Source organism: Chionomys nivalis, chromosome 10, assembly GCF_950005125.1.
Source record: "Chionomys nivalis chromosome 10, mChiNiv1.1, whole genome shotgun sequence".
NCBI classification, from domain to species: domain Eukaryota; kingdom Metazoa; phylum Chordata; class Mammalia; order Rodentia; family Cricetidae; genus Chionomys; species Chionomys nivalis.
The window spans coordinates 61538516-61610604 of record NC_080095.1 but is presented as its reverse complement, the minus strand read 5'-3'; the positions used below and the strand labels follow the sequence as shown (position 1 = coordinate 61610604).

Sequence of the window (72089 nt, the reverse complement as noted above, 5' to 3'; positions counted from 1 at the left end):
GGCCACGCCTTATTCCCAGTTTCCTGACTTTCTGCTCTGATGTCAGTTGACGCCGCACCTTTCCCCACGCTCTACACTATTGGAAATAGCTTGTCTGCCCCACCCACCTTGGTTGATGTGCTCCATTGGAGCTGGGTCGAAGCAGCTGTTTTTGGCTTCTCTGGACCAGGTCATTCTTTTCATGTTCTTTTCTGTATCTTTTCAGTTCTGTGAATTTCTGAGACTCTCCCTTTATTTGCTCTTCAAGGTTAAGTTTACCTTTCTTCTGACTCTCCTTCTTTAGCTCATACAGAGACAGTCTTTAGTTTGCTTGGTTCCTGGAAGTCAGCACAGAGATTTACAAAAGAAATACAGAAAAAAGGAAGTGGCTAGAGTGTTTTCCTCAGTTATTTTTAGAGACTCCAGGGGAGGAGTTTATAAAAAAAAATCTAATCAGTTTATAAAAAAAAATCTAATCAGTTAGAATTCACCCTTAAGGACACTGTCTTAGTTAGGGCTACAATTGGTGTGATGAAACACCGTGACCAAGAGCAACTGGGGAGGAAAGCGTTTATTTTATTCATACATAACAGCTCATCATCAAAAGCAGTTGAGGGCAGGAATCAGGAGGCAGGAGCTGACGCAGAGGCCATGGGGGTTGCTTTCCTGACTTACTCCTCATGGCTTGCTCAGCCTGTTTTCTTATAGAACCAAGAATCACCAGCCCGGGAATGGAACCACCTACAAATGGGCTGGGCCCTCCCTCTCAATCACTAATTAAGAAAATGTCCTACAGCTAGATATTATGGAGGCATTTTCTCAATTTTGGTTCCCTCATTTCAGATGACTTTAGCCTGTGTCTAGTTGACATAAGACTAGCCAACACAGACACTAAGACACTACAAATGTGATGCACATTTATTTATTTATTTATTTTACACAGTTACAATGGCGATCTCCTCAACATCCTTGTTTCTATGTCTCTAAAGGTTCAATAGAACCACAGTGACTCAACAGAACCTGGAAGGACCAACACAATTCTCTATCCAAGGAAGACAGTTCATCAGGCTCCAATTTCTTCAAAACAGCCTCCAAGTTGACAAGGTCTATGGCATAAAGGATACAATATCCAAAGTAGTTCCAAGGCACTGAAAAGAACACAGAAGAACTCTGAAAGATGAGGCCTGTCACCAAATAGCAGTCATTAAAATAGTTCAAGTGCTACTCCAACTGTAAATATCCCCAGAGGGATGAAGGTATTCTAAAGAGACACAGTTCCCCACTTAAGCAATCAGACTATGGAAACCATGGACCTCAAGAGATTGCAATTCTTTTGGAATCTCATTTTGGGAGAAGAGAAAGCCTAAAGCTTAGGCCAGCCCAAGAGGGGGGGAACGTCCCCCTAAAAGAGACTTGCAACTTATTAGAATATCATACAGAAGAGACAATGATGGGTCAGTGTTGCTATGAACACACCTTGACTAGGATGCTTAGATAGCCATAACTCTAGCCTACTATTTGAAATTAAACTTCCTGTTAGGACAGTATCTGAACGTGTTGCTAGGAATTGGGCTTCCTTTTTGTGAGTTCTTCTTGTTAATAGGGGAGTTTGAAAATAGACTCAGGGAGAAACTCAAGGACCCTTTTGATGGAATTTGAGGCAGGAAGGTGATGATAGTTGTCTATATAAGACTTCCTGGAGGAATAGGGCTCTTCTGAGAGAACGCCAAGAGTATAAGGCAGATCTTCTTAGGACTTGGCTTTGCATACAGAGAAGGAATAGAAAAGGAGAAATTTTGACTAGAACTTGAGAAATGTATACAAGCTTGACAAGGGGATACATCAAGAAAAGGGAAAATAACATGAGGTATTATAATCCTTGGGACAAATTTGAATGTCACGTGTCTACCCAGGACCAGAGATAGCACTTAGATTTTATTCTTTTGTTAAAATAATTAATTACATTTCTTTGGTGTATTGAAACTTGTCTGTTGAAAAATTTAGTATTGCAATAGACTGTGATGACTCTTTTGTGCATTTAATTATAAACTTGCTGCCTGTGGGCATCAAATCCCCTAGAACTTGAGTTAAAGAGGTCTGTGAGCCATCACATGGGGCTGGGAACTGAACTCAGATTCTCCGCAAGAGCAGCAAGTACTCCCAAACCCCGAGTCATCCCTCTAGTTCCCACTTTGTGTGTGTGTGCATGGATGTTTTACCTGGATGAATGTATGTGTCCTACATGAGTGCCTGGTGCCCATGGAGTATTCGATGGACCTGGAGTTACAGAAGGTTGTGGATAGACATGTGGGTGCTAGAAATGAACCAGGATCCCCTTAACTTCTGAGCTATCTCTCCAGCCTCCTCCCCTCCTCCCCTCACTTTTTCTAGACAAAGTCTTATTATGAAGTCATGACTGGCTTGGAACTCTCTATGTATACTAGGCAGGCCTTGAGTTGAAAAAGAGTACCTGCCTCTGTCTCCCAAGTATTGGGAATAAAGGCATACCCCAGTTAACCAATTCTGTAAGCACTGATTTTGTCAAATTATATCAAGTTTATCACTTATCATCTGATATTGCTATAGGAAAAAAAATCCCTCAGTACTTTTAACCATTTGATCCTTGGAAAACTTTAAAATATACTCGTTAAAAATTAGATACCATCTTGAATTTTCAAGAATTCAAACTGTGAGTAATGAATGTCCCAAAGCACATTTACTATTTGCTTTTTCTTTTCTAGCTACCCATCAACTATACCATCACCAGTTCAGAATAAACAGATGCTGAGGAAATTGGCCGTTCAGATTCTTGGCTCTTAAAATGTATAATAGATAAACATGGATGGTTAGGTTTTTTAAAAATAATAGTTTGTTATGGGAACAATACAAGGCAGTTTACATCGGTGAAAAGCTCTGTGCTTCACATATTGTACAGAAATTGACCAAGTTAAGGGAGTGTGAGGTTCATACACGCAGAGAAACCAGCAAGTGCTGCTTCTGCTCAGCGCCGCTTTTCTCAGCAGCTGGGTGTGGTTGAAGGCGAGGCAATAACAGTGACTGCACTCGGGGCTGGCCTGAGCGATGGACACAGTAGGACACAGCATGGCCCTGCGTTTACCTCAGTGCATATGGAGAAATGCAAGGTGTCCCTAGGACAGCATCCTGGATGAGAATGAGGACAACTCCTGGAGACTGTGGACTGTGGAGAAATAACAGGAAATTTCCTCCCATCCACACAGCTGTACCTAACTTTGCTCTTTTAAAGAAACGACTGACTCAAATGATGGAATGTGTTTGCATTGCATTGGACTTCGTTAGTTTCATAAGATCCCTTAGCCACAGACTCCTGAAACCAAGGGGACCTGCTGAAAATGGTGGGTGTTGGGACCACTTTCCCTTTCTCTACAAAACAAAACAAAAACCCAAAGGGGGGTAAAAAGAGCAAAGAAAAAAGAAATGCAGCTTTGGGGCTGGAGAGATGGCTCAGAGGATCAGAACACTGGCTGCTCTTCCAGAGGTTCTGAGTTCAGTTCCCAGCAACCACATGGTGGCTCACAACCATCTGTAATTTGATCTGATGCCCTCTTTTGGCCTGCAGGCAGAACACTATATTCATAGTAATTAAATAAATCTTAAAATGAAAAAGAGGTTTCAATACATATGTGATATAACGCTCACCTCTTAGTGTCTTTCAGATTTAAAAGGGAGCCATAGGAAAAAAAAATATTCCATCTGGATAATATTGCTATTTGAAACCCTGGTATATATTTGTTTGCCTTGCCGAAATAAACATTTTGTCATTGTGTTTATGAGGTACAGTGGACCATCTACTTATAGTAACACTGTTCCATATTTTGAAAAATATACATTATTTTATTACATTTTTTTAAATAAAAGAAAAATCCAACATCCTAAAAAAACCAAAAAATTTACTGGTAATACAGATTCCTATGAAGTTTGCTGATCTACCATAAGAAATTAAAGAAACCGTTAAATATTTAGGAGCATTCAACATCAAAAGTTTTAAATCGGACTGTACTTGGCAGCCCCTGAAAATGCTACAAACTCCTTTTGAAAGAAGTATTTTCTCTATAAAGAACCTCATCAGCTACACCAAAATCTGTATGCTGAAGCTAATGTTGAACTGCACTCGAATTTCACATTTTTAGCAAAATAATTGTCTAAGCACGTACACCCCACACATTTTAGGACAGCATTTATTGTTCCTCCTCCTCCTCCTCTTCCTCATCTTCTGGTTCATGCTTCTTTAGCCTGTTGGCCTGCCAGGACCCTTCTTTTCTGCTTCACCTTTGCCCTCGGCAGGGTATGCAGCAACATCTTTCCCAATTTTCCTTTAGTTTAGCTGCTTTCTGCTCATACAGTTGTTTGTCTTTGGCAGACTGTTCAGACAGCTCACCCTATTGTTTGTGCAGTATCTCCAATATTCAGGCCTGGGTATTCACTTTGGATCTTGGTCAGCAATATTCAGAGCAAACAGGAAGAAGGAAGACAGTGGTCTTTCTGGAGCATTAGGATCTTTTTTCCTTCTTATGACCGTTGGGAGGAACACAGTTCTTTATCTCCCTGTCATAACGAGCTTTGTCGCTTTTGGCTAAATCTTCAAACTTCGACTTTTTTTTTTTTTTTTCAGACATGGTCTTCCATCTCTTGGAGATTTCTTTCAGAACTCGGCAAAGTTGGCTGAGGAGCCAGGGTGCTTCTTCTGTGTTCCCTCCAGCAGGTCTGCAGGAAGAAGGCAGATGAGGACATCGTGCATGATGATGGTATTGAATCTACTTGCTGGTGCGAGCTCTTCCCTCACAGCCCAACAGAAATACTTCCTTAATCAGAAAAAAAAAAAAAAAAAAAGCCGGGCGGTGGCCACGCCTTTAATCCCAGCACTCGGGAGGCAGAGGCAGGCGGATCTCTGTGAGTTCGAGGCCAGCCTGGTCTACAAGAGCTAGTACCAGGACAGGAACCAAAAACTACGGAGAAACCCTGTCTCGAAAAAAAAAAAAAAAAAAAAAAAAGAAATACTTCCTTTCCCAAGCTTCGGAGAGAACTAGTTTATTGCTAATGCCCTGTTCCATTTTTTTATAAGAGACTTACTTAAAAAAATTTTTGTTAGAGTGCTGGAACCCTATTATCCTACTGAGTCAAGGATTCTGCATCTTATGTCAACAGTAGAAGTAATGATTCATCTATGCAATGATGCTGGTTGTTGCTGGCTCTTTCATATATGTGTATTACATAAGCCCTTAGAAAAGCTCAAGAAAACACTTCACAGAGACAGTGCCCTCTAAAATAGAACTGTTAATTATGTTAAACGTCTTCAAGTATTATGTTTGTGTTTTCCTAATTATATTAAGACTGTCTTCTTCAGCAAAGCAATTAGATCGGCTCTAACTCTGGGCACCTCACGTGGTGCCTCCTGATAATTGAAAGATATTGAATGCTGGTAAGTCTGTAAACAAATACTTAACTTTTGAAATAAGTTTACTCTATTGGTTGTGCTTTTGTAATGCTATGTAACTATTGTCTGTTAACACTCCACAATGCATTTGCTCTTGAAAGTTGTGTTTTTGCAAAGCCTTATGACAAACTGTTGTCTGTTAATGTTCTGCAGAGATAAAGCTCCTGATGAAGGAAACTGGATGATATTTTTGAGAGAGTGGGATGTCTCATACGAGGGAAACAGAATGCAGCACATGTATAATGTCTGACCTGAGAACCACTCCTTCTACACCTCTTATTGCTTGAATTGGCCATAAAGGGTTCACTGGCACTAACTCCTTGGCTTCTGTTATGCACTCCCTCAACTCAAATCAGACAAACCAGTACATATTTTATTCCAATGACATTGGGACATGTATTAGTTAGGGCTCTCCAAAGGAGCACATCTTACAGAATGAATCTATATATATATATATATATATAGAGAGAGAGGGGGTTTATTAGCGTGGCTTACAGGTTGTGGCTCAGCTAGCCAAGGATGGTGGTCTACCAACGAAAGGTCTAAGAATCCAGTAGTTGTTCAGTCCACGAGGTTGGATGTCTCAGCTGGTTTTCAGTAAACCCCAGAGACCTGAAGAAAGAGGCTCTTATATCAGTGAAGGAATGAACTTGCTAGCAAGAGCAAGGACAACGAGCAGGCAAAGAGCAGTGTTTCCTTTTCCATGTCTTTTATGCAGGCTGTCAGCAGAAGGTGTGGCCCAGATTGAAGATCTTCCCACCTCAAAAGATCTGGATTAAAGGTGTGTCTTCCCATTTCAAATGATTTAATTAAGAAAAATCCCTCACAGATGTACCCAGCTCCTTGGGTTTTTGTTAATTCCAGATGTAGTCAAGTTAACAACTAAGAGTAGGACAGTACCGAAGAAATCATCGGATGGTTAGTCAGTGATGTTTTCAGAGAATATGTTCCGAGACAAGTGGGAGAAGTCATTAGAACTGAAATCAAGTCATGCTGGTCATGGAAGTGCTTGCCTGTAACCCTAGCAATTGGGTACCAAAAGCAGAGAATCTTCAGTTTTTGGTCACCCTAACCATCATGACAAGACTTTATCTCTAACCAACAAGATGGAATTGCTTGTGCTAGCCATTCAAAAAATAGCAAAAGGTCAAGAGGTTGTAGAGAAATAGATGGTGCTCATGCATGGCTACCTGCCATTAATTGAATGCATTCAAACTTCGGTCCTATTGCATTATTTATGAACCTTGTTTCAGACATAGACATATTCTACCTCAAGACTGCTGCACTGAGAGAGAAAGTAGGGGAATGTAACTAGCCTGGTGGAGATGAAGACATTCTTTAAAAATTGCTTTTTGAGAGTTTCATACATATATACAATGTGTTTTGAATATACCTATCTCCATTCCCTTCCCCCCAACTCCTCTTCGCCACCACACCACCATGTCTTCCTTCCAACTTCATGTAGTTTTTAAAACCCACTGAGCCTGATTATTGCTGCCAGTAAACTCATGGGTGTAAGAGCATCAATTTGAACATAGGCAACCCACCAGGGCTACATGGGATGAAGATATTCAAAAGAGGCACTGCGTTGTACTTTGGTTGTAAGACTGTTGACACTATGGACCCCAGGAAACTGGAGGTATACTGCAAACCTCATGCTATGAGAAGGGAAAGGTTAAAGTGTGGGCTAGCCAGTGGGAAACCTCTCTCTGAAAGAGATTTGCAGCTGTAGACCACCTTACTGAAGAGTCAGCAGTGGGCTAGTGGTGAGTAGAACCATACCTAGGATTGCTTGACTGTTCATAACTCTGGCCATCTACTTAAACATCAGCTTGGCTTTAGGACCCTGAAGATGGACGTTGGGTGAGAGCTGTCACTTATCTTCGTCCCTCTTCTCAGCATGGACATATTGAACACATCTCCTTTTTCTGCTTTAAACTGTTAAATTGACTTTTTAAATTGGCTTGTCGAGGATATGTGGCCTGGATTTTTGGGGTACAGTTTGTGACCCTAAGTCCAGTAATATCTGGTCAAGGGTGTTCCTAACCCAAAAGGAAAGGGAAACCTGAGGTGTGCTGATTGGTCAGAAACTTAACAAACATCAGCTTTCTTGAGAGTCCAGATGAAATCTAACTTTTCATTTCTCTGCTTTACCAAATATAGATTAGGAAATAACTAAAGCCAGCTCAAATGAGGAGATAAGAAAAGCCCCTGGAATAAAGTGACCTCAGCCATTGTTTGGGATGATTCAGTTTATCCTCATCCTCTAGCCAACTTACTGGAGGTGTCTGATGCTCAAAATTGTTGGAGTCAGAGCCTGTCCTGATAGCCTGACAGGTGAGGTGGTGAGGGTCAGTCACTCATTTGTCCTCAGTAAGCCAACTAAAGAGACACATGGTAGGGAAAATCAGAGAAAAGAGAGTTAGAACCATCCTATATGGTCACATATCAGAGAAACAAATAAGAGGTCATGATACCCCACATTCCATCGAATCCATTTGGGTCCTGACATAAAATTTAGGGTTAGGTAGTGGACAATGGTATGCATCACTATGCAGACCTGGTTCAGGTGTAGTTTGTCCATCACTGTCTTGGTTCTAGGTTGTCAACTGTGTAAAATCTCCTGGGAGACAAATTCTTCCTCTAACTGCCACTGGGCTTCAGCCTTTTCCTCCTTCTAACATGAGATTCCTAAGAAAATTTCAATTTTTTGAGGGCTATGATTTCAATAGTCTGATAGTCAAAGGGAGGGCCACAAAGGCCTCTATAAAATATGTTCACTCCCTACAAACCAGTTGAAGAATCACTTTCTAAATATACTGTCATGAATGTGACCTCAGCCATTGTTTGGGATGATTCAGTTTATCCTCATCCTCTAGCCAATCAAATCAAACAGTATTATTTAGATCCTTCGTCATTGTCACCAACTTCTAACATACTAGCTGAGCAACGAGTGTTGTCAAGCTTTTTTTTTTAACATCTTTGTTAAGGTACATTTTCCTTCTGATGCACATTTATAATTTATCTCACTTGCCATTCATTATAGCTAATTTATTTCCCAATTAAAAGCTTTAAATAATTGTGTCATACTTCATTACAAACTGAAGTATACATTATAATAAGTAGCTATGAATCATTTTATACAATTGATAATGAATAGGCTTTCAAGATCATAACAAATCTTTTTTGAGGGGAATCTGGAAACGAAAACTTTAGGAAGTAGAACAGGAATCTCAAAGACAAGCCTCACCAACAGGTTACAAGAGGTGGAAGAGAGACTGTCAAGCATGGAAGACACAATAGAAGAAATGGACACCCCAGTTAAAATAAGAGATTAAATCTAAAAAAGTTCCTTGCACAAAACATCCAGAAAATCTGGGACACCATGAAAATATCAAATCTTAGAAGAATAGGAATAGAGGGAGGAGAAGAAACCCAGGTCAAAGCACAGAAATTATTTTCAAGAAATTCATAGAAAATTCTTTAACCTGAAGGAGGAGAGTCCTATCAAGGTACAAGAAGCATGCAGAATACCAAATAGGAACAGAAAAGATATATCTCAAAATAATAAAAGCAGGTTTCAGTAAGTACATAGCCAACATCAACTTAAAGGGAGAGAAACGCAAAGCAATTTCACTAAAATAAGGATCAAGACAAGGTTGTTCATCCTCTCCATATCTATTCAATATAGCATTTGAAGTTTTAACTAGAGCAATGAGACAACAGAAGGAAAGCAAAGGGATATGAATTGGAAAGGAAGAAGTCAAAGTATCTTTATGCCCACATGGAGCTTTCATATCTGCATTCCAGCATCTATGGTACATGAAGGTACTTTGCATGCTGTCGAAACAGAAATGTAAACACCAGTTATCTCATCAGTCCTTTGACTCACAATGGTGTACTGTTTGCCAGATATGCTAGGGCAATGGTGGCACAAAGCTTTTGGGAGTAGTCAGCTAATATATGATTTGATTTAAGGTCCATGGAACTTATACCTGACACTGCTTGGGTGATAGAGAACCTGAGACCAGATAGCACAAGGACCTAGGGAAAAACCAAATACTACTGTTCTGAAAAATAACAACAGCATAGCAATATAATGACTCCTAATGACATTCTGCTATATTTGTAGATCATTGCTTTGCTCAGCCATCATCAGAGATGCTTCCTCCTGTAGCATATGGGAACAATACAGAGATCCACAGATGGAGACTATGCAGAAAGTGTTTAAAGACCTCAGAACATAAAGCACTTAAAGACCTTAGAACACTCATCCCTAAATGGGATGCCTCCATCAATACCTTCCCCTCAGGGCTCAGGGAATCCCATGGAAAAGGAGGTTGAAAGAGTGTAAGAGCCAGAGGGAAACAAGACCCTCTAAATCAACATGGTCAAAGCTAATATAACTTCACAGAGACTGAGGCAGCATTCACAGGCTTGTACAGGTCTGCATCAGGTCCTTACATATATATTATGGTTTCTAGTTTAGTGTTTATATAGGATTCCTGAGTATGTGAACAAGTGGGCCTCTGATTCTTGTGCCTTCCCTTGGACTCTTTTCCTTCTGTTTGATTTGTCCAGTTTTGATGCGTTAGTTTTGGGTTATGCCATTCTCTTCTCTTCTCTTCTCTTCTCTTCTCTTCTCTTCTCTTCTCTTCTCTTCTCTTCTCTTCTCTTTTTTTATTATCCCTGTTGGTTTTCTTTTTTTTTTTTTTTTTTGGTTTTTTCGAGACAGGGTTTCTCTGTGGTTTTGGAGCCTGTCCTGGAACTAACTCTGTAGACCAGGCTGGTCTCGAACTCCCAGAGATCCGCCTGCCTCTGCCTCCCGAGTGCTGGGATTAAAGGCGTGCGCCACCATCGCCCGGCTCCCTGTTGGTTTTCTGAGATACAGAAATGGAGTGGATCTGGATTGGAAGGGAGGAGAGGAGGGACTGGGAAGAGTAGAAGGAGGAGAAATCTTAATTAGGATATAGTGTATGAGAAATACATTTATTTTCAATGAGAGAAAAAAGAACATATGAGATATTTTACTCTATATGTCCTCTTCTCAGATAGATTTTAGACAAATGAACATGATTTGAGAAGGGTTACTGTAAATTGTAAACTTTTCAATTGTTTACATATTCAACATCAATGATATTCAATATTAATGATCATCAAATTTTTATCAAGCAGTTATTTCCAACATACACCATTTTTGTATATTGAAGAAATGATCTTAAAACACTAGGTAGCAAAATTTTCTTGTTTTTTTTTTTTTTTTTGCAAAGACTCTTCCATTGACTACATTTTAATTATGTATGTCTGATTCCTTCTTGCTGGTTTTTGATATTTTGATTCAGTTCCATAGGGTTTTCCATGCTGGTCTTGAATCTATAGAAATCCTTCTGCATCAGCCTCCTGAGTGGTAGGGTTACAGCTATGAGCCTCCCACCCCCACTTAGCTCTATGCCATCCAATACCTTCCCCTCCTTTTTGACTCCAAGTCAGGGACTCAGTCTATTATCCTGGCTTGTCTAGAATTCATCATGCAGCCCAGGCTGGGCTTGAACTTGTGGCAACCCCCTGTCTCTGCCGCCAAGTGCTGGCAATATAGTGTGTGCTACCACATCCAAGCCCTTCTCTCGAAGAAGACCTGATCCTTGGGCTTCTCTGTGTTTGTGTTTGCATATCACAATTTCAGCAAAAATCTTTTAAAGTTAGTTTTATAAGATTCTCCCACCCTTAATCTCTGATCTTTCTCTTTCTTTGGTCAAATTCCCTATTTGTCACTCTTCCCCAGGGGACATTTTCCTAGCTTTATCTGCTTTCTGCAGGAATCCTGTCAAGTTGCTTTTACAAGGATTATCCCTCTCCATGCTTTCTCTCAGCAATTTTTTATCTACAGACCCCCAAGTCCCGCATGATATATATTTGGAATTGAGCTCATGTCTATATTAAAATCTCATTTTTCCTATTGCAGTTTCTCTTTTTATCACCTAAATACTGCCTGACTCTTAAAAAAATCTATAAAAATGTATACTTTAAGCATTGTGATGTCGTTGCTTTGAAGATCTGAACCTGAAGAAACAGCAACTCAGTGTAATGTAAGACATTTGGAGCTCATATAAATTTATTTTCGTTATGTAGAGAATCTATTCCTTGGATCGCATCCCAAAGGTTATTAGTGGAAAGCCTTATGATAAAGCCTTTGCTTTAGCTACCAACTCCCCTACCCTGGGTCTACCTGGAGCCTTGTTCCAACCACTGTAACTTCTCATCTGGATCACTGTGAAGCTTGTCAGTGAATATTCACCCAGTTTCCTCCCATGCCCGCCACCCGCTCTCAGCAGTGCAGCCCAAGGAAGATTTTAAGACACAATTATATATTCTCATCTCTTACTTAAAACAGTGGCCCCTTTCTCATTCAGAGTAAAACACAGAACTCTGGGAAAGCTTTGTGATATCTATCTGTTCTGTTTCTGAGTTACCTGATGGATGCCAAGGTCCTCTTTCTTCAAATGCTTACCACACTGGCTGTCTCTTTCCTCCCAGGTCCTCTACTCTTGCCTTTTCTAGGTGAAATGCTTTTGTTCCAGACAAACCCAGGACTGCTCAGGACTCAGCTGTTTTTTTCACAGAAAGTTCCTTCCTGACCATGCTATACCAAAGAGCAATCATTACCTGATCAGGGATTCCTCGAGTCCAACTGAGAGTCTTGGTGTGAGCAAATGCTTATCAGGTGCCTGAATCTTTTCCAGGCCTATCTGTAGACATTTTTGTAAAAATCCAGTTTTGTCAAAACTTTCTTAGTGGGTTTAGCAAGAACATCTTCCCCTCTGTTTACCACGGTTCAACCCCAATGTCTGATCAACTTATTGCGAGTCTTAAAAGGTCCCACTCGCATCCACCCCACTGTACCCTCTCCAACTTTTATTGCTAAGGGGATAGTAGTGCCATCAACTGAAGGAAACTTGGGAAAAGAGAAGGCTTGACTGTTGCAAATAATAAATTAGAATTTTAATTTGTTAAGTTAAATGTGCTAAGTCAGAAGTTGGAGATATCCAGGAAGGGTTGAATCTTGGTGTGGTACTTAGTAGGGATGTCAGAGCAATGAATGTGTGTGTGAGATTCATTAGTGTGTGTTGGGGAAAGTAGTTGAAGCCAGAGACATGGAGGAAACCAGGAGGAGTGAATAGGGGAAAAGGAGAATTATCCGTGAAGATAATCTGAACCAAGCAGAAACCAGCAATGCACATCTAGAAAGGTGTGGTTTTTTTCATTATTCCTCCAATAATAGCACAAATTCTTGTGTGATATAAATAAAAGCAAAAACAAACAAATAGAAAAAAAACCCAACTAATAATGTAGGAGGAAATCCAGGAGAGACTTGTTAGAAAGTTAAGAGGACAGCAGTTGAAGAATTAGGGGTGTTCAGATGACACATAAAATAGAAATAAATTGTATGGTTTATTGATTGACACACCATAGTTACCAGAACAGCTTTTGTTTGGCTGAATCCTTGCATAGCTTGGGTCATAGAATCCTCCCTAAGGCCAACAATGGAATCAATGGGATGGAGAAATAACAGACTCTAAAGAAACAACAGACCTAGGTAACATTGGTCCGTAGGTCCAATGGGATTGGTGGCCTGAGTGTGCTGATGGAGAAGCCGCAGCACCCTGGAAGCACAGTGTGTTTATTATATAGAGCTGAACATGGAGGTGGGTTACTGCATACATCTGAACACGAGTTGGGGTTTATGGTGTAGAGCTGAATAGGAGACAGGCTTAGCTAATCTCCTTAGGAGCATTCTCTGTATGGGCTTGGTCTTCAGGCTGTAAACATCCAGGAAGAAAAAGCTACAGTGGACATTTTCTGCACACACTGTCAATATCCCCACATGGACCAGAGGAAGACTTGCCATTCCTCTGAGCCTCATTTAGGCTTTGCCAATTTCATGGGCCTGAGGCTTTGGGTCTTTGATATGACTGTGCCCATGTCAAACAGTACACATTCACTTAGGACTTCACTTATTATCAGAATAATATGGTAAACTTGATAAGAGTTTATGAAAACTTGATAGGTGCCAGTGTGTCTCCCTGCCTAGGAGCATTCCTCAAACACAAGCAATGTGTTTGGTTGTAAGAAGATGAAATATATGCTAGTAGTGTGCTTGTTCCTCTGTCTTAATATTCACCTCTGATGGTTGGTAACTCCTGTGGTCTCTGTGTCAGTCCTTCCTCTTGAGGATAGAGGGACCTGTGTATAATGTGGGCAGTATTCTAATGCCTAGGTCACTGATCAGTTGACTCTTAGTTAATAAAAGATAGATCCTCTCAGATGTTTGTCTTTCACAGGCAAGCAAGCCCTTCAAAAGAGGGAGCGATTAGACTTTTCTCAAAAAATTTACTAGCCTTCAAGAATTAGGCTGCTGTGTCTTCAGAGAAGAGGGTCACATGGCAAGGATGCAGGGTGACTTCTGGAGAAGAGAGCAACTGGGAACTGACAGTGATCAGGTGATAGCTTCAGCCATACAATGGCAAGGAAGTTCTACCAGTCCTGAGAGATGACTGGGAGAGAGTCCCATCTCAGATGAGATGGCAGCTCTGGCTGGCAGTTTAAATTCAGCGCAATGAGACACAGAGAGGATCCGCAGAGGTCCAGATAAAACATTGTTGTAGCAATTGAAAACCAATCGCACTTTTTCTTCCCAACTAGAAAAATGGTAATTTATTTACTTGCCTCTAATTCATATATCCGTTCTTATATCACTCAGACATTATATTAGTTTTAGCTCTTCAAATGCCTAATTTCTTTCTTTTTAAAAAAAATTTATTGATTTTTATTGAGCTCTACATTTTTCTCTGCTCTCCTCCTTGCCTCTCTCCTCCCCTCCCCTTCAACCCTCTCCCAAGGTCCCCATGCTCCCAATTTACTCAGGAGATCTTGTCTTTTTCTACTTCCCATGTAGATTAGATCTTTTTAAGTCTCTTTTAGGATCTCTGTGATTGCGATTTGTAGGGTATTTTTTTTTTGCTTTATGTTTAAAAACCACATATAAGTGAGTACATGTGATAATTGTGTTTCTGGATCTGGGTTACCTCACTCAAAATGATGTTTTCTACCTCTATCCATTTGCATGCAAATTTCAAGATGTCATTATTTTTTTCTGCTGTGTAGTACTCCATTGTGTAAATGTACCACATTTTCCTTATCCATTCTTCAGTCAAGGGGCATTTAGGTTATTTCCAGGTTCTGAATATGACAAACAATGCTGCTGTGAACATAGTTGAGCAAATGTCCTTGTGGCAAATGGCTGATTTCTTTGCTTAATCTTCCATACTCTCATTTACTGTTCCTTTGAATGCAAGTCAGTATCCCCACCGTTCCTGTTAGTGAGAAATCAGGACATTGGCAACTCGACTCCGCTTTGCTGTCAGGTGCCATGTTTGCTGCTGTGAGAGTGTTTGCAGAGAAACCAAGCTGCAGCCCGACATGGGCATGAAATACCTCAGTGAGGAAACTGCATGGTGGATGTGCAGCACTCCTGCTCAGAGTGCATCTTCACCAGGAAAACGTCCTTAGGTGACGACCCTTGAACTAGAGCACATGCATTTGCTACGTGACAACACTTAGCTGGCTTTCCCAGGAAAGGCCAAAGGAAATCATGTGTAGCAACTCTGTTGAGGTGATTAAGAGATAGGATTGCTTTAGGAGATGGCAGGAGACTCAATAAAGCTTAGTTTAATTGGGAAGGCACAGAGCTTCATATTTATCCAACTGGGACTCCCGATGTCACTGGGTTTCCTGATCCTGTGCTTGTGGGTTTTGCTTCTCACTAGAAGAATTCGTTCCATACATTATGGAGATTGTAACATACATCGTATGATTTTCAACATTTCTTAGTATGTTGGGCTGGGATGTATTCATTTATTTGTTTTTAAGTTAGCACACAAAGTAACAGATTTCTTGGTGGATTTTAAAATTTAATTGAATTTAATTTTATGTGGATAAGTGTTTTGCTTGCATGTATGGATGTGCACCGTATGCAATGCCTGGTGCCCAAGGAGGCCAGAAGAGGGAATTAGATATCCCTGGGCCTGGAGTTATGGAGGGCTTGAGCCACTATTTGAGTGCTAGGACCCAAGCTCTGGTCCTCAGCAAGAGCAAGTCTTCCTACCTGATGAACCATTCTCTAGTTCCTCATTATGGCATTTCATACACACTTGGTTTTTTATGCCCCCCCCCACCCCGCTCATCCTTCTGCCCACTTCTTGCTGGTCCTCTTCCCCACCATGTTTAATCTGTCTTCTCTTTTTCTGCCATGTGTGTTACAAGACATGTTCCTCCCACTGCCCCTCTGTGTTCCATGACATCCTCCCCGCACCACATTTGAAGCTAGTCTCCTAGTTCCTGCTTATGTGAGAAAGCATGCAGCATTTGTCTCTCTCTGTCTGCCTTATTCTGATGAATGTAAGGATTTTCAGTTCTAGGCATTTCTCTGAAAATGTTTCACTTTTCTTTTGGGGAAGCTGAGTTTTACAGAAATCTTTGAATGTATAATGTCCCACAACACCACCTTCTGTGGATGCCAGGGTCCTGCCATTACAAATAATTTTTTGGTGATCAAAATTGTGTTTTGGGTTCGGTTTTTGGTTTAAAAGTTGAAAAATCACTACTAGCATTTTCAGTGTTACAAATGCAGCACGGTTTTAAAATTTCCCATAAAAGGAAGTAACGCTAGGTGATTCATATGAGAGAGATTTCCAAGGGAGTTGTGAGAACTGATGGGGCGTTTGTGGAGCTGATCTCAGAAACACGGCACCATCGTCAGAGCGCAGGAGAGTTAAGCTCTGGGGCAGGTAGACAAAGACACTGGTCTCTTAGAGAGACAGTATATGAATTTCTATAATTTCCATAGAAGGCTTGTGCAGCATACCTGGGTTACAACTCCGCAAAGGAGCAGGGGAGCTGTTAGGAAGGATGCCAGGCACGGAAATAAAGTGCTGAGGAGTACATGCTGTCTAAAACAAGGAGAGTCTCTGCCCTTTATGGCTCAGGAAAGGTTTGCCTAAAAAGAGACTTGGAAGTGTATGATCTCTGAGAGCTCAGATACCACGCCTCTGCAATTCCCCTTTCCATTTTCCAAGGCCCCTGTCAAGCAAAGAGAACAGGCCAAGTCTGGATGTACAGATAGGGTTATTCATCAGAACAGAGTGGAGACCGAACAAGCTCGCATCATCTGTAAGGGACCCTGCCTCCTGCATATTTGCTAAGTCAGCTGTTCTTTGGAATGCTGCTGGCACAAGGGAAAAGTGAGTAGCAAGCTGATGACATCACTGTGTGTAATTTATAAGGAATAGGAATAGCTCAGCAACACGGAACTCCACTGGGTCTGGGCTGCTAATGAAGCACTTGACAACTCGGCGGCAACCTGGTACCTCCACCTGTATTAGCTGCGTGCGTTCTTGATACAATGGAAATAAATTATACAACACAAGTCTGTCACTCGAAATAGAGAACTTCTCCAACTGTACCTCTATTACCTCCTTTTGTACCGTAAAAGGAAATCTAAGACAATCATTTGGGTCCTTAAGTGCACGTTCATTCTTCTGGTCCACTGTGGCTCTGTAAGAACCTTCTGCTTTTGAATAAAGTTCCCTGCTAGCTCGTGAGCTGTGTGAGTGCACTTATCCCAGTTCCTTAAATAAGCGGCTGAAATCCTGAAAAGACCCACTCCAGTCCCTGACCACTGGTAACAGCCGCACGTATGACCAATTTACAAGGCCCCCTTTCTGCAGAAAGCGCCGTGGAGAGTGATGTGCCACTTGTCCAGTTGGCCTGCGCCAGACCAGGTGAAGTACATTGCCTCTGGAGCCTCCCTGTTAGTAAGTCTGTCTCCCCCACTAGTGCTTCTGTTTGCTAAGTTCCCAGAAGTGCTGCGCTTCCCACATAACCTCCTCACGTCTTCCTTTTCTCAGGAGTCCACCCCATTGCCCTGGTGTTTCTGGGCTGTGGTCTCTACCAGGGGAGACCAAACAGTCATCAAGTACTGAAGGGAAGGCTAAGCCTCCAAACGCCACTATTAGCTACTCCTGATCAGAAAGGCACCTGGGAGGGTTACCTGGCTATTTAGGCCTTTCTCTTCTTCAATGGTAATATTCCAAAAGTGGCCAACGGAGATGGGAAAAGATTTCAAAGTGCTTCTGCTTGCTTATGAAGTGTTTTTCCATTTTGCTTGGCGAATTTAAGATTGTGCCTAAAATATTATTTATTTTATGTGCCTACATAGTAAAACTTCCCCATCCCTGAGTACATAATATTGGAATTGGCCTCTCTCTTTTTTTATTGTTTATTTATTTATTTATTAAAGATTTCTGCCTTATCCCCGCCACCACCTCCCATTTCCCTCCCCCTCCCCCATCAAGTCCCCCTCCTTCATCATCCCTAAGAGTAATCTGGGTTCCCTGCCCTGTGGGAAGTCCAAGGACCACCCACCTCCATCCAGGTCTAGTAAGGTGAGCATCCAAACTGCCTAGGCTCCCACAAAGCCAGTACAAGCAGTAGGATAAAAAACCCATTGCCATTTTTTTTTAAATTAAAAATGAACTTCCCTTTCCTTTTTCCAAACCCTCCTGTATATCCCTCATTGGTCTCTTTCAAACTCATGGCCTCTCTTTTTATTAATTGTTATTGTAAACATATATGAATATACATATATATTCCTAAATATAATATTAACTAGTACATACATTTTCAGGGCTAAATAACTGGTATTGGATAACTAATTCGTGTGCTTTTCCCTAGGGAAGATTATTTCTCCCAATCCCAGCATTCTCCAGTTGTCTTTCTGTATGTTTGAAGCCGTGTGGGTGTTTCCCTGCCCACTTTGACAAACCCATTCGTGTCATCCTTGTTAGCTGAACTTAAGACATGCCCAGCAAGAGAGAAACCATGCCTGGTATTGGAAATGGAGCTCACGACTCAGTGCTAGCAAATTCTTGGGAATTTGAGGAGCATCTCTAGCTACTACTTTACTGAGCCAGTATAATCCCTAAGGACAATCTAAACACTTGTCCTTATACCCACAGATAAATGCAGCCCTCACCCCTCATCGAGGAAACTTCTCTTTGCAACAGATGGAGACCATTACAAAAAATCACAAATAATCAAAGCGAAGAGTTGTGGAGCTCAGTCCCAGTGAATACAACTACACAACACTCCTACACCCAAGGCTCTACGAACACTGTAGAAGAGGGAATCGCCTCTGCTTTATTTACCACTGTCCTGTGACCAGAAGCCAGCCAGGCAGAGGGCACACCGTCTTCATTATCTGTAATCATGGTGCTCCTTCCAACTGTCTTAGGGTTACAGGAAGAACTAGTTAAATTTTGAAATCCCGTTCTTCAACTTATAAAATATACAAGAAACTACCTGCTAGTCCCAAAAACTTGTTTTTTGATTGGGCCTTCACTGGGACAGCTGAAACCAGGGGTTAGTAATTGCCTGGGTACTTCAGTAGGAAATCTTTCACGCATTTTATGAGCCAGTTTTCTTGGCTGTAATTTGGTTAGCTCTGTTTGCTTTTCTTATAACTTGGGGCTTTGGAATGAGGTTCTTTAGCAGAGACACCAAGGTTAGAGAAACCTTCTGAATGTGAACTTGGAAAGTGGCTATGTAGTAAGCCTGAGAACTTGGTACTAGAGGATGATTTGATTATCACCTTAAAAAATTATGCCATAAACCACATATTGAGGAAACAACATGCATGTCTTAGTTGGGGTTTCTATTGCTGTGAAGAGACACCATGACCATTGCAAACTCTTTATAAAGGAAAATATTTAATTGGGCTGGTTTACAATTCAGAAGTGTAGTCCATTATCATTGGTGGGAAGCATGGCAGCATGCAGGCAGCCATGGTGTTGGAAAAAAAGAACAAAAGGAACCGTGAGCTCAACATATCTGGCTCTATTTTTGACTTTTCTTTAAAATTTAGCTTACTTCAAAATGTTTTATGAGTCAACTAAGACATTTCCCTCAGAAAGTGTTTTACAATTTTGGGCACTGCAGCTTTAAGTCACTCACATTCAGGCTAAATCAAATTTGCTGAGCAAGATAACGTAGTTATTTGTGCACAAAACAGTAACAGAAAGAATGAATGGCTTGTAACAGCTGCTGCGAGTACAAATGTCGAAGTTTTCAGTGAGCCAATGACTTTAAAAGGTCATAGGAACGTACGTTCCACCTTCTAAACTGGGAATAAAGTAGGACATGTGGTCTGCTTCCCACAGTGAAGGAACTTGCTTCCCGCTTTTCTACGTCAAAGAATGGCTTTCCCATCTGCCACTGTTTATGCCATCCCTTCAGACGCAAGTCTTTCCTTCTCCTTATGTGTTTATTAATCTTCAAGAGGTGCCATTATGAAGGCTCTAGGGTGGATCTGTTTCCTTGTATTTGGCTAATAGTGTTAGAGATGATTGGCTTGGAAGAGCCTTCAATATCAAAAACAAATTTGAAAAAAAGAATTACATGAACTGTGAGCTCATGATTAGGATGCTGGTCAACATGACCGAGTAAGCACTTTATACTATATTCTTTTTCTGATTGTTAATTAGGTCAGAACTTTGCTGTTTTCTTCAAAATCTCTATCTGCAACTTATACTGTGCAGTTGATTTCTCATGAAAGAAGAATGCTGTAGTCTCCTACTGTGTTTGTAGATTGTTCTTAGCTTATCTTATACATTTAAGTATTTGAAGACTGTCATGAATTTTGAGATGTAATCTGACTATATGATGATAGTTTTGACGTGTTCTTGGATTCGATTTACCAGTATTTTATTCAGTATTTTTGCATTGTTCACGAGTAAGATTGGTCTGTAGTTATTTTTCTTAGTAATGTCTTTTTGTGGTTTGGGTATCAGGGTAATTGTAGCCTCACAAAAAGAGATTGGCAATGTTCCTTCTGTTTCTATTGTATGGAATAATTTGAGAAGTATTGGTTTTAGTTCTTCTTTGAAAAGCTTATAGAATTCTGAGCTGAAACCATCTGGTCCTGGGCTTTTTTTGGTTGGGAGACTTTTGATGACTGTTTCTATTTCTTTAGCAGTTATAGGTCTGTTTTGTTTTCTTATCTGGTCTTAATTTAATTTTGGTAAGTGATAGTTATCCAGAAATTTGTCCATTTTCTTTAAGTTTTCCAATTTTGTGGAATACAGGTTTTCGAAATATGACCTGATAATTCTCTGTATTTCCTCCATGTCTGTTGTTATATCCCCCTTTTCATTTCTGATTTTATTAATTTGGATATTCTCTCTCTGTCTTTTGGTTAGTTTGGATAAAGGTTTTTCTATTTTGTTGATTTTTCCAAAGAACCAACTCTTTGTCTCATTGATTCTTTGTATTATTATTTTTTTTGTTTCTATTTTGTTGATTTCAGCTCTCAATTTGATTATTTCCTGCCATCTACTTCTCTTGGGTAACTTTGCTTCTTTATGTTCTAGAGTTTTCAAATGTTCTGTTAATTCACTAGTGTAGGATTTTTTGTTTCTTTTTGTAAGCATTTAGTGCTATGAACTTTCCTCTTAACACTGCCTTCATTGTGTCCTGTAAATTTGGGTATGTTGTGTGGTCATTTTCATTGAATTTTAAGAAGTCTTTAATTTCTCCCTTTATTTCTTCCTTGACCCATTGATGATTCAGGTGAGTATTGTTTAATTTCCATGTGTTTGTGGGCTTTCTGGAATTGGCATTGCTGTTGACTTCTAGTTCGAAACCATAGTGATCTGATAAGATACATGGGGTTATCCCATTTTTTGGTATTTGTTGAGGTTTATTTTGTTACTGAGCATGTGGTCAATTTTTGAGAAATTTCCATGAGGTGTTGAGAATAAGGTATATTCTTTTCTGTTTAGATGGAATATTCTATAGATGTCTGTTAAGTTCATTTGAGTCATAACATCTGTTAGTTCCCATATATATATTGGTTTTTTGAGACAGGGTTTCTCTGTAGCTTTGGTGCCCGTCCCGGAACTAGCCCTTGTAGACCAGGCTGGCCTCGAACTCCCAGAGATCTGCCTGCCTCTGCCTCCCGAGTGCTGGGGTTAAAGGCGTGCGCCACCACCGCCCGGCTTTTCTGTTAATATTTTTGTCTGACTGAGTTGATATCAATTTCATTTAAAAAATGTGCATAACCCCACTTTTTCTTTGGAAGATTATTACAGTTTGGCTTTATTCTTGGAGATGATGTGAGTATGTTTCCAGGAACAGGTCCTTTTTATTCATCTTCTGTATTCTTTGGTCCTACTGCTGGCTTTGGGAATGTAAAGTATCATCATCATCATCATCATCATTATTATTATTATTATATTTAAAGTTGAACTTTTAAAATAAAAGCACAAAACTCCCATGTACTAAAATTATACACATCAAGTATTGATCTTACATCAATCTATTGACAATTACCAGCACCATGTTTTCTTTTCTCACCTAGGTTAAACACGCCTAGGGGATCATTCTTCAAAGTATATGTTCTTTTAAAATAAAAAACTCTTAGAGAGGTCAACCCTCAAGAAACAATCAAGACCTTTTACCAAACATAGATTATTGATGACAACATCAAATGTCCTTTAGAAAAATAATTTTTAAAATATTCTTTTCCAGTTGATGGACTTTGAGATACTGTTACTCAATGTGGCAAATGAATCAACCCTCTTGATGGTAGGCTGATGCACTCCGATGTCCTGGAGCTTCCACACAGGAATGTGAGCACCTTCTTCATTGTTAAAGCTGTGTGCTTCTCCTGAATTTAGACTCAATCCCCATCAAGTCTAAATTAGGTGCAGTCACAGACTTTAAACTTATGAACAGAATTAGGGAAATGGTTAAAAGTTCTCAGAAACGTAAGTTCAATTATAGATATATTTAAACTATATATTGTTTATAGGCTATAGGAAATTTAACACCACTTTAAACATCACATCTTAAACTCCTTAGCAGTTTCATTTTGCCAAGAAAATCATGGTGTTTTATATCCAAATAGATGTTGAAGGTTTGGCATTTCCCTACTGAGACAGCATAGCGCCCTCTTTCATCTACTGTACACAGTTCAGACTCCAAAGATACAGTGTGGTCACATTAGCTCATGGAATCACCCCCCCCCTCCCCATTCTTTTTGAGCAGGGTCTCATTATGCAGCTCTGGCTGGTCTAGAACTAGCTTTGTACTCCAGATTGGTCTCAAATTCTGAGATCTGCCTACTTTTGCTCCCAAGTTTGGGATTAAATGCATGCACCACCATGCATGGCAGAATGGGCTTTTCAGAGGCTCCAGATTGAATCCAACTCTTGGTAGCTTTCTCCGGCCTTCTCCGGGAGGTAAGGCTGGCTCACTGTGCTCCAGTCCCTCAGCCTCATGTGCAGATATGGTGGTTGATTCAGCACTTTGTGGGAAGGTGCAGGAAGAACATTGCTGCCCACAATGACTAGAATCAGAGTGAAGTGAAAAGCGCTGAGGTCTAGCGCCAGGTGCCACCATTTGTTCTCACCAGTATCGGTTAAGTGACACCAGTAAGTTTTCACACTTGAAAATCTTGAGTTGGAATTTTCTCCAAGGCTGAGAAGAGGCACAGTTTCCCCAGGAACAAACAGGCAGAGAAGATTTAACTTCCACGCCCTGCAAGGCGGGGAAGACAGGATTGCTTTTTATTCTGGAATGGAAGCAGCTACACTCCGTTTCCATGTTACATGGCGCAGAAATAGAGATGGGGTCAGTCAGCTCCAGAAACGGCCACGCAGAGCGGCTGCATCAGTGAAGGCATCACCGGTAGCTAGTAGTCTCAAGCCTGGGCACCAGAGACATTTTAAACCACTATGCAGCGAGACAGCTTCTCTGACTACTTACTAAATTAGCCTAGCGTCTGGTGTTCCAGAGGGTGTCTGCTGCCGGCGTGTTGGATGGCAGCAGAACTGAGTGAATGTGAATTAGGAGCATGACTTGGGGGAGGGGAAGCAACACTGACAAACTCCCAGTCTGCACTGCTTCCTGGTGGAATAGGAATACAAACCCAGAAGAGAAACAATCCCCTCTGCTCTTTTAGGTTCCACTAAAACAAATCAAAAAAGTTTAAGTTTCGTAACTGTTATTGATTATTGATGGTTTTGGAAATATAATTTGACATATACATTTTAAAAATTCTGTATCCAAAAGGTGCTTGGTGCTGTTCTTGATGGGTCTGGTGTCTGTGTACATTCCAAATCCCTTAAACACAGCCATTACATAGTTGATAAATGTTTTAAAATAAATGGTTATTTATTTCTTAACTGCTTCTCAAATTAGAAATTGTAATTACAGGAGTTCCAGAGGCTGGCTCTGTGTGTTTTATTATTTTTGTTGGTCTCCACCACAGATGGAGTTTTCACTGGTAATTCCTCAGAACTAAATCCATTCATAGGGAATTCAGAACAGTAGAAATAAATTTCACGTCATAGAGTAGGAAATGATAATAAAAAGGAGCCAAGGGATCTGGGACGCAGGCAAGCCCAGCTCAGTTCTCCACTGGTGTTGGGTTTTGCACAGGCTGGCTCACGATAACCTGTACCACATAGTCCTTTGAGCTCTTCAGCTCCTCCAGTTTCATCTTATCAATGAGAGACTTGCCAGGGAAGAACCACGGCTGGCTGCCTGGCCCCATCCCCTCTGTCGCATGTAAGCGCCTCTTCACATGGAATACCGTGTCTGTGCTGCGTCCCACGAGCTTGTGGCCTTTGCCTGTGGAGAGGCGCGGACAGAGCTGAGACTCACGTCCAGAATTGGGAGGTGGCTCAGGGATATCCAGAGCCTCCATGTCACTCTTTTTCCTCTATCATGTTGATTGGTGGTGCCAAGCAATAGACTGGCAGCTGGTATGGGTTCCCCAGCTCATCGTAGCACTCCGTCAGCGCACCGTGCCAGTTCCTGATCACTGCTTTCAAAAGCGTGTGCTGCAGCCTTCAAGGCATCCCAGACCTCTTTCTGCCCTTCAAAAGCTGGTGCAGTGTCCCAAAATTCATCCCTCTTGCTGCGCAGTTGTCCATCTGTCATGAGATAATCGCTTTTCCATTTTGGTTTCTCCTTTTTCAAAGCCTGGTTACGACCTAGAGCAACTCCAATGCCGTCTGAGTTCTTTTTGAGGCTGCTGGAGGAGTCGTGTTGGGCGCCCACGCACCCGCCCAAGCTGCCACTTCAGGGTGCTTGTCCCGACCGCCTCAGGCCGCATCATTATTTTTTGATTATTTTCTTTGTTCTCTTGTATTAATTTATTTTAGAAATTTGAACAATGAAGTCTGAATCTTCTGGAAAATCTACTCTATAATTAGCATTTTCATATTATTTATTTGGAAATAATTTTAAGTTAAAGGAATAACATTTTAGGATATATACATATATTCCCTACCATCATAGAGTAAGTCAATATTTTATTTTATATTTCCTTAGAATAAGTTCTATCTACATATCTACAGATCTTAGTATCTGTCTATCTATCTATCTATCTCTCTATCTCTCTATCTCTCTATCTATCTAATCTAACATCTCTATGAAACAAAAAATAATCTTTTCTTATTGATTTTATTGAGCTATACAGTTTTCTCTGCTCCTCTCCCTTCTTCTCCTCCCCTTCAACCCTCTCCCATGGTCCCCATGCTTCCAATTTACTCAGGAGATCTTGTCTTTTTCTACTACCCATGTAGATTAGATCCATGCATGTCTCTCTTAGGGTCCTCATTGTAGTCTAGGTTTTCTGGGATTGTGATTTGTGGGCTGGTTTTCTTTGCTTTATGTTTAAAAGCCACTTATGAGTGAGTAAACATGATAATTATCTTTCTGAGTCTGGGTTACCTCACTCAATATGATGTTTTCTAGTTCCATCCATTTGCCTGCAAATTTCAAGATGTCATTATTTTTTTCTGCTGTGTAGTACTCCATTGTGTCAATTTTCCTTATCCATTCTTTGGTCGAGGGGCATTTAGGTTGTTTCCAGGTTCTGGCTATGACAAACAATGCTGCTGTGAACATAGTTGAGCACATGTCCTTGTGGCACAATTGAGCATCCTCTGTATAATATCCAAAAGTGGTATTACTGGGTCTTGAGGAAGGTTGTTTCCTAATTTTCTGAGAAATCTCCATACTGATAACCAAATGGGCTATTCCAGCTTGTACTCCCACCAGCAATGCAGGAATGTTCAAGAAATTGGTCATCAAAAGAACAAAAAAATCCAATAAAAAATGGAATACAGACCTAAAGAGAGAACTCTCAACAGAGGAATCTAAAATGGCTGAGAGATGCTTAAGGAAATATTCAATATCCTTAGCCATCAGAGAAATGCAAATCAAAACAACTCTGAGATTCCATCTTACACCTGTAAGAATGGCCAAAATAAAAAAAAACACTGATGACAATTTATGCTGGAGAGGTTGTAGGGTAGAGAAAACACTCCTGCATTGCTGGTGGGAGTGTCCCAGTGCTGAGAGCCTATTCTCTCTTGCTCAGCTTAGAACTGGGGGAAACTGAGACACTTGTTCCTGCCTCAAGAAGGTGATGGGACAGACTTAGTTGACTTCCCAGGGGAGGCCTTACCTTCTTTGAGGAGTAGATGGGGAGTGGAGTGGGAGGAAGGTGGGGAGAGACGGAGGAGAGTAGGGAGGAGGAATGAGATTGGCACGTAAAAACAAACAAACAAACAAACAATAACGACAAAAACAGTTCTCTTTGATGGATTCCTGTCTAGGTTGTTACTTTTTCTTCAGGGGATGGGGGTGGGGTTTGTCAGAGAAGCTTTTTGTCTTTCTCATTGTGAGTCTGAAGTCATCAATACCACTGCAGAAGCTTCCTTAGTCTTTATAGTCAGCAGGAGCACAGTTCATGGACTTCCACATGGTATCTGTTGACAGGATGGAATACAGAAATCCACCTGGCCTCCAGTGTTAGCAAGAGTCACAGACCTCAGCATGGACTCCAGTGGCAATATGGACCACAGACACCAACATGGCTTCAGGTGGTAGCACAGACCATGGCCATGTGCATGGCCTTGGTAACATGGGCCCTAGCGGCAGCAGAACCATGACCCAAACATACCCAGACATCCACATGGCCTTTGTTGGTACCATGGGTCACAGGATCACAGCCACCTAGATATGCACCCCACCACCGTGGCAGCACGAGCCACAGATTCATACACATCAACATGGCCTCGACTGAGGGGGCATAGCTCAGTTCTGAATATCAACACTGTGCTCACTACTCTGTTCTTCCATCCTTCCCACTCTTCTAACTGGCAGTGTGCTCCGTAGATTGTTTTGCCCACACAGCTCTACATGCAAATACTCTTTGCCAGGAGTCATTGTTCTGACTCAAGATCTCTGGTCTCTGAAGTGACATAAATACCAGACCATTGCTGAAAACGTCTTTGATAGCAGTCATGCTTCAGGCTTTCATCCTCGTGCCTGATGGTGTATTCCTGGGTCTTGTTCTGCAGTCCTGGCTTCTCCTCTCACTTCAGCAGCTAGTAGATGGGGTGCTGAGGTTGGCCAACTGCAAACACTGGATCTGGGTCCAGATGGCAGCCGAGTAGGTCAGGCTGCCCCACAAGGCAGGCTCTTTCAGGCTGGCTGATCCCCATGGCTGGCTACTTGGATTTTATTTTTAAAAAGATTAAATACTGGGCCAGAAAGATGGATTGGCATCTTAGGCTTGATGCACTAAGCCTGATCCCGTGCACCGACATGATGGAAGGAGAAAACTTTCCCACGTTGTCGTCTTGCTTTCACACGTGTGCTATGACAGGCGTGCACTCCTTCACCACATACATGCACACGTAAATAAATGTAAGAAAGATAAATTAAAAAATTATAGACTTTTTTTTTTAGGTGGGAATAGAGTCAGGACCATGTTCTAGGTTGATATTCTTATATTACTTTATAAATAGAAGTTCTAATTTCAGGTTTTTAAATAATTTTATAACCAATTTCTAGCCCATTCCATTTCCTATTTCCTCTGGTGTGATCAATTACAGGGTCCACTCTTGATGACTATATTATACTACAAATAAATATTTTTACAATATGGAGTTGATGGAAGAACTGAAAATTATCCCATTCAAATACTCCCCTCTAGAGCTGCAATTACCCTTGCTCCCTACAGGTGGCATTTTACACCATGAAATAGTTATTCTGTTTTTTTCCACCTTCATCAGAGGCAGCCACTCTGGTCTCCTCTGAACAGACTCTTCCTTGACCATTAACTTATTTTTGAGTGTCATAAATGATCGAGTTTGTCTGGAAAACTGCTCTCCTATCGAGGACTAATGACAAGACATTCAGCTTGTTCATTCACCTCACTGCATTCATAAACTGTGCTGTTACACAAATATGTTCATTGTTGAAACTATTTCCCACAGAATGTGCTTTCCCCAAGGAGAGCCGGCTAGCTGTTTGAATAGTTTCTCTTGGCTTCCTAAGCCCAAGAGTGAACACATGGGTCAGGACAGCATCAGAGAAGTACCTGAACCGTGAATTCTTCCTTCACAACACAGCTCACATATCCTGATCTGCCCACCTTCAAGAGCTTCTATAGATTTCCTCCTTCAAAGCAATTCCTTATCCATTGCTGTCCATCTTTAAAGTACTAGCTACATTCTGTCTTTGTTCTCGCCTCCCATTCTCCTACATTAGTCTCCTACATCAGAATGATACTGCAGTTGCTAAGGTCAACTAGTCACTCTTTAATAAAAGAGTGAAACAGGGGACTCCCAACTTTCATTAATTCCGGAATAGAACTCCTATGCTCTGAGCACTGTTCTAGGTACTAAGATGCTTTATTGAACAAGATCAATGTGAGTCTCTGTTGTTGGAGGCCACTTGTTCATTTCTCAGCCACACAGTCTCCCAAAAATAATCACACAGGACCTATATTATTTAAATCACTGCTTGGCCAATCACTTAGGCGTATTGCTAGCTAGCTCTTATATCTTTGATTAACCCATTTCTATTAATCTGTGTATTGCCACGTGGCTGTGGCTTACTGGCAAGGTTCTGGCTGGCAACTCATGTCTTTCCCCTCTGGCAGCTCCATGGAGTTTCCAACTCTGCCTACTATCTCTATATAAATCTCTTCCAGCTTGGCTATATTTTGTTAAGCCATTGGTCAAGAGCAGCTTCTTTATTCATTAACCAATAAAAACAACACATATCCAGAAGGACTTCCCACACCAGTTCCCATTGTCATGGAGACCAAGTGAGCATAAACAGCTGATCTTGGCAAGTGTTAATGATGAGAATAAAGGATGGTGGTAAGAGAAGATGAATCAGGTGTCCTTTCAGTTGCATAGCCCAGAAAGCTCTTTCTGGTGGTAAATGTCAAGTTGATGCTGCAACAACATGAAACTACCATGAAGAACCTCATCTTACTTAGCAGCAACTCTGGGCAGCTCACCCACATCCATCTCTTACATCTCTTAAAAGGTCTCCTCTGGCTGGGCAGTGGCAGTTCAAGCCTATAATTCCAGGAGGCAGAGACAGGTGGATCTCTGTGAGTTCGAGGCCAGCCTGTTCTACAGAGTGAGTTCCAGGACAGCCAGGACTGTTACACAGAGAAACCTTGTTTTGAAAAACCAAAAAAAAGTCTCCTTTGATGTTTGATGAACATACAGTTCAGATTTCCTGGTCTTCTCTTGCTATCTTGTTTGACTTTGTTTTATAAGTTTCTTTTCTTTTTTATTAGCCAAATCTTGAAATTTTGGTCTTCCTCATTCGATCTTTCTTTCTTTCTTTCTTTCTTTCTTTCTTTCTTTCTTTCTTTCTTTCTTTCTTTCTTTCTTTCTTCTTCTTCCTTCCTTCCTTCCTCCCTCCCTCCCTCCCTCCCTCCCTCCCTCCCTCCCTCCCTCCCTCTCTCTCTCTCTCTCTCTCTCTCTCTTTCTTTTTGTTTTTAAAGACAGGGTTTCTATGTGTAGCTTTGGAACCTGTCTTGGAACTCACTCTATAGACCAGGCTGGCCTTGAACTCAAAGAGTTCTCTGACTCCTGATTTGTGGGATTAAAGGTGTGCACTGCCACAGCCTGGCTTCCAAGTTCTTCTTGAACAAACAATCTCATATGTGGTTGTCTTTATAGTTATGAGTCTGCAACTGCTCATAACTGGATCCCCATTTTTTCTTTAGATCTCCTGACCAAGTGTCCTACTGTCTACAAAACCTTCTACTTAGATGTTTCAGAGGCATCAACACAAAATGTCCTCTTCTCAGCTGATGCAAGTCAGGAGCTAGGAATTATGCCTGCATTGATATATGTGTTTATCAATTTCTCTCACAGGCTTGTAAACCTCAGTAAAGCAAAAGTCAGATTTAGTAACTTATAATGTACATGTTAGAGGTGCTTCTTATATACTTGTTAAAAAGTAAAAGCGTATTTGGATGTATCCCTTATTTAATGAAAATTAATCTAATACACCCATCTACCCATCCACCTATTTAATCAATTTATATTATCTATCTAGATTTGTCTGAAATGTGCTTATGGGAATGAAAGGTTATATTCATATTACAAATGACTTTTCACTCTGGTATATGTATAACCACTTCTGCCTAAATAAACAATATCCATATACAAGAACTATTTTGCAGAAAAATACATATACCAATTAAAATTTTGTTTATTTTTTAATGTGCATGGGTGTTTTGCCTGCACAAATGTCTGTCTGTGCATCACATTCATGTCTGATGACATTGAAAGCCAGAAGAGAGTAATATCCTGGGTCTAGAGCTACAGATGTTTGGGAGCCACAATGTATGTGTTAGGACTTGAACCCAGGTCCTTTGGAAAAGAAGCTAGTGTTCTTAACCACTGAGCCATATCCCTAGGCCCACATATGTGACATTTTAGACTGGTCTCTATGATCTTTGTCTACTATAAATAGCGAGAGGAGCAGTGTATTAACAAATGAGTCAATCATTCTGTTGTTGTTGTTGTTGTTGTTTTTTTGTTCTCAAGTGTTTCCCTCGAGTCTTTCTTGCTTCACTCTGTATTTCAGGGGATGAACTCGTACAAAGTGTATTTTCTAGGCACTTCTGCTACCTGGTGTCTGCTTGCATTTGCAGGAGGGAGTGAGAACTGGAGACATCGTTCCAGTCTTGCTTGTGGTACGATCCCCTGAAGCCTTGTGATGTTGCTCCAGTTCCCCTCAAGCAGCTGGCACTGAGCTTGAACTCCCTGCCAAGCTTATTCAACTGCTGGAGTTTGTTAATGATATCTCCTCCTCAGTGCTCTGGCGCAGACAATAACTTCCTGCACTTGCTAGTGTTTGGATTGCCATTCCTCTTGGCAACCTGGTTACTAACCCATGCATTAAATTTTCTTATTGGAAATACATGGTAGAGATTTTTATCTTTTTGAATGGAGCCTGGCAGACACAAGCATCAAGAAGCAGGATATTTTGTTTTTTATTGATTTATGTTAATCTTGTTTCTGTCTGTGTGTCCATCCATCCATCCATCCATCCATCCATCCATCCATCCATCCATCCATCCATCCTTTACATCTGTCTGAAATTTGTCTTTGAGAGAAGAAAGGTCATATTCCAAAAAACTTTCTATTCATATACAAACTTAATATAGGACCATACTCAGACAAATGGCATACTTATGTGGTTTTACATTAAAAATTTATTTTTAGAAAATTTCAAATGCACCAAGAAATATATAAAAATAACTATATATCTGTCAACCAGTTAAAGTGTTATAAAAAATTCTCATCTTCTCTCTGTAGAGTCTAGTTCTATCTATCTTGAGCTGCTGTGTGTGTCATTCTAGTGATAAATATGTTCCATATATGTTTGAAATGGTGAGCATTATTTTCAATACTGAGTTGTGGTTGTTTTTAAACTTTAATGGGTGGTACCTTATTGAATTTCTCTTTCTGCAACTTGCTTTATTTTTTTCAACTGAGCATTTTAGAGTATTTTATGTGTTGTTATATACAGTTCTAATCAATTAAACAATCCTATGATATATAATAGTAAGCAGGTGTGATGGTTAATCTCAGTTGTCAGTTTGATGAGCTGTAAACTCCTAGCAGCTCATCAAACTGCTGCTAGGGGATGCCCGCAGGGGGATATCTAGGTTAAGTTAATTGGGATAGAAAGCCATGCCACTGTGAGTGACACTGTTCTCTGGACTGGGATCCCGAAATGAATAAATGAAGAAAGTGAGCTGAGTACTTTGGAGACACAATGTGATGAGTCATTTCCAGCTATCATTGCCTTGAATTCCCTGCCGTGATGTCCTATACCCTTGGACTTGACTCAAAATAGACCCTCTTCCCTTAAGTTGCTTTTTTCAGGGTATTTTATTATAGCACTAGGGAAAAAGAATGTCCCTATACAGTTCATCTATCAATTTTCTTAACAACTGGTAGATAATTTCTTATTTATGTTATGTTATATCATGTCTTCTATGAGGGTTCCTCTGGCATTGAATTTGAAGGTGTAAGGTACATAATCATCATTGCAGTTTGTGATGGCCTCTTCTCTACTCTATCAGCAATACTTGAGATATCTGGTTTACCCCAAGTCCTTGCCATATTTGATATTAATAGTCTTTCAAATTCAATAATGTGCCACGAAGTAATGTTTCCTCCATTGACAGACTGTGTATATCTTGGTAGTCCCATAAAATTATATTGCCTAGTGATGTTGTAGCTACCTTACTTTGTATCAGTAACACAATAATGAAATTGTCTAGTGAAACATTCCATTTTCCAATGTGACAGAGCTTAAACTGTATCATATTATCTGATATAGAGCGTTACTTTATTATCTATTATGTATTTGAATTTCATCTTCTATGAATTGCTTGTATATTCTATGGTATGGTTTCATTGAATTGTTTTTTAATGACATGAAAATTGTATATATATATTTATGTAAAAAACATACTTTATTACTCCTTTGTTGGATAGTGTTAGACATATTGTTTCTAGGCTCACAGTTCATCTTTTAACTTTATTCTTGGAATTCTTAATCTTGCAGTGTCTTTTATTTTAGTGTGTGCAGATTGGTCAGTCTTGTGTGTTCACAGGTCTTTTCTAATCTCAGCAGTCTGATGATATGTTTCTGTATTCTTTATGTTGGATACGTGATTTTTATAGCCAATTGTGTCAAGACTTTGTTGAAGAATTCATTCTAACCTTACTCTATTTTCTCTATCATAGAAATCATTTATTGTAAGTCTCTTAGTAAGGGTTATAATATGTTTGTTTTCCTCTTTCTCCCTCTAAGTTCCAGCGATTTCACTGTTATAACCCCTGTGGTTGTATCTTTTTGATAGAAGGGAGGGAAAATCAGGACAGCTGATAGAATCTTTTACCATCTCCTTCTCCTTCCTCCTCCTTTAAAATCATCTTGAGAATTCTTGACTTCACACTTCAAAGTGAGTTTCGTTTGAGCTTGTCAAAGTCTTTGCAGATTTGTTTAGCATTGAATCAAATCTATACTTTTAAGAGGATCATTGCTTTTAAATCCCGAAATAAAAAAAAGAACATGTCAATAATTTCATTAGGATTATGTTTTAGCAAAGCTTCTGAATCCCTCCCCCTGCCATATTTATTATACTTTGTGCTGGTGGTTAGTTGAGAAAATGCCTTAGTTGAGAAAATGCCTCAATCAGATTAGCCTATATGCATGTCTGTGAAGGTGTTTTCTCTATTAATAATTTATGTAGGAGAGCCCCGCCCACTCTTCATAGTGACACTCTTGAACAAGTGATTCTGGATTGTATGATAAAAGTGAATTGAGTAAGACTTGGGGAGCAAGCCGGTAAGCAACATTCTTCCATGGTCTTTGCTTCAGTTCCTGCCTTCAGGCTCCTGCTTTGAACTCATTCCTTGGCTTCCCTCAGTGAAGAACTGTGACCTGTAAGCTGAAGTACTCCCTCCCGCAAGTTACTTTTGGTCATGGTGGCTTTATAACAGTAAGAGAGAGAAAATAGGACAGGAATTGGTAGCAGGGAGGATAGTACTGCTGTGACAGACTGGTCTATGTTGTTGTGGGAGGACTGTATTTGGTTTAGGGACTTCAGACTAGAGAAGCCCCTGAGCATCCTGAGCTTAGTAAGATGTTAACGGGACTTTAGAAGGTAATGCTGAAAGATGTTAAAGGGACTTTAGAAGGTAATGCTGAGAGCAGGGCTGAGGATGCAGGCTGGGACTGAGAAGTTTCAGATGGAAATTTGAGAGTCCTTCAAAGACTACTGGGGCTGTTCCCATGATACTTTGAACTAAGAATCATGGCTTCTCGTCATCTAGGCGTGCAGAATCAGCTGTGATTAAGAAGAGAGCTCTACCACTGAAATGAGATCTTTGCCTTACCAGGACAATCCGTGCTGGTTAGGTGAAGCTGAAGCTGAAGAATCAGTTGTGACTAATAAGAGACCAGCATCAATGAGGTGAAATCTTCAGGGGTATAAATGTTTCCTTAGCAGAACCACACAGAACCTGTATGGTCCAGAGAGGGCCAAGGTTGTGTCTCAAGTTAGAAGCCAAACTTTGTAACATTAAGAGTCTTCCATGTGTTACTAGTTTTGAAGGCATGAAGGAGTCATGGAGAGCTGCTGAGGCTTGGCACCATGTGGCAGACTTGGAGTCCCTGCTTCGAGGCCAAGTGGCCACTGGGAAAAGTTCAGTTTAAGTTTTAGTGGAAACTCTAGGACACTTGAGATGCTGGGACTGTGGAAAGACCAGCAGGGTCAGGCATGGCATGGAGCTGACTTGAGTCCATGAAATGAGCTGTTTGTGTTATGGATAGCAAAGCCAAAGAAGTGGAGCTTTTGAAGGCGTTTGGTTCTCAGAAGACCACAACGGAGTACCAAATATTGGACACTGAATTATTTACGCTATTCAGTTTCATTTTTTATGATTTGATTGTGATTATGCTCTGGTCCTCTCCTCTTAGAATAAGAAGTATATATCTTGCTTTTGATTTTGCAAAAACCTTTTTATAGCTGACTTTTAAAGAGACACTGAAATTTAAAGAGAACTTGGACTTTTATAGTATTGAGTTTCTTAAAGATTATGGAACTTTTAAAGTTACCCTATGTTTTTTATTACGCTATCAATGCTAACCTCACATCCTGGGGTCAAACAAAGCAAGGCTATTATGGTTCAATAGTAATGTGTTGGTGTGTAAAGTTGACAAGGAGTCAGTTGTGCTGGTTAGTTTTTTTGTTTTTGGTTTTGTTTTGTTATCTTGACATAACCCAGAGTCATCTGGAAAGAGGGAACTTTTCAACTGAGAAAATCGAAGTTTTCTTCAATTTTTATCAAATTGTCCTGTAGGCAAGTCGATTGGGGGGTGTTTTCTTGATTAATGATTATTATGGGAGGGCTCAGCCCACTTTAGGTGGTTCCACCCCAGGGAAAGTAGTCTTAAGTAATACAAGCAAGCAAGTTGAGCAAGCTCTGAGGAGCAAGGAAGGCAGTAATTAGCATTCTACTGTTGTCTCTGCTTCAGTTCTTGCCTCCAGGTTCCTGCCTTGAATTCATTACCTGGATTCCCTCAATGAAGGACTGACTATGACTTGTTAGGAGAACAGAACTGTTTGTTTTCCATGTTGCTTTTGGTTTATTTATCAGAGAAATAGGAAAAACCAAAACCTAAACCAAAACAAACTAGGATATACTTATTCTGTGATAACGTTTAGTTTCAGGCCTATCATAAATGTTGTCTTAGATCACTAAACACAGAGATTTCCATACATCCCTTCCCCTTTACATGCACAGCATCCCCAAATCCCTACCAGAGGGTACCATTATCACAGTTATTAAACTTACACTGACATGTCCTCATCAGACGCAATACAGTCTACTTTTATTGCTGTATATGCTATAGGTTTAGACAATGGCATAATGACGTGTATTCCCCACTATGGTGTCTCACAGAGTAGTTGTACTGCTTTCTTCATGTTCTAGCTATTCACTCTGCTTCCCATAACTTCTGTCTCATTAGCATTGCCTTCTCCACAATGTGAGAGTGATACCATATGTAACCCTTCAAAAATGGCTTCTTTTACTTAGTAAGTAGCATTAAAATTTTCTCTGTGTTTCTTCACGGCTTAATAGCTCATTTTTCTGTTCTGAATAATATTACATTGTCTAGATGTACTAGTTTGTTTGCTAATCTATTGAGGATAATCTTAGTTGTTTCCAAGTTTTGGTGATTACAAATCAAGTTGCTCTATATAAGCATGGGCAGGTTCACGTGTGGTAATATTGCATGAACCTTATTGATTATTTTGAAAAGGCAGTACTTTTATACTATGTAGGTTTTCATACTTGTTAGTGTTTCGCATTCTTGTTCTGTTTCAACAGTTATACTTTCGTTTCTTTTTCTTTTTAGTGTAGCTTATCATAGAGTAAAGTAGAGAACAGTCAAGGGGTCAGAGTTGACAATGCACAAGGGACCATTACCCCAATCTACATTTCTGATCCACATGTCAGGCAGGCTCTCCATTATCTCTGAAGTTTCTAGAATAAGCAGCCCTTACAGGAAGGGGGAATAGTATGTATTTATTTTTTCCCAGAAGGCCTCCCATCATGTAATAATCTCATAACTCTTAAGTTTCCCCTGGTTAGTTTTAGGTAGTTATTAGCTTGTGACTGGGTAGTTCAGGATTCCAGGGTTGAAGGTGGGACTCCAATCCTATTTTTCTGACTAGTAATTAAGGTCTATGGCTTAATAGGCTGTTAATTATGAGGGAGAGTCCATCCTCAGTGTCCTCTGATCATGCTCATAACTTCATTTCTTTTCATTCATTTATTCTTTTGACCAAGCTCTCTAGATCAATATATTGCTCACGTTTCTCACTGGTGCAGCAAAATACCCGACAAAAAACAACTTAATGAAAAAAAAAAAACCATAACAGAGGTTGACTCTAAGTGGTATTGATGGACACTTCTTTCTCATTTCCGGCATTTTTGGAAGTGTCTAATGCTTTTAACTTTAGTAAAATATTTGCTTTAAGTATATTTGGGAAATTTGCTTCTAAAACTAGTTCATTAGGTTTATTTTTTTTAAGAATCACAAAACCTTACTGAATACAATTAAATAATTTTTTGTGCACCAATTAAAATTGGTTCCACTTCTTCCCTGTTAAGGATTACATTGATAGACTTTTTTCTATATTAAATTACCATTGCATTACTATAATAAACTTGAAATGGCTGTTTTATATTCGTTTTTTTCTTCAGTGTGTATATGTGTATATGCAGGTATGTGTGTGTTTGTGTGTGTGTGTCTGTAGGTCAGAGGAGGATATCAGGTGCTTTCTTCTATCAATCTTCATATTATTCCTTGAGACAGGGTCTCTCAATGGACCTGGGTTTCAGTGTCCTCCATTCCTACTAGGGTGACAGCCAGCAAACCCTAGTTTGTCTCTCCATCTGACCCCAGTACTGGGAACCATGTCTGATTTTCTGCTGGTGTCTTAAAGTTTGTGAAGGAAGGACTCACCCACTGAGCTCTCTCTCTACCTTTTATATTTATTTTTTTGTGTATTGTTTTTCAGAAGGTTAGTTTTTAATTCATGACTTTTACATTTATTGTCTTTATTATGGTTGCCTAGAATTTTTCCTTATTGTATTTTTCTATTCAAGATTTTATTATATTTTAAATTATGTACATGTATGTGTCTCTCTATGGGAGTAGGCACACATGAGTGCATGTGCCCTCAAAGGCAAGAAACATCAGATTATTTAGAGCCAGACTTATACTTGTGAGCCACCATGAGGGTGCTAGGAGCTGAACTCAAGTCTATAAAAGCAAAAGTGCTCCTAACCACTGAACTATTTCTCTAGTCTGTTGGAGGGAGGGCCACTTGTTCTTCCTGGCTGCCTGGCTAGCTTAGACCCAAAATAATCACACAGAAAATATATTAATTAAATCATTGCTTGACCCATTAGCTCTAGTTTTTTATTGGCTAATTCTTATATTAATTTAACCCATTTTTTATTAATCTGTGTATCACCACAAGGTCATGGCCAGCAAAGTTTCAGCATGTCTATCTCCAGTGGTGGCTCCATGGTGTCTCCCCCTCAGTTTTCCTTCCCCTAGAATTCAGTCCAGTTTTCCCTGCCTACCTAAGTTCTGCTCTATCAACAGGCCAAGGCAGTTTCTTTATTCATTAATCAATAAAAGCAACAATAGACACAACACCTCCCACATCATTTCCCCTTTTCTGTTTAAATGAAAAGGAAAGTTTTAACTTTAACATAGTAATATTACATATAACAAAACAGTTATTAAGCAAGAATTACAGTTACAATATTTATATCTATTTTGCCTTTTATTATAACTACAGAAAACTGTAACTATAATTATAATTTTTTATTTCCATCAGACTCCAGAAGGATATAATATTACCTAAGTAAACAGAAAGTGCATTATAAGCAACTTCCAAAATTGATAGAGACATCTTGCTGCCTGGAAAGTCAGTCAAAAGTTCTTCTGCATTGTTGGGGCATCTGTCTTTGGCCTACAGGCCCATAGTATCCAGCAGACTTTTCCAGGAAACAGGGAATTTCAAAGACAGTTTCACCTATATTGGCAGTTTGTCAGTCACTTCTGTTTCCTGCTAACATCTGGCAGACTCTTTCATGTAGCAGGAACCCCAAAGGATCATCTCACCTTTAGGCAAGTTCAGCAGTCATTTTTCTGTGGCTCCTACATGTCCAGTTAAGCAGTCCAGGCAAAAGCAGTTTTTTGCCCAAAGAGTTAGCAAACTCCATAAGAAGCCTCTTTGATGCCCATTTTTCTTTTGAAGTAACAAGTGCTGCCAGGAGCAGACATGTTTCACTGTCATGAAAAGTCCTAAGTCCTTAAAACATTTTAAATGCTATATTCTGAAGGTCTTTGAAAGATTTGAAGAATCCCTATCCATCTGAAATATATCTCTGTACATCTAGAAAATCTAACTAAGATAGCTATAAGCTTGAATATTACAGGTGACTATTTACCTATATTTCTTAATTTTATGTTACATTTTAAAATGAGCTTCACAAACACAATACTTTAATCAATAGCAGAAATATCTATCTCTATCTATCTATCTATCTATCTATCTATCTATCTATCTATCTATCTATCTATCTATCTATCATCTATCTATACCTTAAATTTGTATCAGCAAACCAGGATCCAAGCATACTCCTGCCTGTAAGATGTGCTGGAGTAAAGGAGGAGAAGAACCTGTAGGAGTGGCCAACATGACTGGTCCAGCTTGAGACCTATGCCACAAGAAGGAATACTATCTAACACTACCTGGAGGGTCAGGAACCAGAGTCTGGATAGCCCAGAGAGCTAGGATAGAACCAAACATGACCAGCAAAAAAAGTCAACTAAATTAGTCCCAATTATACTCTGCTGTATGCATAAACCAGAGCTTAGCATTATCATCATCGAAGAGGCTTCATCCAGCAACCTTTGGGACCAGAGACACATAGCTGGAGACTTGAATCACCTGATCAGGCTGTGCTTGATCTATGGTTTTTGTCATCACTCCGAAAGTGCCCTTCCTGGGCTTTGAAAGGCTTGGCCATCAGTTTTCTAAGTGACTGTGACTGTTTATCATGCATTTACTTTGTCATGGCTTAAGATAGACCAGGCAATTGGTCATGTTGGAATTTGTGGGTTATAATTTGATACATTAGATGACTGCATCTAGGTAGGTAGTGGTTTGTGTTTGCCTGCTCTTTGATAATTCTCTGGAAAACTGAATACTAATATCACATATAAAAGAGACAAGGATGAATGAAGGTAGAAGGAAATGTTCTTCTCTGTAAGCAGCAAACAGACATGAATCTCTTATTAAATTTTACAGGCAGGGAGCCTGCAGTGCTGATCATGAGTCTCACTATTGGGAGATTTAGACTGGTTATGAAATCATTGTACCAAAGCAAACAAACAGAGTTGAAATGTTTTAAACCTTGGCGACATTTGGGTGGTGTCAGTAGGGCCAATTGTAAACATTTCTAAACACATAGTTCAAAGCTATCTATGACAACCAAATTTAACTAATTTGAGAAGGAAATTATTTATTCGAATTACATTGGACTAGAGAACCAGTCTTGGGACTGTGCTAGAAGAAATGACAGTCTAAATCATACGACAGACCTGGCTCAATGGGGACACTGCTGTCACTGCTACTAAGAACTATGACTCACACTGTTGACATCGCTAGCAATGGCCCTCCAGAGCTGCCATCAGCTCTGCTGGTTCTGCTACCTAAAAGCTTGATTTTTTGTGACAGCCACTTCCATTACCATGGATAATTTATTCCTTCTGCATGTCATCAGACAAAGGAGGAAGACTGACTGGTTGGCCAGCAAGGAACTGTCCGGGGATTTGGTAGGTTTAGAGTACTTATGACATTCGAATTCAATCCATCTATCATCCACCATTCTGTACCTTGTTTTTTTTTTTTCTACCCTGATCAATGCTTCTGCTTTCACTTAAGTGATCTCAGTGGGCTGTGAATTCAACTGACGTTATAATTTCGAAACCGGCAGGATCAAAGTTTGAGTTTGATTTTCAGTTATCTTAGCCCTGCGGCTGGAAGTGATAAGAGATTCTTTTAGCAGTCAGAGAAACACAGGATTTCACTTCATGCCTCCAGCCAGGAATTTGTGGTTTCAGCTTGTCACTCTCTTACTTTAAGCAGCGAAGCTCTCCATGCCCACAGTTCCCGTGTTCCTCATGTCTTTCATAATGCTTACACATCCTCGTGAGATTGAGGATTCCGTCAAGATGAAAATTCATGGGATGAGCTTCTAGATGCCCATCTTTGGACATGGCTTTGATTTTCATTGTTTTTATTTTTTATTCCAATGGAATCTTTTGAGAGGACTGCCATTTAAGGCTGCATCTGCTAATAGTTTATGTATCAGTCAATGTTTTTAGTTAAAGCAACTCTGCATGAATTGATTTAAGGGTACTTCTTTACACAGACTTACTGAGGCTACAAGTTAGACACAGTGCTCCACATCATGTCCTTTGGCACCATGGCTGATGCCCCTGAGCTTGGTGATGCACTTTACACAGCTGACTGGAGCTGCAGCGGATCCTGCAGCAGGGTTGTTAGCATTGCTGGGTTTGCTGCTCCAGGAATATTGTTGGTCTCCAACTCGTGTTGTTGGAATAAATCACTCATGTTCCCCTCTTCTTTACACCACTCACTGGCTTAAAATTCAAGCTCTAAAAATGGATGCAAATGCTGGATAGAGCAAACGTCAGAGCCCAGACTCCAGTTGGAGAGCCATCAAGGAAGTAACTATCTGCCATTTTCTTTTGCTTTGTAAACCGTGAGAGGCTCTGCCACCTAGCTTACACTGAGGGAGAAAATTCTTAAAACATGGCGGTAGGTTGCAGTGAACAGTATAGTATAATTCACTCATCATTCATTTTGACCTCTTCTGAGCAAGTCTTCATGCAGAAAGGGATGAATTACACTCGTAGGCACCATTGAGACTGCAGAGATATAATAGTTGGGCTACAGAGCCCTGTCTCCTAAGGTGGTGATTTCATGCAGGGAGACTAGGTCTTTTATAAGCAGGTTGAGAAAGTCATGTTACTTAAAAGGACTCTGGGGGATTTCTGGAATTCAGATTCACTTGTACCTATATCCCATAAATTTGTGCAATTATTATGTATCAGCTACATAAAATAGGAGACTCTGAAAGTGACAGTGGGAGAGGAGAGAAAGCTTTTTGTATTCATTTAATTTTTTATGTAATTTGTAATTTTCATGAAATAGATTAGGCAGAGATATAATGATATAAAGGAATCTAATATATTTTTTACTTTTACTCTCCCTTTAAAGAATTTATTATTTTTTTAAAAAAGAAGAAAACTATCTTTTTTCATTATACATACCAATCCAGGTTCCCACTCCCTTCCTTCATCCCATGCCTTCCCACCCCACCCCCATTCACCCCTCAGACAGAGTAAGTCACATTGCTTTGGGGAAGGTCCAAGGCCTCCCTACTATATCTAGGCTGAGCAAGGTATCCATCCAAAGAGAATAGGCTCCCAAACAGTCAGAAAAGTAAAATAAAATAGTGTTGAATCCAGTGATTGAAAGTTCATTAGATCTGGTAAATAAACAAAAGACTCAATCAATGGTATTGTAAGTAGGTTTGTCAAATACCCACAGTTGCTAGACTTTCTTCTTACTGTGTGATTTCAGCTCATTGCTCCTGCCTATTTATCCCCAAGCTTATTCTTGGCCATCGGGGATCGTAGAGCCTAGATAACAGCCTTCTGTCAATCATTTTCTGCTCAAACATGCTCAACCCAGTTCTATAATTTGCAGGGAAAGGTTTTTACTAAAGAATTTGAAGTGGTAGATGGATCATAAATAATCCCCTTTCCAAAACATGGACTTGAAGATTAGAGGTGTTCATCTTTACTCAGTATTTTAAGTAAAAAAAGGAATGATTAGCATGCCTTCGGGGTGTGTACAGATAGCCGGTGACTGACGGCACAGCCTTGCACTAACTAGTCAACTTGCAAGCATTAGGTCTAGAATGCCAGTATCTTCCTTTGTGTCATTTTTCTGTCAGGGCTGTGGGGTGGACTTGCCTTGCAATGGCCACTTAAATTATTTCAGGAGGTACCTGCCTGTCACAGATGCAACCAGGAGAAAGGAACACACAAGGTTTTCCCGTGGTATCCAAAATGCTTTTTCTGTAGTCCAGGTGGCCTTCAGAGCCCTTACCAGATGCCTGTCCAGACCCATTAAGCCTGGGCACACGTGCTGTTGGGGGGGATGGACTAAGCCTGCCTCACTCCTGAGCGAGGGCTGAAATGAATGGAAAGCTTACAGTTGTGTGCCCGGAAAGAATGCTGAGTGAAGACCACTGGTGTCCCTGAATGGAGTGCTTCACAATTATTCTTAAAGCTGCGAACTGCAGACACTCAGAAACATCAAGTATGCAAAGAGAGTACTTCAAACAATAAACTCTTACTATTTAACAGTATACGGTTTTTTACTCATGTGTTTACCGTTATATTTTCTGAAATCATTTGTCATAATTTGCTTTGAAAATTACCTTTTATCTTCCAGTCCTTTTCTTATGAATAAATAAAATTGCAGTTTCACATTTTCAAAAGAGAATAATATAAAGTTAGTGTTGGTTTTTCTTGATCCATGTCACACTGACCCTTATAGGCTCTTGACTCCTGCTTGCTCTCAACCTTGGCGTGCCATACTCAGCCATAATAAATTAGATTTCCCTACCATGCCATGTTGTTTAGGTACCCACCCTGGACATCCAGTTCCTATGAAACAATCTTTACGTGGGCATTGAAAAACTAGAGACAGAATGAATCGATGAAAGGAATCCAAAAAGTCCTTAGCTATTTCATAAACATTCATTTTTTATTGATAATTTCATACATGAGTACTATAATTACATATGTCTACCCCTGTCTCCAACTCTTGGGTCCTCCCAACTCCCTCTCAAATTTATGATCACTTCTTCAAGTACATATACAGAAATACAAACCACAGAGTCCATTTAGTGTTGCTTGTATGTATTTGACTTTATGACTGACTACTTGGGATTAGATAACCTATCAGGGCACTTGTATCTGAAGAAGAGTGACTGTCTCTCTCTTAGTAGCAGTTGATGAGCTTGTAGCCCATCATTTAGCGGTGGATCTTGTGAGATTTCCCCCATCTATTCCCCATTGACATGTCAGCTGATGTTATCATTGTTCAGGGCTTGTGTAGGTAGCCGTATTGTTGAGATTTTGTGAGTGCAGGTCTCTGTCATATATAGAAGTCACTATCGGGTAGCTGACATCCTAGTCCTCTGGCTCTTACAATCTTTCTGCCCCCTCTTCTGTGATGTATCAGGGTTATATCATAGAAGTAGCAGCTTAGGATAGATACTACACAGTACTCTGAATTTTGATCAGCTGTAAATTTCTGTAAGGGTCTATGCTGCAAAGAAATCTTCTTTGATGAGGATGAGAGATACCGTTATCTGTAGATATAAAGATCGGTATTTAGAATGCAGTTGGGAATTATACTGGTTTAGAAAAGTAGCATTGAATAGAACATGATGAAATAATAAAAAGAACAAAAATGTCCTTAAATCTTAAGCCACCTACAAATGACAACAACATCACAGGAAAGACTTTTTTTCCTTTGCACATGTTCATGCCCTATATGTACTAGGCTGAAGACTCTGCCTACGAACTTACAGCTTACTCATCACTGTGTACCCTGTGCTCTCTCCAGAGCTAGTTTTCATCTGCTTGACAATGCTGCCTTTAGCAGTTAAGCAATCAAGTAACAATTTCCTTGAAACATATCCTCATTGGCTCATTGCTTTCATCACAACCTAGGATTGCTGTACCGTTTTAACCTCACTGGGAAGCTAGAGAAGTTTGTTTTTAAATAAAGTTTCTTTATAAATTTCTTCAAATGGCAGGTTCAAGAGCATAGGCACATTTGCTCCTGAATGTTATCCCATTCTTCACTGATGATCAATTTAGAATGTGTCTGCCCAGGCAAGAATAAACAGAGCAAATGATCTCTTTCTCCCATATGAGCTCTTGAATTTCACTTTGCCCCAGAATGAAAATTGCTTCTTGCCAATAGAGGATTTTTTATGCTGTCATTGGAAAAATGGATTTCCTTTTATCAAACCTGTAACCTTTATATTTATATATATGTTGTTTTTTCTCCTATGGAGCTTTGAGATCAGCTTCCGTAGTTCAGTCTTGTGGCTGGTGCTATTAATATCTGAAGCAGTCATTTGTCACTCCTTAGAGACTGAGCACATGCCTACCGTCTTCAGCCCAAGGAAAACATGCTCTTCCCAAAGGTGACAGATGTACCCAGGAAACTGATCCTTTCCTGTAATTTTTCTAGACGTGCTTCACTGGGTAAGAGTTAGCCATCTTGGTTCTACAGATTTCATTGTTGCACACATTTCCCTGGGGTACTCACTCTCTTTGTGATAACAGTCACGGTAGGGGCCGGGCACTTTAGGAAGCCAGCAAGTTTGCAAAGAAGTTTCTGTCTGTCTGTGGTGATTTCCATCTCTCTTTGCTGTGTTGCCTTTCTTTTCTCTGGCCTTTCACTGATACTTATTGTCTCTCTACCCTGATTATTCCACCCTTGCCATTACTCCCCACCTTTGTCTGCCATCTTTGGGGAAGGGTCCTAGTGTCAAGACCTTTCTTGTTTTTCTTTTTTGACTAAAATCTCATTAGTCAGTCAATATAAAGACAGTTTACCCGATCAGATTCTTTCTTTCCGAGGAGCTATTGAGTATTAATGCCCTGGTGCCTTATACTTCTAGGTTGGAAGTTAGCATTGTGGGTTGTGAAAAAGTCAGATCGATGTGGCTACTTCATTAGCTAAGGTTGTGATTCTGTTTGGTCATGTTTCAGACATCATGAGGTGGAATTATGGAATGCACCGGGAAGTGATATGGTGGTTACTGCCTGTTCTTCTTGTTTGTAAGCTTGCTACGGGTGATTCTGGAATCCACCAAGGGATTTTGGTCCCGGTGTTGTGCACTTCTGTTCTTTTTCCATGGAGAAGTCTAAATACTATTATGATATGACAGCCTCATTGTACTTTGCACAGTTTCTTAGGCTAAAAGTCATCTTGTGTGCGTGTGTACATGTGTGTGCGTGCACATGCAGGTGTGTAAAATATTACTGGTTGGGCCTGGGGATGTAGCTAAGTAGAGTTTTTGTTGAACATGCAGAGAGCCCTAGATTCAATTGTCAGTATTGCAAACAAACAAACAAACAAACAAACAAGAACAAGCTATACTGGTATAGAAAAAAAAGGTGAAGCAGCAAGACAGTTAATATGATGGATAATAGCACAAAACTAGCATTTTAAAAATATTTATTTATTTTGCATACCAACTGCAGTTTTCCCTCCCTCCTCCCCCCATGCTTCCCTTCTACCCCTCCCCCATCCACATCTCTTCCATCTCCATTCAGATGTAGTCTCAATTTTGGTGAAGTCTCTAACTGGATCATTTAAAGCTGTATATAAAGGTCTGTGACCCATATCATATATTAAAAATAATTTGATTCAGGTTACTCTCTTAAAGCAATGGAGTACAGTGTGGTCTGGTCAGCAAAGCATTTCTCAAACCATGGACAGTCCAATGAAAATTAGATGAAAGAATTAAAGGATGAGAAATAAGGTGTAAGGAACAGACAGCAGGTGGCACTGCTGCCTTTTCATTGTCCTTAACCTCGTTTCTTGGGCGCGTATAGCTCCTAGTTAATGGTATTTTTAATCTTATTTGGGAACTCTACCAGGTTGAACAAGTTCATTTATATTAATATTTGTTTTTGGATCTTATATTTACTGGAAGTTGTAACTACAAACCTTACATATATACTTGTGAAGAAGGCACTATGTTTGTTTTCAGATCAATTTTGCATTAAGTAATTTGATAATGACGATCACCTGATTTTTAATGGATTCTGTAAAAAAACATCAATAACCTCGAAGTCTTGATGTTCTTCGATTTGACTAGTTGTTTATTTTCTTCTTAAATGATGATATATGTAGAGCCAAATCTTGTTTGTGGTGATGATTTTGGAGATGTTTGTTTGTTTGTTTATTTATTTATTTATTTATTTATTTTTACCATGTGAACATGCCCATCAAATTTCATGTGAAAAATATCTGGGAAATGTGTTTGTCATAACTTTTCAGAACAGTAATTTTCCCATCTCATTTTCTCTTGAATTATTGATTGCAGTATTTATTTTTTGAGCTATTCTCTAGGATGCCCAAATCCCAGCTTTTCATGTCTCCATAAATCACTTGCCAGATTTTATTGATTCTAGAATTAGCTTATGCATTTCTATCACAAGCTTTACACTGTACAGCACACAGCTGAAGCATATCACACATATATGTTTCTATATGAGAAAGAATTTGGGTGATTTCTTGGTCCCAATGGGGTTTCTTTGTCATGAGAAAAGAAACCTTCATTCTAAGTAGTAGTAATGTAGCAATAACCAGTTAACAGAGCAATCAGAGCACATAAGAACTTCCTTTTTATAAAGTCGAATCATGCTGTCTTTCATTCAGAGTACAATTTTATTATTGTATTGTGGATATATTGAGCCTCATTTTTTTAAATCTGCAAAATAAGAAGTTTGGATAATGAGCTTTTCATTGATACAATTTGGTGATTCAGTGAGAATCACCAGATGGAATATTGTTTATTTCACTTAAAAAGATCTTCTCAGTCTATATATTCCATGCTTTTATACACTATGTGTCTTTGATTATTTTCTAGAACTAAAATGTAGCTGTGTCTTAAGCATTTTATTAGGAGGTTGAGATTTGTAGAATAATAGAAAAGTAATGATAATTACTACATGGCAAATCCAATTTGTAAAGTTGATAAAACCTGGTATAATATATTTACAATTCAAGAAATTCAATGACATTAACTCTAAATTTGACAATGTGTATATTTTGAGAACACTCAAACATGTGATAGAATAGTTTCTCTTTTAGAACTTGTCACTTTGGTCTTTATTAATGACACAAGGGTTAGGGAGAGAAAGCAGATGGCACTCAGTGCACTCTTCTGAGATCCATGTGTGTCAGCACTAAACACTGGCACCATGTTCAAATGCACTCTGAAGACTGGAACTGCTGGCATAAACGATTTCCAGCATTGATGAATTGGAATATGGGTTCTCTGTGTTCAGCCATGTGCTAGATAACTCAGCAAATATCCTAAAGAGAAGCTTAGAAGCAGGCTGTTTTTAGTCACTGGTGAAAAGTTTGGTGCTCAGAGACATGTCATTTCTATGGTTGATCCCAGGTTATTTCTTTTCAGCTATCAAGCCTTTAATATAGGTGTAACCAGGCTTTATTATTTTTAATCTGTGTTGCCCTGGGGGGAAAAATCTAATGTCTCTTGAATGCATTTTCTTATGAAGAAAGCATAATGCTACCTGTATTTTAGAGTGTATGTGAAGAGTAGAGTTGGCACATTTAAAGTAAGGACCCACACAGGCACAAGGTAGGTCTATGATAGTACATCTCCATGGTAAGCTTGCCTGAATTTGGAGTCACCTAGGAGACACACCTCGGGACGTGTCTGTGAAGGCATTCCCAAGAGATGTTTAATGGAGGTGAGAAGATCTACTATAAATGTAAGCAGCAAGACCCCTTTGGACTGAGGTCCTAGATTAAATACAAAAGAGAAAAACGAGAAACATTCGAGTACCACTATTGATCTCTCTCTGCTCCTTGACTGGACACAAATGTGATCAGTCACATCATGCTCCTGTTGTCACACCATCCCTGCCATGCTGAACTATATTGCTTCAAATTGTGAGCCAAAAGCAAGCCTTCTTTAACTTAGCCTTCTCAGGTATTTTTGTTACAATAAGAAAAGTAACCAGGACAAAAACCACAGCACAAGCATATATTTATTGTTATCTGATCATATATACACAATCATAATTACACTAGTATTTGTTTCCCAATGATTTGTTCACTGCAAGGTATTCATTCTATTGATTGTGCAGTTATAAAGGACTGGTCCACATACAGAATTGATACTAAAATTTTTACTTAGTAATTGGCAATGTATTTTCTGGTATTTTAAATATTTTTAAAATTAATATCCAGTTTGAATTTCAAAAGTTTGTTAATTTTCCAATGAAGTAACTCTCTAGCTAACTCTACCTTCTAATTAACCTAGCTCATAAAGTTGAAACATCAGTTACGATGCCCCATTCACCTTTCTTTCTTTCCTTTTTAAAAGAAGATTTTAAAATTCATTTTTTATTTATGTATATGTATGTGTGCCTATGTGAGACTGTGCACCAAGTGTATAAAGATGCCCATGGGGGCCAGAAGGCATTGGGTTCCCTGGAACTGGTGTTACAGATGGTTGTGAGCCATCTAAACCCTGGTCCTCTGCAAGAACTGTAAGTGCTCTTAACCTCTGAGCCATCCTTCCAGCCCATTCCATTCACTTTCCGCCCTTATATGTAGATAATCAGAGACTAGAGGGTAAGATGAAGCTTATTTTGTTCTCCATTGCTTTCCGGTAAGGGTATGCTGAGGGGCACACCCTGTGAAAGAGTAAGGTAGAAATGAACTTAGCACACATCAGTGTAGCTGGCCTACTGCTTCAGCTCAAATAGGTGAGCTTATGATATGGAAGTCAAAAGTTTCAGATTTAGAATCTGGACCTAGCTCTTGGGCCAAGGTAGGCTGGCTGCTTATTGGTCCTGTGGTGTACCACTTTCTCCACCCTTTGGCTCTCTGCCTGGACCACTGCTTCCTGGAAAAATGCAGTTGATTTACTGTTGGTTGTTATCGCTGCCTCCCAGCTTACTCACACTTGTAACTAGTATTCTCCTTGGCTCTGTGTGTTTTAGAATTGCATATTTTTCATTGCAAGTGTGTTTCTAGTGTTAAAATTGTTGTATTTGTATGAATCTGCAAAACTATCATATCAAACTATCTACTTTTACTAACTATCAGTGTGAGAAATATCTGATATAAGAAATTAGTTGGGTCGAAAGGAAAATGTTTCTTTAAAAAATATAGTTAAGTTTGAGGGCAGTCTCGTCTACCTAGTGAATTCCAGGACAGCCAGAGCAAGATACAGTTATGATGATGTTTTATGACAATGTTTTTGTGCATGTGTTTCATTGTATCATGGAGTTTTCTCATCCTCACCTCCACTTTCACAGTCTGTTACTTCTCCTCTCCCTTGTTGGTCCCTGTCCTGTTTTATTTATTTATTTTTTTGGTCAACTTGATACAAGCTAGAGATATCTGGGAAAAGGAGCCTCAACTGATATGATTAAGCAATAACAGGACAGCATTAAAGTTAGGGATTGAGGATTCAGACCTAGAGTTACCTCTTTGGTTCAGTTCTTGTTCACACAATTCAATATAGCTATGTAATAAACATTGGGAATGACCCCTTATCATTATGCATCTTTATAGCAAGTCCTCAAGCAGTGGGTCTCTTGTCCTGTAACCCTTCAGGGAAGATTCCATCTATCTCACTGGACATTATAAAATTAAAAGTTTCTCACTGTGACAAAGTGTCCTTTTATTGGTGGGAACGAGGAGATTGGTATTATTAACTACACAAAGAGCACTAAGGGCTGCGTTTGAAGAGAATTCTGGTTTACTTTGTACCCTTTTACCATCATAGCAAGCTTGAAAATCAACTTAAAGTAAATTACAAGAGAAATACAAGACTTAAGTTGATCAGCCAGAATGACAAGGCTGGTACGAATAGTGACGGGAAAAGACTTTTTTTTTTCTTCTCAAGAATATGTTGCTAGGAGGTGGTACCAGGAGAAGATTCTGGAATGTGAGGGGAGGAGAAGGAAGGCAGAAGTCATCTTCTTTAGAATTTGCAACTATCCCCACATTTTAAGACAGCAGCAGGATGGCCTCTGGGCTAGCAACTCAGGATAATAAGAAGGAGTTTGCCAGGTGCTTAAAGGAAAGACCAGAAAGGATGTCTCCATGCAGAAGGTCTCTCTGACATGGAGACAGTTGTACAGGCACTGGGCCTGGGAGGCTGGAGACATGGTACATTAGTCAGGGTTCTCTAGAGGAACATAACCAATAGAATATATGTGTTGAAAGCGATTTATTAGAGTAGTTTATAGAATGTGGTCTGGCTAGTCCAACAATGGCTATCCCTGGGCAAAACAACCAAGAATCCAGCAGCTGTTGTGTTCAGGAAGTTGGATGTCTCAGTTGGTTGTTGGTTTTTGTTGGAGTCCCAAAGAAGCAGGTTCTAATACAAGTAAAGGAATGCCTAAGCATCAGGGTAGATGAACTTGGCAGTGAGAGTAAGAATGAGCAGACAGAAAAACCAACGGCTTTCTTCTATGTTCTTTTATGTGAGCTGCTCCCAGAAGGTGTGGCTCAGAGTTAGCGTTGGTCTTCTGATTTCAGCTAATGCAGACTTAGGGCAAGTCATCCAACTTTAAATGATTCGGCCAAGAAAATCCTCCACAGGTGTGCTCAGATGCTTGTGTTTTAGTTGCTTATAGATGTAGTCAAGTTGACCAAGATTAGTTACAGACGGTAGTGAAATTGTGGACATGCAGGCTGGCCTCTCAGCCTTCAGTGGTGTTGGTTGGTTGACATCACTTTGCTCAAGCACTTGAGGAAATGTTTGTGAGACACAGCAAGAGTCACACTGTGCATCTTGCCTTAAGTGAAACAGAAAATTGGATGTATATTGAAGGGTACCCATGAATCAGCCAGGCTGATTGCTCACCATGTCTACTCTCTAAGCTTAAAGAAATCTGTCGTCTCCTGAAGGTGATAATGAAGCAGATTACTGTCAGCACATTGGGGATTGAGGATCATTAGTTTTGGTCATGCCTGCATTTACAGCTAAGGGGTTCACACTGTATAAACAGAAGACATATGTTGGGGATTAAAAATTTTAGCGTTTTTTTCTTGAAGAAGACAGCAGAAAGTGGAAAGATCTCCCATACTCTTGGGTAGATAAAATTAACATAGTAAAAAATGGCAATCTTACCAAAAGCAATCTATAGATTCAATGCAATGCCCATCAAAATCCCAGCTAAATTCTTCACAGATGTCAAAAGAACAGTACTCAACTTCATAGGAAAAAGAAAAAAAAACCCCAGAATAGCCAAAACAATCCTGTACAATAAAAGAACTTCCAGAGGCATCACAATCCCTGACTTCAAACTCTACTACAGAGCTACAGTACTGAAAACAGCCTGGTATTGGCATAAAAACAGTCAGGAGGACCAATGGAACCAAATAGAAGACCTGGATATCAATCCACACACCTATGAACACCTGATCTTTGACAAAGAAGCAAAACACATCAAATAGAAAAAAGAAAGCATATTTAGAAAATGGTACTGCCATAACTGGATATTAGTATGTAGAAGAATGAGAATAGATCCATATCTATCACCATGCACAAATCTCAAGTCCAAATGGATCAAAGACCTCAACATAAAGCCAGCCACACTGAACCTCATAGAAGAGAAAGTGGAAAGTATACTTGAATGCAATGTCACAGGAGATCATTTCCTAAACATAACCCCAGTAGCACAGACACTGAGAAAAACAATTAATAAATGGGACCTCCTGAAACTTGAAAAGCTTCTGTAAAGCAAAGGACACAGTCAACAAGACAAAACAGCAGTCTACAGAATGGGAAAAGATCTACACTAACCCCACATCAGAAAGAGGTCTGATCTCCAAAATATACAAAGAACTCAAGAAATTGGTCATCAAAAGAACAAATAATCCAATAAAAAATGGAGTACAGACCTAAACAGAGGACTCTCAACAGAGGAATCTAAAATGGCTGAAAGACACTTAAGGAAATGTTCAACATCCTTAGTCATCAGAGAAATGCAAATCAAAACAACTCTGAGATTCCATCTTACACCTGTAAGAATGGCCAAGATCAAAAACACTGAAGACAACTTATGCTGGAGAGGTTGTGGGGAAAATGGAACACTTCTGGTGGGAATGCAAGCTGGTATAGCCTTTTTGGATGTCAGTGTGGTGATTTCTCAGAAAATTAGGAAACAACTTTCCTCAAGACCCAGTAATACCACTTTTGGATATATATCCAAAGGATGCTCAACCATGCCACAAGGACATGTGCTCAACTATCTTCATAGCAGCATTGTTTGTCATAGCCCAAACTTGAAAATAACCTAAATGCCCCTTGACCGATGAATAGATACGGAAAATATGGTATGTTTACACAATGGAGTACTACACAGCAGAAAAAATAATGACATCTTGAAGTTTGCAGGCAAATGGATTGATCTAGAAAACATTGTTTTGAGTGAGGTAATCCAGACCCAGAATGATAATTACACATGTACTCACTCATCAGTGTTTTTTAAATATAAAGCAAAGAAAACCAGCCCACAAATCACAATTCCAGAGAACCTAGAAAACAATGAAGACTATAAGAGAAACATACATAGATCTAATCTACATAGGTAGTAGAAAAAGACAAGATCTTCTGAGTAAATTGGGAGCATGGGGACCTTGGGAGGGGGTTGAAGGGGAGGAGAGAAGCAGGGAGGGGAGCAGAAAAAAATGTAGAACAATAAAAATCAATAATAAATAAATAAATAAATTAAAAAATTAGCATTTTTTTCCTGGGCTATGAAAGTAGAGTGTGTGGGATAGTAAAACTGGAAAGGTCTAAACAGGTATGAGGAGAATGTGAGAAAGTAGGGATAGGGAAGGGTCAACTAAACAGGGTCTAGGGAAACGCCATCTAGAAACCCACTAAATTACAAGGTAATTAAAGGATGTAATCAATTACATTTCAAATGGAGGTATCCTATGTGAATGAATAATTCTGCTCTCACAAGTCCTGACTAAACAGAATCCCAGTGCCAGGTATGACATTGTCCGTTAAGAGTGGATGAATTATATTACCCTTGCTCCTGGTTACTCGGCAGAACTCTGTGGTAAAACACTATTGGTGAAGACACCATACCCCTGGGATTAATTAATCTAGAACTACACTGGAAGCTTTCACCCCCCTACCCAGCTAGATAGAATTCATAGTCAAGAAGGCACCATGATGGCTGCTGGGAGAGAAAAGGAACCAGTGACTTTCACCCTGCTGTGGATCCTGAATGCTGCAGCACTGACTTACACGCAAGCTTTCCAACTGATATAATTGTGGTATGATTGTTTTCAGGGTACCTGAATTTTAATTGGATTTCTTCGAGGTCTGATAAGACCCATGGTTGTGGATGTCACAGGTCCTACGTTGGAGTTTACTGCTGATATTAAGCTAAATATATATGTACCCAGGATGTCTTCTCAATATTTATATTTATATGCTGTAACTAACATTCGGCCAGGGAGGCTTCTTTTTGCAATGGATACTGGTTAATACACAGACTCACAACTGGTCAAAATGTTAAGAATGGATGGGTGTTGAAGGCTTAGTCCTAAACAGGACATCTGTATTACACCCTCCAGGATTCAGAGAACATCTTGGAAAAGGGAGTGGAAAGAATATGCATGGGGTGGTTATGTCTTCTGGATATGACATGGTCAGTGTAAGCAGGCAAGCAGGCACACACAGCAGTTATGTACATCTGCATGAGATCTGTACAAATAAAGAGAATGAAAGTCGGAGGGCAGCCAGGTAGGAGGAAGATGGGGGTGTGTGTGCAGTAGGAGTTGGAGTGGGCTAAGAAAGGGTAATGGGATGAATACATTACACACCTATATGAAATTGCAAAAAAATAAAAAGCAATAAAAATGTTGGTTGATGGAAACTGCTTGTTTGTGTCCTGGCCACCTAAACCTGAAATAATCATACAGAAACTATATTAATCGCAACACTCCTTGGCTAGCATCTTCCTAGCTAGCTCTTACTTCTTAACCCATTTCTATTATTTTATATTTTACCATGAAGCTCATGGTTTACTGATAAGGTTCTAGGGCCTCAGTCTCCTTCAGTGGCTACATGGCATCTCTCTGACTCCACCTTCTTTCTTCCAGCATTCAGTTTAGTTTTCCTGACTAGCTCTATTCTGCCTTGCCACAGGTCCAAAGCAGCTTCTTTACTAAACAATGGTAATAAAACATGTTCACAGCATACAGAGAGGAAATCCCACATCAAATGTTGGTGTTTTTTGGCATATGTAATGGAGAAATCAAATATTTAGTTAATATGTCAAGGGATTAGAGTCTCCTTTGACACTCATTAATAAAATATTGTGTTTGAAGACTTTATAGTTATCTAAATCTAGGAAGTTACAACATAAGGTTGATAAATACACAGAAGTCATATTTAAATGGGGACAGAGTTCTGATGCATTACGGTGTGATGGGGTGTGGATAATGTATTGCGTATTCCAAAGAGCTAGAAGAAAGGAACTTGATGTCTTTTACCGTGACAAAGTGATATATACTTGAGAAGACATCCCTATCCTGATTTAAACGTTATATATAATGTTTATGTTCATTAAAACATATTTATTTGTTTTGTTTACTAGATTCACGTAAACAATAAATTTCAAACTTCAATAAGCAGACGGATCCTGGGGTTCATTAGCCAGTCAGACTTCCTTCATACACGAGGCTTAAGAGTGCTTCGTACACTTCAGCCTTTGCAGGTAGTCAGTGATTACCACTTCTTTTTACCCACAGACAGAAGCTTTTATGTTTGGCCTTTTTTTGATATTGGTAGCTTAGACTGAATTCTCGGCTTCTGGCATTTGGCTCACACACTGATTTTTTTTTTTTTTTAAATCTTGTGCTTCAAGAGAGCTTGCTTAAAATAAAATATCCAGTCTCTCTTTGTTTTCAGAATGATTGCATCTTGTTATGTAATTAGGATGAATACATGGAATCAGAAGCAAGTGATAAATATTAGGTTCTAACTGTAAACTTTGCTTTTGATAGTAAATGCCTTCCAACTCTTACTTGTCCCCTCTTTACCTTCACCATGCTGTACATGTAGTTATTGGTTGAATTAATGAAGTATCTTTATGATGCTGTGCAAACATGGATGAACTCGCATATGTGAATTCTCTCAGAGACCAGAGCTCCTTTTCAAAGTTATTTAAGACCGCATCCAGTGTGGACCATGCATCAGTTTAAGGAGCTGATCCATCAAGCTGTATATTTGGCACAGAGCTGGCTATGAGTTTGTTAGTTGTCTTTGTAAGAAAAATGATTTTTTTTTAGGTCATAAGTTAGGTCAGTTAGTCATTATAGATTTACTGTACTTCAGATGCTGTTTCCTTAGATTCCATCTGGTTTCCCTCTTGTGCACTTGAAGCTTATTTAGGAATGTGTCGGAACAAGCTGTCTCCCGACGCTGAACTGTGAGCCTTCAGGCCAGGGACTGGGTTGTTCTGGTCAGAGCAGGGCACAGGAGAGAGTGGCCCAGGTAATGAAGGGTGGCTGGGTGATCCTGAGTGTGCTGGCTTTTGGTCTAAACAGCACGGGCTGAGATGTGCCTGCTCCTTTTCAGGATTTTTGCTTTGACTGTCTCTCTGAAGCTATTGCTCTCCTTGTTATGAAGTCTCATTTTCCCTTAGAAAGCCCAGCCTGCAATGTAACTTCCCTACTCCCATTTCTCAAGCGCTCCAATGTAAGTACTTAAAATACAGTTCGTTTTCTTCAGGATTTTGTACTAAATACCTAGAACCTAGAGGAGTTGCTGGCATACCAAAGAGTCATACATTTTTGTTGAATCAGTTTGAGTTGGTACCTTCAACGGGGGATAATTAGATAGCTTAGAGGAGATTCAGATACATAGTGAGATCTTGTCTCAAAAACAAAACAAAATAAAAAGAATAGTAACACGCCACTGATGTACCCCCATAATAACAGATCTAAGTGATTTGATTTTTTTGGGTTTTGGTTGGTTGTTTCTTTGAAGAAGGGCCTTGCAATGTAGGCCAGGTTGGTCTCAACACCCCGTCTGTTTCTCAGCCTCCTGAATGGCTGCAATTACAGATTTTTGCCATCATGCCCCACTGTAAAAGATTTTAAAGCATAGAAAACAGTGAAATATGGTAAGATAATTAAAAAAAGATACATCCTGTAGTGCTGATAGAAGTGACAGACTGGTAAAGACAGCTAAGATTGTAGTTTGAGTGCGTGTTACAGCCTGAGAGATGCTTGACTCCTTTGCTGAGAGATATTTGTGGGTCCCAAGGATCTTGGAACCAGGAAGCAGGAAGATATGTTTCTTATTACAAAATGGATATTCTTGATGATGCTGCATCAAAGCCTTATAAAACACCAGCTTTAGTGCTTTTATTGAACTTGTCTAAAAAACAAAAATCCTTACTGCTCAGTGCCGGCGTAAACAGAAAGAAGTGACTGAGTTCTAACAGTAAAATATCCACTTGAGAAAGATGGTAAATTTGAGACCACTGGAGGCTGAACCTATTTATAACTGTGGGGTGGGGCCTTAATTATTTACCATCATGTGGAGAAGAGAAGGCACTCTGACATGCTGGGACAATTGCACTCGATTTTACCACCCCAAACCAAAGCCACCACCTGCAGGGAAACTTTAGCAGTCCTCTCAGAGGCTCATTCTTGGCTATGTGAGCACCCCAGGAATTTGGTCTTTCAGGGTTCTCATTTTGAAGTGTGGTAAAAGATCCAACTCGTTCTGCTTAGAACTAAAGTGAGTCCGGAACTGTGACTAATTTTTTTTGGTGTCTTTGCGAACCACGAGAAGACAGAGGAGGGAAGGCATTATATTATTTTCTGAGCGCTTATGTTTTAGGAAAACTAGCTGAATGTACGTATGGCTGGTCTCCTTTTCTGGGTGAGGAATCCGAGTTCTGGAGCAGTTCAGGGTTTTGCTCAAGCCTATGCCATGTGTATGGAGTTAGGAGGATCCCAACCAGCCTGAGTGGCTTTGCAGTCCATATGCTTCTGCCTTTCCTTAGAGATTTCCCCCTGGTTTTACGCTTATTTAAATCCCCACAGCAGATTTCTCCTCATATGGCACTTGCGCTGCTACAGCTCTGTAAAATTTAGTTTCATCTCAGTAGACTATGTCCGTCTTAATGAGTAGATGTTTGTGTACTGCCAAAGAACCTGGCAGAATGTCCCCAGCACGTGGTCGATGCTTTACAAATATTTATCGAATAAAATTCGCTATAATTTGACCTGGCTTCCTACTTGATAGAGATCTAAGATGAAATCTATTCTTTCCTAAAGCAATGCTCATGGCTGGCAGTCAAAAAGTGGGGTTTCACTTGAAATTTTCGAATTTCACTTCTATTAATGATGTCTTTTAAAACATGGAGAAAATAATAGCTTGGAAACAGTCTTTCTTTTTCCCTTAAAGTACAGAACAAAATAACACAGAAAGCTTGCAAATAAATTAGCCAAGTTTCTCCTCCTTCAGGAGTCTACAGTAGGGACAGCAACAGGTGATGCCCAACTGTTTACAGCCCGGGCAGTAAGTTCCCACGCCTGGAGAAAGGATTACAGCAGAGTTATGAAAATTTCAGGAGGGGCGAGTTTTAATTTGCAAGGATCAGGGAAGCATTCATGAAGGAGGGGACATCTGACCTAAAACTTAGAAAAATGGACACATTTTGTTAGACTTTGAGGGAAGAACATCCGGACAGAGGAAAGCTTTTGAGAAGAGCCACCGAGGCAGAAGTGACAGAGATACGATTGGCTCAGTCTGCTCAAAGGATGCGCTGGAGGTAGTGAGGAAGACAAGACAGGAAAAGACACTTTGGGATTACATTTGAGGAGGTTAGGGCAAGATATGTCTAAGTGTCTTTCAATGAACAACTCTATGACCGTAGAATTATCTGGTTGCTGTGACAAGGTACTTGGGTTTTATTAAGTAAGAAATAGTGAGTTTCAAAACCATCTTCTGTTGTGACAGTTTATCTCCATCTGATAGTCTTGTAAGTAGCACAGGGTGGCCCAATCAGAACTGCGCTTTGTAAACACAGATTTTCGAAGATTTTTGGTCGCATCTTGTGGCATTGGAAAGGGACTGAACGCTGAAGGAAGCAGCAATGGTATGGATTGGAGAGTTTCAGGTTATAAAACACCACTACTATGAGGGTGTCCATGGGAATGAAAATCCGTGGAAATCTAAAGACTAGTTTTACATGTATTTCCTAGAGACTGATTAATTGTTTGTGATTAATTAATTAATTAATTAATTGTGATTGATTAATTGTTTTTGTGTGTTTTGGAAGCTCTGCTGAAAGAGGAAGAATTTAAACTTAATATCAGGCTTTGGAGGCAAAAGAAGGTTGGAGACATAATGAACCCAGAGACTGGTCACACTGTGGTGCGTTTTCTTGATTCATAATTGATGTGGGAGGGTCTGGTTCATGGTGAGTGGGTCCCCTTCTGGGCTGGGTGGTCTAGGGTGCTATAAGAAAGCAGGCTTTCAGGGTCGGCTCTCACACACCTCTACCACTAGGGACAGATCTATTGTGCTGCCCAGGTGAGGTACAAGGCCACTCTTCTGAGTGCTGCAGCTGGTGAGAGACAGGGACAGCTCTGCTACTCTTGTGACCTCTTGGTTGGTTCTCACATCTGCCTCAGGCATTGATAGGTGGCAGGGGGAGGGGAGGGGGTGGTGGGGAGGTGACAAGTCTCCACCCATGCAGTTGCAGGACAGATGGGTGATGAGGACAGCACTGAGGCTGTGAAATCCAATGCAAGAGGCGGATTAGCCAGAGCAATGCTGGGGAGCTCACCCTGATGGTGAGGACTGGGAGAACCGGCTGGCGAACCAACCCTACAGCAGCTGCTCGTGCCCGGAGCCAGGGTTATGATTTGTCTGGTGCCAACATCCACCCCATCTATTATCTGCCGGAGCACATGAAGAGACCTGATCCGCACACCCAAAGATGCAGGATCTGCAGGATCTCTACAACACAGGGTAACAACAGGCTATCCAAGAAGAATCCTAGTCGAACATTGATAATGTAGCAGAAACCAGAGACCTTGAACTAGATCAACGACTTTGCAATGAACACTGCAAGTAAAGCTATATGGACAACGGGGTTACTGCGTGACTCACTATGTCACACTGCAGCTTCTGTGATGAGATTTTTCATCCCCCTTCTTCCTTTTATTTTTCTTAAATTTTGTCTTATTTTTTGGGGGGGGTGCAGGAGTGGAGGGTGGATGTGAAGGGGCAGGAGAAAGAAATAGGATTAAGATACACGATGTCAAAGATACACAGAATAAATAAAAAGGAAATAAAAAGAATGAAAAAAGAAAAGAAAGACTTTCAATGTGTCCCAGAATTTTTGTTGTGTTGTGTTATCATTTTTATTTCCAGGAATTTAAAAAATTCTTTCTTAATTTCCTCTTTGACCCACTCACTGTTCAGTAATGAGCTCTTTAATCTCCATGAGCTTGCGTATTTGCTAGAGGTCTGCTTGCTGTTTATTTTGTTTTATTGCATTGTGATCAGGCGGAATACAAAGAGGGAGTTCAATCTTTTTGAAATTGTAAAGATTGTTTTGTGTCCCAGGCTGTGGTCTGTTTTAGAGAAGCTCCATGTGCTGCTGAGTAGAAAGTGTGTTCTTTGCTGTTTAGGTGGAATTCTCTGTAGTTCATTTCTGTTAAGTTCATTTGACGTATGATGTCAACTACTTCCGATGTTTCTCTGTATATTTCTTGTCTGGATGGCCTGTCTTTTGTAGAAAATGGGGTTTTGAAATTACCCACTATTATTGGATTGATGTTAGTATGTGTCTTTAAATCCAGGAGTAGATTTTTTAAAAAATGAAATTGTGTGACCCAGAGTTTTTTTGTGTATATGTTTAGTATAGTCATATCTTCTTGGTTAACTGTTCCTTGATTAGCATGAAGGGTCTCTCTTCATCTCTTCTGTTTGGTTTTAGTTTGAAGACTGTTTTGTAAGATATTAGGATAGTAACATCTGCTTGGTTTCTGGTCTCATTTGATTGGAGGATTTTTGTCTATCCATTTACTCTGAGGACGTGCCTATCTTTAAAGCTAAGGTACGTTTCGGCTGAGTGGCAGTGGTACATGCCTTTAATTTCAGCACTCCAGATGCAGAGGCCGGCTTGGTCTACAGAGTGAGTTTCAGGACAGCCAGTTCTACGCAGTAAAACTCTGTCTCAAAAAAACAAAACTAACAAAGCCAAGATGTTTCTTCCTTATTTTTCTTTTAAAAAAACTTATTTTTTAATGATTTTTGGGAATTTCACATATGCACCCCAATCCCACTCATTTCTTAGTCCTTCTAAATCATCCCTTGACTCTTGTAACCTCCCCACAAAAGAAAAGAAAAATTAAAAAGAAATTACCCCGCCCCCCCAACCCAAGCCCCAAAACCAAAAAAGCAGAACATCTCACCGACCCTTCTGGGCAACGACGTGACCTGCTCCTCTCAGTCGCGGCCTTCTCTCACGCCAGTCAGAGCTGCCACCGTACTTGTGCCTCTGCTCCTCCATCTTTCCCGCCTCTCCATCACATACTCATTCACGGTAACAGTATTGGAAGTTGCGGTGTGAGACACAGCATACGCTTTTGCCCAAATAACTTTACTTGCAAACGTTCATTGTCATGAGTCATTGGTCTGGTTCGAGGCCTCTGGCTTCTGCTACGCCGTCAATACTGCACCCTCACCGAGACTCCTCTCCAATGTTCTGCTGTTGTCCAGACTAAGGGAGTTTCTGCAGGACCAAGCCCTTAACAGATTCTAGCAGCTCACAGACGGGGTGGGCTAACTCAAGGCTCTGAATTTGGGCCTGGGAGGTGGCTGAGTTGCTAAGCCTAGGTCTAAGCTCCCTTGCCACCCTCGCCCCTTCCCCACGCCCATGCCCATGCTACGGGGACCAGCTCTTCCTTGCCGCCTTGGTGAGGGGCCGGGCCAGCTCTCCTGCAAGACGAGCTTTCGTACACTCACATCACTGTTGGCACTGCAGGTCAGCAAGGGATGGTACCGAATCTCCCAGGTTCTGTGGCCGGTGAGGGGCAGGGTCAGCTCAGCACAGCCCTCTGATATCAATATGGCTTCAGGTGGCAGCCCAGATCACCGGCATTGTTTGTGTTCTCAGCAGTATTTTATGTCTTAGTAATCATGGCTTTGTATTTCTTGCCACAGTCCCTCAACTAAGCTCATTCCTCCCTTCAGTACTAAATACTACTTCCTATATTTTCTTTGTTTTATTTCTTCCTTTCTTCCTGTATTTGGTTTGTTGGCTATATTTTTTAAGGCCGATTTTATTATGGAAAGTTTTTCTTTCTCCTTCAATTATGTACTTTTGCTGTTTCTTTTCTTCTCTAGTTAAGGTTGGCCATCATGGTCTTGTAGGGTTTGGAGTGCATTGCTTCAGGATCTTTTGGCTCAAAGTGACTTTGGGTTGGGGGATAGGTAGGGAGGGTCCTTGCCAAAGCCTAGAAATCTTTTTGTGGTTCAGGTACAGGAGGCCAGAGAAGGTTGGAGAACTCATTGTGGGAGCTGGACTAGATCTGGTGGGCTGGGGAGATGTTGGGCTTGGAGGGAAGTGGGGAGATTCACCATGCTAGACCCTGCAGAGGTAAGTGGGTTTTGAAAAAAGGTTTATTTATTCTTGTTTTGTGGACATTTTGTCTGTATTTATGTCTGTGTAGTAAATGCTTCCAGTGCCCTCAGATGCTAGAAGAGGGTAGCAGATCCTCTGGAGCTGGAATTATTGGCAGTTGTCACCATCGTGTGGGTCCACGGAGCACAGAAATAGTCACAGTGCTCTTAGTTGACGAGCCATCTCTCCAATTCCCATGCAGGCATACTTGACATGATTTCTTACTAGTTTAAAACTCACTACGTAAGTCTAGGCTGCCTCTTTAAGGAGCCCTGGGAATTTGCCCATCTCTACCTCTGCAGTATTGGGATTACAAGTCTGCAGTACCCTGCTCAGCTTCATTATGTGGGTTCTGGGGACAGAACTCAGGTTCTAAAGTACTTACATGCCAAGTTCTTACCTATTGAGCTATCTTCTCAGTTTAGGGCTGAGTTTTTGATTAAATTATGTCCAGATTATAAAGTGAACAGCTGAGTGAGGTATTGAAAAAATGAAACAGTAGAGTAAGGACAGATCAAAAGTCTTTGGATAAAAGCTGGGTTGGAGACCAAAATGAACAGTGAGCAATCACAGACAGGAGGAGAGAGCTTACTAATGGGAGACTCTCGCAGATTCTTTTGGAAAATGGTATCAATGTTCCTGCTGTGGCTCGCGTTAGGTTCCTCAAAGGCATTATGCAACTTCTGACCCCATGCTTCTGATACCATTCCCTACTGATCAATCATCTCACATCAAGGGGTAAATCTGACATCCCGAGCAACTGCATGCCACTGCCTGGCTGGCATCAAGCAGGTGGTAGCTGCTCTGCCACTAACAGGTGAAGTGTCTGAAGGAAGAGTGCTCCATCATCCTGCACAGGCCCAGAAATCAATAAGTGCTTGTCGGCCTCATAAGCCCTCTTTGATCATGGATCCAATGCCGCTAGAGGTACTTACATGCCTCGACAATGTTTGTCTTTTGTGGAAGAAAAACAGGGTTGTTAACTGAGTGTTCGCAGAAGACGAGAAACACTTGCTTGGTTCAGGGCAGGTCCATGAAGAATGACACAAACCACACCGATCCAGCAGCATCAGTGACATGGTTCGGAAAGGTATGGTGAGAAATCTCGCTCAGGCAAGGGCTGTGTGCGGAGATTCCTGCTGAACCAGCTGCTGCAACCTGGTTAGTGGGAGCAGCAAAGTGCTCAACCTACTCCATGTGTGTTCACATTATCTACATCCTGCACACCCCCTTTCTTTTGAAGCCACCAATCCTCAGTTGGTCCATGACTGTGTTTGTAGATCCCTCCCCACCCAGGGTCCTTGTGTTTCCCAGTGAATTCTTGAGAGCTGACTCTGGCTTGGGTGACTTCCTAGCTTATAAAGCATCTTTGTCACCTTTCTGTTCCTGTAACCAATCGTGAAATAAACTTTCAGAGATGAAAGCTTTTTTTTTTTTCATAGGTTTGGAGGTTTCAGTCTATGGTCAGTTGGATCTATTGCTTATGAACTGCTCCTCTCATTGCCAGGATGCAAAAAGAGGAAAGAGGAAGGACTGAGATCCCTTCTCTACCATCCAAACACCTCCCACTAGGCTCTACCTCTTAAACTCTCCATTATTTCCCAATAACATCAACCTGGGGAGTAATTATTAAATTCAAGATAGCACTTTAGCATAAAATATCCCCACCTGGGCAGAGGCATACTTTCTGAAGACGGACTTGGGTGATGGGTTTGTCAACCCTAGTCATCATAATGTTCATTGTAAGAACTCTGACACCATTCAACTCCCATGCCTGCTACAAGCATAAAACTGAACAAGGAAATTTGATACTAATTTTCAGTTTCTAGGAGAAGAGCATTAGTTAGTAAAGTTTTTCCTCTGGTTTGAAATTTCTTATAGTGGCTGAGTTTATCTGACCATGCTTTGATACCCTCCTGTGTAATCTTATTATTTTTTTTTAAACTCAGTCTTCTGTCCAAGGATATAACTTCTTTGCTTAAAGATTATTTGCTTATTTTCATTGATACTGTGAAAAACGTTTAATTTATTTAATTCTTCAAAGTGCTGGTTCCTGCTTTCTGCTTAACTCTGCAGTGGGTGGTTGCTATCGTTCTGTTTTCCCCTGAGTTTCTACTCTCAGGGTCCATCCATATCTTTTCCACGCCGCTCTCACTGTCTGACCTTCATTCTCCTCTCTGTAGTGCCTGTTGAGACTTACAGCTTTGGAGACAGGCTGGAGTTTAGTTTTAGCACAGTGCTTAGCGAATCACCCGGTATCCACATGCTTCATATCCCTCATCTCTGAACTGGTACTTAAGACACTTACCTAGGCTGTGGTGATTAACACACGCAAAGCACTTAGTGTTTACTGCTTGGCTTATGAACTGAATCAGATATCCTCACTCACTCCATTGATGAGGTAAAAACCAAATTCTATGATAGCTCATATGTAATTCCACGAAAATTTGACTTTTCTCAGAGCAGTAGCTCAGAGAGACTTCCTTCTCAAGTAGTCATGTTCAGTGTGTGTGCCAACCAGGGCCTTTCTGGGTCCATTCCCCCGCTCTGGACTTTTCAGTTAGATGTAACTCTGCATTGTCTACCTTTGACTTTCTGCTTTTTCCATCCTTTCTTTTCTTTCCTTGGAAAGAAATTCTACACACCATATTAATTTTATATCGCTATATAGTAAATCACACAAACTTCATGCAATACAAGGTGCATATGTTGAGATGACTCAGGGTTTGTGACTTGGTTTAGTTGGGTCTTCAGCTCAGCGTCTCTTGACATTGCAGCAAGGTGTTGGCTGGGTTGCCTCTTTACTGGGAGGCAACTGGGGAAAAATGAGCTCGTTCATGTTGCTAGCAAAATCCATTTTCTTTAGGATATGTGATTGACAGTGCAGGCTTCCTTCGGCTACTGACTGGAGGTCCTATAGCCTATATGTCTTCTTCAGGACAATTGTTTTCAAAGAGAATCCTAATCCAGTCTGTTAAGGTGGAACCATATGTCATAGTCTAAATATTGGAGTGGCATCCTACCAGTTATCATTCCATATTCCATTTGTTGGAAGCAATCATAGGCCTGCCTCTTCAGTATCAAAGAGGAGGATGTTTCAGAACTTTAAGAACTGGGCAATATTTGGGGGTAGTTTAGGGACTGGTTACATGACAAGATTCATGGTATAACATCAAAAGGCATCTCAAACTTTTTCATGATTTAATTTTGTAGTTCTATAAACATGATATCCAAATATAGTTCCATGTTTGGTATTCTTAGAAAGATATGACTGTACTAGAAAGTATGAACCAAAGGTACTTACCTGACACAAGACTTGAAAAACTCTCTAGAAACTAAAAATTGTAAACAAAGTCAACCAAAATTCCAGTAATCTTTCAGGAAGTGAAGTAAGGAAGAACAGGTTTCGGATGGTCAGTGGGTAAAGTGATACTCTGATGTGGGATTCCCCTTTCTATGCTGTGAATACAATTGGTTAGTTAATAAAGAAAACTGGCTTGGCCTGATAGAGCAAAAAAATAGAGGTAGGCAGGAAAAACTAAACTGAATGCTGGGAGAAAGAAGGGCAGAGTCGGAGAGAAGCCATGTAGCCCTACCAGAGATGGATGCTGGAACTTTAGCCAGTAAGGCACAGACACATGGCGATACACAGATTAATAGAAATGGGTTAAATTAATATGTAAGAGTTAACCAATAAGAAGCTAGAGCTAATGGGCCAAGCAGTGATTTAAATAATATTGTTTCTGTGTGATTATTTTGGTTTTTGAGCAGCTGGGAAACAAACAAGCGGCCTCCTCCAAAAATACTCATTCAGTAAGTGCAGGGAAAAGGCAAATTGCTAAGGAACAGTACATCTCTTACCTTAGGTTACAGAAGTGAACTTACATTGTGTCTAACAAAAATGATTTTGTGTAGCAATGCTTGGTGGCATAGACGACGACAAGGACAAAACATTTAACCAGGGGTGAAAACTGACAAAGCAAGAATGTGGGAGTTTAGAGAGTAGGGAATTGGAAATCTCTTTAATGTTTGGTTTGTTTGATTTAAGACAGTTACTTTTTTATTAACTATTTTTGTTCTTCATTTATGAGGGGCTGGGGACTTAGATCAGTTTGGTAGAGTACTTTCCTTTCTTACTCTAGAGTCCCATATTGTCCAGACACTGCATAAACAGAGTGGTGGCACATGTCTGAATCCAGCATTAAAGAGGTAGAGGCAAGAAGACCAGAAAGAAGATCAAGGTCTTACTTGATTACACAGTGAGCTGGAGGCCAACCTGGGACACATGAGACCAAGCTTCGAAACAGCAGCAACAACAACAACAGTCATCCTAACAATAACGCAGCAATAAAACTTCAGTTAAGAGTCATTTAAAATATCAAAAAAGAACTTATAGTACTGTATAGACAGTCACCTGTACCCAATCATATTATTGGATGCTAAAAGTTTTATATATTTTTTCAGTATTCTCTTTAATAATGGTTAAAAATCACATGTTTTGTCTGATCTCTTTTCTTTCTTTCCCTTAATGAAGATTTGAGTTATTATTATATCTGTTTAATTGGGTCACTAAGAATCAACTTAGAATGCCATTTGGGAGGAAGAGAATTCCTTAACACTCTCATTAGCAAGTATATATATAGCAAAAGGAATTGGAACAACCTTTGTGGACAAATGACTAATGCCCGAATATTTTGTTGCAATGTTAATGGGTCTGATTTCAGAGAAGGCATTAAAATGCTTTGGTATCCACTTGGCTTAAAAGGTTAAGGGCAGAAAAACAAATGTATTTTGTGGAGGAGTTAAACTGGAAGGCAAAGGGAGTGCTTGTCTAGCAGAAGTTAGAAGAGATAATTGTTCATTAGGGAGTTTTAAATCTACTGTGAGTAAGCACAGGGCCTTCATTAGGCAGCTTCCGGCTTTCTGCCTATAATGGGCATAAAATTTCTCTTTGCTCAATTAGAATGAATTCTGGTTTTTGCACTAAAAATTCTTCTTTGACTTTCTTTGGTTCCCCACCCCTTACCTCCCACCCATTTGGCTTTTCACTGAGTCAGTGTAAGTTTGTTATGGGCTGAACATTTATGTCCACATCTCCTTAGGTTGAACTCCTGACTTCTGAGTGATGGTGTTGGGATATTGGGCCTGTGTAGGTAATTAGGTCATGAGGGTGTACCACTCATGAATCAACCTAATGGTGCTATAAGATGAGATTCTCCTCCTTCCCTTGACCCTCACTGCCTACTCTGTGAGGACACAAGAAGGTGTCTACAACCCTAGAAGAAAGCCTTCAGGAGAACTGGTCCTGTAGGAATCTTGACTTTAGACCTTCAAAACTCTAAATGTAAAACAAACTCATGCTGTTTTAGCCTTCAAGTCAATGGCAATGTGTTACAGCAGACCAGGCTGACCAGAATAACCCTTAAGATGGAGTAGAAATTATTTGCCATGTAAAGTGCAATAAATGTACAAGTTTTTAGAGAATACATTGTACATAGAAACCAAGAACTTACTGAATTAAACATTGGAAATTTATATAAAAGTGCCTTAGGATATATTTATAGTGATTAACATGTATTATGTTCTATTAACAAGCATCCTGTAAGCCATGAATTTGAATGTCAATACAATTACTGTTTACTGTGTTTGTGTTCATTGTGTGTGTGTAGCAATTTTACTTGATGGTTACAGCAGTTTGGCAGATACAGGTTTTGTGTACCTTGGGCTACTTTCAGACTGAACTGTGACATCTACCTAGTCAAAGCCACCTGCTTCGGATTTGTCTTCTAGGGAGCCTCTTAAACTTTCAAAGAGTAGTTCAGTGGCAAAGTATTTGTGTAACAGGTATGAAAATCCTGTCTTGATTCCAGTTTATACAAGGGAACAAAACTCCCAAACTACCAAGAAGAACAAATAAACATCTCTAACAACAAGCAAAATAACCTTATAAAAAAGAGGGCTGTGGGAAAGAAAGTATCCCTGTAAGCCTGGGGAATGATTTGGTTGAAATGGGTTCTGAATGCAATTATGAGATTATGTGACAGAAATGCAGAATTTATCTAGCTGGAATCCTACATGCACTAAGTAGTTCCTTTTTAATTATTTCTCTGAGACACTGGGAAGAGGAAATGTATGTGTGTGTGTGTGTGTAAAAAGTCCTACTTTCATGGTATTAATGTGTTAATGCACACTATTGAAACACTTCACCTCTTCTGGTGGAATGGTGAGCTTGATTTACTAGGTGACAGCCTGGGAGCTGTGGAGTATGCTTGTGCTATTGAAAAACCGGAAGTGTCTCATAATTATTGGTTAGTAAAGAGCCTAACAAACTTGTTTACCATATTGTAAGGCTCATCAGAGATATCCGGAGGTCAAGTCTGTGTGGGCTGCTATCATTGAAAAGGATGGGCTACGATTGGGGATGGTTCATGAGATTCAGTCAGTAATGGAAATGACATGTGAAGGTGTTGGCAGTGGACTCTGATAGGTTCACCTAGTGATGTTTAAGTGTTCAGCTAGCAGAGAAAGAAAGAAGTCTCAACCCTTCCCAGATGTAAATGATTCAATTTTCAGAAAGTTCTACGGCATGTAATTTCTAATTAGCTAAATGAGGGTGGCTAGAGCTTCTCATTCCTCTAAGAGAGTCTTCCTTTGATAGGGAAAAGAGCAAAGTCTTGGAGAATTAGGTCTTACCCCACCCGGAGTTACAATGAGGATTCCATACGGGAAAAGCATACAACTTAGAAAAAAGGTATGCTTTTAGGAAGGTAGAGCATGATACCATTCACCCCCCACAATTCTGTCCTCAAGGCATTCATTAAACTGTTCGGATGCATGAATCATGGTACTGGGTACTGGGGACATAAAGATGAACAAGCTTCCTTCCATTCTTCATCTACTCTGTAAGGACCAAGTGCTATAAAATTGGAATAAACAAAGCTGGGAGGAGAAGAGGAAACCCTTGGCTGTTCCCAGTGAAGCTGGAACAAGACTTTTCAAAGAAGGTAACAGCTGAGCAGAGTTTCGAAAAATGAATTCATTACTAAATTTTATTAGTTTGATAACAAGTTAGAAAAGTGGTAAGCAGTCAAACTAGACACTCCATATACTGGAGTGTGTACAACATGGCTTTCGAAGATTGGTAGGAACAGAAATTCCAGAAAGGGATGTCTGTCTTAATTTTCAGTTTTATGTTTAACCGGTAGAGATTGGGGACTTTTAGGAATGGAAGATGGAAGGGTTGGGCAATTCCAGAGGATGGATGATCAGTTCGACATTCATCATGACCATTTTGATGAGAATTATAGGAGCTTGGGACTCAGGAAGAGGACCAGTATGGAGTTAGTCTCAGTTTTCTATCTCTGTGGAACATTGTCTCATAAAACTTAACTATTCCTTCATTGTGTATGTGTATATATGTGTGTGTGTGTTTGTGTATATGTATTTGTCATACATGTGTCACAATATGTGTGTGGAGGTTAGAGGAGCGCTTGCAGCAGTCAGTTCTTTCCTTCTACCATGTGGCTTCTGGGATCTCATCAGGTCATCAGACTTTGCTGAACCTAGTCCTGCTGAGGCAGCTTGACAACCCTAGAGTTTTGTTTTAAAATGATGGGTTTTGTTTTAGACATCTCAAATTTGAGGTTCTGCAAAATATCTTACGGTATTTATCATGAAGTAAAATGTGGTTGATGTTCAGGAGAAAGATTGGATTTAGATCGTCAACAATGTGAAGAACATTTTAGAACCACAAATGTGAACAGGATTGCTTAGGGCCAGTTCATCAGAACAAAGGTGTGCTAATGATAATGGGACAGGGAATCCCCACAATTTAAATAAAGAAGGGGTGTCGGAAGTTGTAGAAAGGAAAGAAAAGAAGAGGGAGGGAGGGGAGAAGGGAGAGAGACTGAGCAAGTGAGCACAAGAGAACAGAGTTTGTTAGAGAAGAGGAATACATTATCTCAAGGAGCTAGAGATCTGCTCATACCCCGACTGACCCATCGCTGGTCATGAGAATAAGATAGCAAGAGCCCTGAGAGTTGACAGTCTGTGGCGTGTTGAGAATTGGATGGGAAGGGAAGGAATGAAGTTTGCAGATGGCCCACTTTGCTTGAAAGGAGGAGGTTAGCCTGAGAGCTCTGCAGGCGCCAGGAATTATGTTTTGCAAAACAGTGGTTGGGATCTGATATTTAGGAAAGTGCAGAAGCTGGTCTGGCAATTGTTGAACTGAAACTTTTTAAAGCCTCTTTCTTTCTTTTGGGTGTTGATATAAGAGTGTTTCAAAGCTGGCTGTGCCTTTGAAAAGTCTAAACATGCCTAGGGAAGCCTCCAGAAAGACTAAGACAAAGGACAATCGAAGGAAGAATCCCCGCTGCTGCTCCGTACAGAGTGTGGCTGGGTATCTGAGATGATGAGGTTTGAGATAATGGCAAAGAGAGCGGAACATCTATCAGCCTCTTTGTGACTGCAAGAAGCCCAAACAACCTGCCCTGCAGCAAGCACATTTCCCTTCTGAAATTCTGTCAAATAAATTCAGGGAGACATGAAAAGAATGGGGATCCATCTCACAACACGCACTGATACAGCCCCTAGTTTGTAGCTGGTGTGCAATGAATTTCAACAGTGTATCTGATTCCTCTGACATGCCTATTGTGCCAAAGGACTTGTAATGTACAGCTTCATAGCCATGGCAGGAAGCTCGAGAGGACACCGCAGCAAGAATGGAACTACAGATACTGTGCATGTAAGAATGAATGCTCTCCGTAATAACATTCAAGGGAAATTGCATCTTTGCTGGCGTCCCCACATTCAGTCTGACCGATGACAAGAAACGCAGGCTGGATTTAGCATTCCATTTGGAGTATCACGGCCCCAGCTAGCTTTGAATGGGTATGTTTTTCAAGACCTGAAGCTTCTCAGTTTCTGAAGTGATTGGTATTCCTCTCCTATGTAACAGCTGTTGGATGGTTTTGATTTAACAAGTGAAGAGCTCCAGTGAAGTGTGGTCCTGGATGTATTTGAAAAACACACATTTCAGGCCTCTCCTCCTTCACTTCAAGTAGCAGATAAAGATTTCAAAGGGAAAGTGACAAGACAGCATTGTGACACTGACTCACAAAGGCCCACGGAATCTGCAGATGCCTCCGCTTGCTGGAAATGGAGCGAGCACAGCGACCGTCACACCTAAGATCCAAAAATGAAGTCGCTCTTGTCCAAACCTTGAGTCACTGTAATGCTGACGGGACTGGGTATTCTGGGCAATGCAACTTTCTATTTCTGCAATTTTTGAAAAGGACTTTTTGTTAGGTATCTCTGTTGTGTAGCTACCACAATGGGCTTCATAATGACAGTTTTCAAATATAGCATGGAAGCTGGTTTCTGGGTGATTAAATAGAATACTCCTTTTGTTAGAATCATGATTGTCACCATGGTTTAGAAATATCTCAACTATTTTACCAATTTAGTGGGAGGCAGAGCAGCAAGACTGTGGTTGGATTTTATTGTGTACTTCCCACTCTAGATTTATGACTGGTCTGTTTATTCTGTTCACGTGCATGGCCCCAGTACTCTGTCCAGCTTGCATGCACTGTTTTATTTTATTCTCAGTCCGTTATCTAATCCTTGGGTATTTCATATGGGTGGGTTGTTGCAACTACTTAAGTGATAGAGAATTTTCAAAAAAACACTTCCAGCCTGGTAGGATAAGAGACACGTTCTGTTATAAAGCAATGATTCCTGGGGTTAAATCCTGGCTCTACTGCTTGTCGGCCACATGACCTTGCATTAGAAATAAAAGCAAGACACTAATATTATCTTCACTGTAAAATGTTCAGATCAAGGCCTAGTATAGAGTTTCCTCCAGTGGGTGTTAGCTGGGATGTCTCTATTCAGCTTTAAATAAAGAGGGCTCCTCTAATCCACATCCCCTGGGAGTGGATGAAGTTTTCTTCAGAGTGCAGACCTCCATCACAGAGTCTGTGAAAAGCCATCTCCCCTGAGTTTTAGTGCTGCCTGGCTTTGTATGTCTGTTCTTGATTGGGCTTCTATGTTCTATTTTGGGAAGAAGGAGAAAAAAGAAGCACAAATGAGCTCTGGGATAGATAGGTGGGTATGTTATCATTTGCCCCGCTCTAGCTTTAACATTTAGAAAACAATTTCTGGTTCCTAAATTATGGTAAATTAAGGGTTTCAGTGGATTAATCAAGGTGTTCTATAATCTGCCTCTATAGAAGACAGGGAATAATTACACGAGCTAGAAAACATAAAGGCAAACCAAAACATAATGAGAAAAGGCAATTTATTGGTGATTTCCCTATGCTTCTGTGTATGAACTTGATGTATGTAGAGAACAGAAATCAGATTGGCTTCCCATCCTTTGGGGGTAAGCATTGGCTGGAGGAGTCTTTTGATCATTTTATTCATTTTGTGTTAAAACTATAGCTCTTCTAATTTATAGACATATTGTGAATGTCAAGGAAATGTCACC

The 72089-nt window shown here is 40.2% G+C and overlaps 1 pseudogene; it reads right to left on the bottom strand.

Annotated features, from left to right (window-relative positions):
• Window positions 1-23975: 23975 nt before the first annotated feature.
• On the bottom strand, window positions 23976-60490 carry LOC130882280 (ubiquitin domain-containing protein 2-like; annotated as a pseudogene).
• Window positions 60491-72089: the final 11599 nt, after the last annotated feature.